The sequence below is a fragment of the Oryx dammah genome, unplaced genomic scaffold, assembly GCF_014754425.2.
Source record: "Oryx dammah isolate SB20612 unplaced genomic scaffold, SCBI_Odam_1.1 HiC_scaffold_11, whole genome shotgun sequence".
NCBI classification, from domain to species: domain Eukaryota; kingdom Metazoa; phylum Chordata; class Mammalia; order Artiodactyla; family Bovidae; genus Oryx; species Oryx dammah.
Window position 1 is genome coordinate 9,390,261 of NW_024070195.1, and position 71,644 is coordinate 9,461,904.

The following is a 71,644-nucleotide window of genomic DNA, read 5'->3' on the forward strand; positions in this document are numbered from 1 at the left end:
TGCCTGGAGAATCCCATGGACAGAGGAGCCTGGCAGGCTACAGTCCACAGGGTCGCAGAGTCGAACACGACTAAGCGACTCAGCACAGCACAGCACAGGTGTTAATGACAGTTCTCACTCATCAACCAAACAGCACCCTGGTCTGCAGGGATGCAGAAACCTGCCCGGCTGCTGCCTGCGCCCTCCCCCAGGCCACAGGGCAGAAGTTTCCCCACCAGCCACACGAGGGGGTTTCTGAGGTACTCTCTGTTCTTTGACATTTTAAAACCAGGAAGGCCCTATTTAAGCTCCTGGGAGTGTCTCTCTCAGCATTCTTTTTTTTTTTTTCCTGCAGAGTCTTTTTCTGAAGGAGATCAACCCTGGGATTTCTTTGGAAGGAATGATGCTAAAGCTGAAGCTCCAGTACTTTGGCCACCTCATGGGAAGAGTTGACTCATTGGAAAAGACTCTGATGCTGGGAGGGATTGGGGGCAGGAGGAGAAGGGGACAACCGAGGATGAGATGGCTGGATGGCATCACGGACTCGATGGATGTGAGTCTGAGTGAACTCCGGGAGTTGGTGATGAACAGGAGGCCTGGCGTGCTGCGATTCATGGGGTCACAAAGAATCAGACACGACTGAGCGACTGAACCGAACCGAACCGAACCGAAGAGTCTTTTTTCAAGGACTGAAATCTTCAGACTCCATCAGGTCTGACTTTGCCATGTTGGGACCACCGTCTTAAGGTCCTGACTTTGTGGGGTTACAGCAAAGGAAAGTGTTGCGATTTTTATCATGTCTATCTTTCTCCTGCAGTTTTAAGTAAGATCATTAACTAAAGCAGTTCTTAACTCTGCTTAAACATTTAAATCATCTGGGCGGGGGCCGGAAAAGTGCTGATCCTGGGTACCTCCCCAGGGAGTCTGATTTGATTTTAACTGATCTTTGGGGTACAGCCTGAGGATCAGGTTTTAAACTCCCTCTCGCCTGGGACTCTAACTGAGCAGACCAGTTGGGAACCATTACGCTAAAGGAAGTATTCTGAGGAGACCAGCAGGAAACACGCACGCATGCACACACACACATGCACACACACATATACACACCCACCCAGACAGACAGACAGACATAAACACATACCCATACATAAAGGTACACATACACATACACCCCACAGACACAGACACAGACAGACAGACAGACAGACACACACACACACACAGACACACATACACATACCCACCCAGACAGACACACAGACATGTACACATACACACACATATACATATCCATACATACATACACACAGACACAGACACAGACCCACACAGACATACACACATACATACATGTACACATATCTATACCCATGCTGGATTTAATGTCTTGAAATGTGTCTATTCAAAACTACCACTCTATAATTTCATCTCCCATTTTATCAAAGGTCACAAGGAGAATATTTGCTTCAAAGGAAAATGACTTCTGAATCGTGGGAATGATCAGTTTATGTAAGTGAAGTTTCTAGTTTTCCCCACAGTTCGTCTTCCTTTTTAAAGCACACAGTAGACTGTCACCAGTGGGATCACATCTTCCTCCAGGAAAGCTGTGGTGTGTGGGCTCCGTTGCTCTGAGGCATGTGGGATCTTCCTGGACCAGGAATCAAGCCTGTGTCCCCCGCATTGACTGATGGCTTCGTAACCACTGCACCACCAGGGAAGTACACCACCACGACCTATTTTAATCTACAAAGGGGTTAACAAGGTTCCAAAATTCTTAAATATCTAATACTCAGGTCTTTGGAGCTGATATTAGGAACTGGCTCCAACATGCCACTGTTCCAGTCTCTCTCTTTTTATAAATGAAAACTGTCCATAATTTAAAAAAAAATAGAACACAACCTGGATAACACATTTACTCTTCATTTTATCCTGCAGTGCAGTGTTGGAAAAGAGAACTTGCCTTGGAAATCCCAGCTGAGTCTCAGTTCTACAATTTATTAGCTGTGTGACCTTAGGTAGGTTACTTAATTTTCGTGAGCCTGGTTCCTCAGAGAAAAATACTATCTCGGCCAAGTTTTTGTGAGGATTACTTGAAGTAACATAAATGGCTTTAAAAATGTCAAGTGTTGTTATCGTGGTAATTATCGTTGTTGATTGTCAGACAGAACACTCAAAGGAAGTAAATGAGATTAAGACCTAATAGTAGACAGTGATTAGCATTTTCTAGAATCCTTTGAAAACCATTAAACTGTTACTGAGTCATTAGCAAGAACGTTTTAAGGGGATCTTTTGTGAAATCGCTAATAAAGGCATCAGTAGCACAGCAAGGACATCGAAGGGACCGTGAGGTCTATGACAGTGGGAGCAGGGATACTGTCCACTAGGAAGTCTTGACCAGAGAAGGCAGTGGCGCCCCGCTCCAGCACTCTTGCCTGGAAAATCCCATGGACGGAGGAGCCTGGGGGGCTGCAGTCCATGGGGTCGCTAGGAGTCGGACACGACTGAGCGACTTCACTTTCACGCATGGGAGAAGGAAATGGCAACCCACTCCAGTGTTCTTGCCTGGAGAATCCCAGGGATGGGGGAGCCTGGTGGGCTGCCGTCTCTGGGGTCACACAGAGTCAGACACGACTGAAGCAACTTAGCAGCAGTAGCAGCAGGAAGTCTTGATAAATACAGTGGGAAAGACCAAGAGGTGGGGGCAACCTGAAATGGAGAGTGCCGTCCAGGCCTATGGAGTTGCTGGAGTAGGAGGGGAGGTTAAAGGGCGAATCCCTTACACAGGGTGCCTGGGCCACACAGACATTTCTGTGCACGTGGATCCCGGTGCCCGCGGGCGACGAAGTCCTACAGGAGTTGAGTGGAGGCTGGAGGAAGGAGATGGGGACAGAGCCTCCTGTTTGCTGAGTGCTGGCTGTCTTCTTATATAAGTTCCGTTGTCTGACTTCCCTGGTGGGCCAGGGTTAGGGCTCCGTGCTTCCACTGTAGGGGGTGCAGGTTCAATTGCTGGTTGAGGAACTAAGATCCCACATGCTGTGAAAAGTGAAAGTGAAAGCCAGTCAGTGGCTCAGTCTTGTCTGACTCTTTGGGACCCTATGGAATATAGCTCTCCCGGCTCCTCTGTCCATGGGATTTCCTAAGCAAGAATACTGGAGCACGTTGCCATTTCCTTCTCCAGGGGATCTTCCCGACCCAGGGATCAAACCCAGGTCTCCTGCATTTCAGGCAGATTCTTCACTGTCTGAGCCACCAGGGAAGCTCCTCCACCCCCACATGCTGTAGGAGCAGCCAAAAAAAAAAAAGTCCCGTTCTGTCTTTTATCGACTTGCAAATTCATCTTCTCTGATGAGTGCTCCCACTCCCCTGCTTTCCAGATGACCCTGACTAACCCTCCCTATCAGCAAGGGTCTCCTCAGCTGACAGTGAGGTCAGAAGACCTGGACATTGAGTGACAGCAGTGGAAAAGGTTTGGAAGAGACTCCTCTGATCGAGACCTCTAACCCTAAGAAATGCCATTTTCCTCTGTAAAAGTAGAACCCCCCAGGTCACCAAAGTGGATGCTGGATGGAGGGCTTTCTAGAGGGGAGGAGTAAAAAGACCCCGAGGCCTGACTTCTACATCACATTCTCTACCTCTGCCCAGCATAGTGGGCAGAAAGGGAGAGTGCTCTCAAGATGGCCCTGGCTGCCACCACCACGCTGACCACAGGGGGCGCTGTTTGCCCTCTAACACTGTAGTGCAAGGTGGGGTAGGGTGGGTGGGGGCGAGTAAATCAGCCCTCAGCCTTCCTTGGCACTGCCACTCTCCCCTCTTTTTAATAAGTGGGTCCTCAAAGCCCCCAGGGCAAACACGAACCAAAACAAACTCCCTAGATATAACAGCAGGGAGATAGGAGATGGACGCTGTTGTGTTGGGACCAAGGCCCTGTTGTGTTTGCTGCTCAGTTCAGTTCAGTTCAGTCGCTCAGTTGTGTCTGACTCTTTGCAACCCCTTGAGTCACAGCACGCCAGGCTCCACTGTCCATGGGATTCTCCAGGCAAGAATACTGGAGTGGGTAGCCATTCCCTTCTCCAGGGGATCTTCCTGACCCAGGCATGGAACTCGGGTCTCCTGCACTGCAGGCAGATTCTTTATCATCTGAGCCACCCCACCACTTAAATCACAGTTTTGTGTCAGCCTGGCTAAGGGCTACCGAGGCTGTGTTTATTCAATCTTGCATTCAAATGACAACTCGGTGCACACCTCTGTTTGTGTACTCTTAACACAGATACTGGGGCTGCAGAGATAAAAAGAACACAGGTCCAAGTTCTTTGAGGCAGTGCAGCACAGTGATTAAACGTGTGAGCCCTAGAACCAGGCTGTTGTGAGGCACTGGCCATGTATTGGGGGTGGCCAAAAAAGTTCGCTCGGGTTTTACATTATGATGTTACATAAAACTCGGACAAATCTGTTGACCAACCAATTAACTTGACATTTCTGTGCATCGGTTTTCCTCTTGATGAAATAAGAAATTTAATAGAATCTCTTACCCAGAGATGTCGTGAGGAACAAATGAAGAAATGAAAACACTTAGAACAATATCAGTCACCTAACATGCACTAAGTAAATGCTTCCGCTACGATGGTGATGATGACGCTTCTAGATTTCTGGGTATCAGAGTAAATTCAAACAGGGAAAAACAGCTCCAGCCATGCAGGTAGTCCTTTCAGAAATCCACATACAGGTCTCGGCATATGACCCGATAAGTGACACCAGGAGCTGGAGATAATCTGGTTTTAAGTTGGGCATTTTCTGTTCAAATAGCTCACTTTGCCAGCCAACACTCACCTCTGCCCGCCCCGTTACACTTGCAGACACACAGAGGGGCTGCCGTGAGAAACTGCCGGCCACACCTCTCAATCAATTTCTCTCCAGGCTCAGCCCCTCCAGGGCCCCTGCTTGTCTCTCAGCTCAGCACACACGTGTGTCCCGACTCATCCCGCAACCGTGCCCTCATCCTGCTTTCCTGATGACAAGACAGAGCAACTCAGCCTCTTATCTCCTGTTCATAATACCCACGATTTTCTGCGCATCCTTGTTCCGAAAATCCCTAAAGCTCCTACCCGTGAGGATTTCAGTTGACAGGGGGAGAAATCACACGCTGTAATCATGCCGCAGCCCAAGCTCGGAACCCGAGGTGTGTACCAAGTTTGCACAAAGGAAACCTCACTAATCCCGTTTCCCGACACTTTTATGTATTTATTTAGCCTGTGCTGGGTCTATCCCGTTTCCCCGACACTTTTATGTATTTATTTAGCCTGTGCTGGGTCCTCCTTGCTGTGCAGCCTTTTCCCTAGTTGCGGGGAGCGGGGGCTACTCTCTAGCTGTGGTGCCACGGGCTTCTCACCGTGGAGGCTTCCCTTGCGGAGCACGGGCTCTGGGGTGCTCCGGCTTCAGTAGCTACCACTCGTGGCTCAGTAGTTGCGAATCCCAGGCTTTAGAGCACAGGCTCAATAGTTGTGGGCTTCCCTGGTGGCTCACCTGGTAAGGAATCTGCCTGCAATGCAGGAGACCTGGGTTCGCTCCCTGGGTTGGGAAGATCCCCTGGAGAAGGGAAAGGCTACCCACTCCGGTATTCTGGCCTGGAGAATTCCCTGGACTGTATAGTCAATGGGGTCACAAAGAGTCAGACACGACTGAGCGACTTTCACTCATTCAATAGTTGTGGCACACGGGCTTAGCTGCTCCGTGGCATCTGGGGTCCTCCTGGACCACGGATCGAATCTGTGTCTCCAGCCTTGGCAGATTCTTTACCACTGAGCCACTTGGGAAGTCCCCTTCCCGCCCCCCTCCGTTTCCCATCTCTTGAGAACTTTAGAAGAAGGAAATTTGATGGTATCGCTGCCTATTTGCTTCAGAAAAATCACATCTCATTGCCTCTGGCCTGAGCTTCTTCCTAAGCCAGACCTTCCTCCCTTTCTCTCTCCTCTTTCACATTCTATATGAGTCAACATCATAAACCAGTCCCTAGACATGCACCTCCTCACTTCTTCCACAAGCTTCCTTGGCTGCAGCCAAGCTTGGTTGAGCACCTTCAGCGCACCCTTCAGTTAATCCTGCAGTTGCTCTTCCATGCTTTTAGCATTTGCTTCTCTACCTACCAGCCTGCAAGATCTCCCAGGACTGGGTCTGCACCTTCTCACCACTGTAGTCCCAGCATCAGGCACAGTGCATGGCCCGTGGGCAGCACCCAGTAAATCTCTGCGGGCTGATGAAGGGGCATCACCTTCAGAGGAAGAGTGTTAGCCACAGTCAGCAGTCGAGGGTTTACCATGTGCCAGCTTTTGTGTTTCCTTCAAACCACACTGTGTGGTGAATACTATTATCATCCTTATTTTACAGATGATGGTAAAACGATGGGTCCAAGGTCTCACCAGCAAAAGAGAGCAGAGCCAGACTTTAAATCTGAGGCAGAATTTCCCTGGGATCCAATGGTTAAGAATCCACCTACCAACGCAGGAGGGGTTCGATCGCTGATCCAGGAAGATTCCACATGCCACGGAGCAACTAAGCCCATGCCACAACTACCTAGACTACTCCGTAGAACCCATACTCCACAGCAAGAGAAGCCACCACAATGAGAGGCCCACACCCCACAACTGGAGAGAGTCCCGGCTCACGGCATCTAGAGAAAACCCATGCACAGCAATGAAAACCCAGTGCAGCCAAAATGAAGGAACCAATAAATAAAAATAAATAAATAGATCAGGGCACCCTGACCTCAGACACTTGCTCTGAACCACCACTCCATTTTGGCTCTATGCAAACACGGCTGGATTTTAAAGGATGAGGAAGGAAAAGGGCCAAGCCATTCAGTACCTTTCTTGCTTAGGTAATGTGCAGGAAGGGAGGGGGGCGGACCAGGAAAGGCGGCCTAAAGTGTGATTGGCCAGGTAGAAACAGTGGATGTTAGTGGGGAAGCTAACATGTGCTCACATGTGCGCCTTGGAAAGATGAGCACAGAGAGCGGGTTAGTCCAGGGCTGCCTCTGGCGGGAGGGTGGGATGAAGCTGTTATGGAAAAGGTCCCCCTTGTGGGAGATCTGGTGTCAGAAGGGTGTGGAGCATAGAATCTGGAAGTTTCTAGGGCAGACATTAAGGTTTACACCTTGACTAGCTTTGGGCTGTAACTGTAAGTTTTGAAGCAGAGCCCCAAGAGGGAAGCTGTTCCTTGAAGCCCATGTGTTAAGAAACACAGATGTAAAATTGATGCTCAAAACCACTTAAGGAGTAATTCTCTGCAGGTCTCCCCAGCGATTTGTTGGACAGGTCTGGAGATTTGCAAAATGGATTTCATTCAATTCATATTTTGGTTCTTAATCCCCCCTGCATGCCAAACTCTTCACATTTCAATTTGGTATTTCAGAACCTATTTAAATAAATCATGAGAGCTTAATGGAAAAATCAAAATCAAATTAAATAAATGGGTTAACTGTTCAGCTGCTAGGTTTTACTCCAGCCATTACAGGGTTAGGAAAAAACCACAGAGCAATTTATAACTAACCCGTCTGCTCAGGGAGAGACCTCTATATCAACCATTTCCTCCTGGGCATCCTTAACCCATCTCAAATGACACATGGAGAAAACATCTGTTCTTTGACAAATACCTACATAAGAACAATTCAAATCTTGAACCCAAATCAATAGCAAGCGTACATCCTACTGCATTTTAAATAGATATAAGGGCTCTAGCAGAAGTCACTGCAAGTCATTAAAGTTTATGTACCAAGCTTAATGCTCAGAGGGAGTTAAATTCCTTTAAATGGAGAGAATTAATGGAGGAGAGAATCTGAGGGTGAAGAAATGTGTCTCCTTGAACTCATCCTTCTCTTTGGGGTCTCAAAGGCTCGCAGACATTTTTAGGGCTCTGTTTCTCTCCTCCCCCACCCCCTGCTTTACTGGCTATGCTGCTGTCCCATCTCACATTACCGTCGCTGGACAAAGTTCCTGAAAAGGTAATTTTGCTTCATTTCGAAAGGCTGTTTTCTTGCCCTTGTTTCACCTCCCATCTTTCCTCCCTTTACTTTGAAATGCTGAAGTGTTGTCTCAATTGCTGGTGTATTAGATTTTTCTGCAGTTAACAGCCTCCAATTTTAATGGCTTATGAAAGTAAATACTGATTTCTCCGTCATGGGACTTGAGGTCAGCCGAGGCTCAGCTGTGTCTCGCCTGAACTTGCAGGGCTCCATTGAACTTGGCTAGGCTTGGCTTCAAGCTTCGGGTCAGGTTCAAGGCTGCTCTCTGTGTTTTTTGTTTGGAGACCCAAGCTGGAGGGGCAGTGGCCGCCTGGGGCATCATTTTCTCATGGAGGGAGGCAGGGATGCAAGACAGCAAGGAAAAAGACACAGTGAGTCTCAGAGCCTCTTAGTACTGGCGTGCTGGTTCGCCACATTCCATTGGTCAAAGCACGACACGACACGTGGCCCCGCCCCAAATCAAGGAGATGGGGAGGAATATGCCGTGGGAGGTGTGGGCAAGGAGCGTGAGTGCCGACTGATGAATAATAAAGTCTACTCTAGGTGGGAGGGTGTGGAGTGCAGGGCTCCCTCAACTGTCTTTTTCTAGAGAAAAACAAATAGTTCTCTGACATTTATGCTCTGCCCTTGTTTTCAGCGCTCAAAGTTAGTTGCCTCCGCTTGTCTGGCAGACTGAAATATAACTAGTCAATAGTAATCATGGAAACACTTTAGAATGTATTGTGTAACTACCACGGACACAGTCCCTTTATGTGTAATTCATATATCGAGTCCTCATTTCAGGCTTTGCAAACAAATACAACTTTTCATGACTGTTCACAATTTCTACTTCAGGTTCTGTTTATTGCTCCCGTTCCAAAGAGTTGCAGTGACTTAATCTTTATCACTTTGGGGGGGTGTGGTGGGTTATCACCTTCAGCATGGGATACTCCCATGTGTCCTTATTCACACCTGGCCTCTGGAAAGTGATGTGTATGCTGCTGTCTCCCCCACCTCATTCTGATGAGGCCCCTTGGACCTGGCTCCCTCTCAGCCGCTCTTCTGCCTTTCTCTAGATTGCAGAAAATTTTGTTGCTGTTCAGTCACTACATCATGTCTGACTCTGTGACTCAGTGGACTGCAGCATGCCAGGCTCCTCTGTCCTTCACTATCTCCTGGAATTTGCTGAAATTCATGTCCATTGAGTCAGTGCTGCTATCTAACCATCTCATCCTCTGCTGCCCCCTTCTCCTTTTGCCTTCAATCTTTTCCAGCACTGAGGTCTTTTCCAATGAGTTAGCTCTTCACTTCAGGTGGCCAAAGTATTGGCCATTGGTGCAGAAAATATCAAGGTGTAGTTTCTTCCTTGATTCACCCCCAATTAATTTCTGCTCTATTGTTTCCCATCATGCTGGGCACTGGGGAGTTTGAGGTCTTATGAATGGTGAAGGTTTTACATGTGTTCTGGGGTCTTTCAAGCTCATTGAGTCTCTATCCGTCATCTTTCTTCTCTGGGCTTAGTTCCAGATGGACTGGGGAGGGGCAAGGGTCAGGGCTATTTCTGGAACCACATGGGTCAATGACCAACCCTCTTGACCAACCCTTCACTGATAGGATTTTATCTTGGTTACGCTGGACTAACCTGGCTGCAGAGAATCTTCCCCCAGTTTTTTTTTTTTTTTAGGGCATAATTTTATACTCTGAAAATTTCACCTTCATCACAGACAGGGAAGTTGATGTTGAGGCAAATGAAGCCACTGCCCAAAGTTGACTGAGTTCAGAAGAGAGGAATGGAGGGACTTGAATTTTAAAGCTGGCACCCTCTCCACCAGGCTAATCTGGCTTTATGGACAAAGAAATGTTTTTGAGCAAACAAATGGGACAAAGTGGGGATCTTTGGGCATCTCAACTCTAGTGTAAAGATTGCAATGACTTGTTTGGGAACAAGACAGAGCATTTCTATCTCAGGATATTCTCTTGGGTGGTGGGAGAAAGTCTCAGTTTAGGGGGCAAGATAGAGATGGAACGCTTTCAGATCTTATTTCTAAGACTACAGAACTCAGTCCAGATGGAGAGAGTCTGAGGCAAAGTTTCCTCCTTGCTAGAGCTAGAACCAAGTGCCTAGTGGGTCACCCTGGACTTGGTAATTGGGTTTGAAAACCAGGCTTTGGTTTGTGGGCCAGAAAGCAGGGCATGTGGCATGGTTATGCTTCCTCGTACTTTGGGGGAAGACCTGATAAATGAAGGCTGTTTTTCTATCTTCTCTGATTTCTGCTGCAAGTGGTATTTCTTCCAGTTTAAGAGATTTTACTCCATTGCTGAGCATAGGAAATAAACTTTTGTGATTTAATTAAAGCCATATTCTTGCTCCAGGCCCCTTCTCCCCCAGTGATACTGTCTACACAAATGATGGACTTAGGCAGACATCACATTCTCTTTATTCTTTGTCAAAACCACAACCTTTTCTTCTCTGTCACTCTTAGTTTCTCTCTCACTTGTCATTAGTCATGGTGGCATGCCCAAATATTATCCCTGCAAGATAGCATCACCATGGCACAGGGAATAGGAAATCAGAAAGATGTCTTTTTTGTGTGTGTAATTGTTGACTTTTTTCAACCTCTACACATTTTGAAAGAAGTTGGAACACTCTCTGAAGTATTACTATTTGTCTGTTACTTAGCTTCCCTGCTGCTGCTGCTGCTGCTGCTGCTGCTGCTGCTGCTGCTAAGTCGCTTCAGTCGTGTCCGACTCTGTGTGACCCCATAGATGGCAGCCCACCAGGCTCCCCTGTCCCTGGGATTCTCCAGGCAAGAACACTGGAGTGGGTTGCCATTTCCTTCTCCAAAGCATGAAAGTGAAAATTGAAAGTGAAGTCGCTCAGTCGTGTCCGACCCTCAGCGACCCCATGGACTGCAGCCTTCTAGGCTCCTCCATCCATGGGATTTCCCAGGCAAGAGCGCTGGAGTGGGGTGCCATTGCCTTCTCCGGAGCTTCCCTAAACCTTATGAAATAATGGAATATTGACTGGGGAACAAAAAAGTGGGTGGAGGTCCCAGCTATACGTATGGTACATCCCATTTGTGTGAAAATATGTACATAAAAAACTTGCTGGCAGAAAACGTACCAGTGTGTTGATGATGGTTGTCCCTGGGTTTTAAGATTATGGGGAAATTTGAATTTCTTCTTTATATTACTCAGCTCGACTGCTCTTCTCTTTCACAGAATATGCTTCCAAATGAGTTTTCCTGTTCCCAAAATTATACTCATTCTCAAAGACAGAGATTTGCTGCTTTTTAACAACATTTTTAAAATATACAGCCGGCTTTGAAGGAAATCACACACAAAAAAGATTCTCAGCACAGTTTTAAGCATTGGCAACTCTTGGGATAATTGGATGAGGTGACTGGTTTGAAGGAGCAGCATTCATTTTGTCTTATAATTTCTGGCAGCATTAGATATGATGCTTTGATAGTTATGTCCATAGATGGAAAGAAAAGATAGCTTTTTCTATTGTTCAGTTTTTTTTTTAAACTCCAGATCAATGTACCATGAGAAGGCAGTAATTCAACCAGTCACCTGGAAAATTCCTGTATATGAAAAGTAAATATGTACCTTAAAAAACCCAGTTCATTGAGTTCTTCATTATAAAGCAAGTCTTTCTGCTTATATAAATAAAAAGAGGAACTACCCTGTGTTGAAAACTAAGCTATGAAAAAAATATGATTCTAAAGAACTGTTTCTGCTCTCAAATATAGAATATGAAAATCAAGGATTATTAGCTCTCATACACAAAATATATTTTATTAAGAAAACTGAGACATTTAGAATGATAACATTGGGCATGACTATGAACTTTTCACAGGTTTTACTTTGTAGATTTTAATTAGGTAACTTGTCTGGCTCACTTGTATTTTTGTTAATTTATTTGGGATGGGAAATGAAAAAATTTACTTTCAATATCTTGTGGAACTGATAATTGAAGATTGCCAAAAGAAGACAAAACATATGAAACTGAATGCTAGTAACTCAGAAATATTTACCTGATTGACCAAAACTCAATCACATTTGCCTTTCCTGTGAACATTTCATAAATATTTGAAGGCGTTTTATGGCCGAGGGCTTCCCTGCTGGCTCACACAGTAAAGAATCTGCCTGCATTGCTGGAGACCCAGGTTTGATCCCTGTATGAGGAAGATCCCCTGGAGAAGGGTGTGGCAACCCACTCCAGTATTCTTGCCTGGAGAATTCCATGGAGAGAGGAACCCAATGGGCTGTGGTCCACGGGGGTGCAGAGTTGGACAGGACGGAGCGACTAACACTTTCACTTTTCACTTTCACTCTTATGGCCCTTGTGTGTAAAGCCTTTTGCTGCCCCCCCCCCCCACCGTATGTATGATAACAGTGTGTTTTTAAGTAAATATTGGAAGGCTTATTCTGACAAGCAAGGGCGATAGTGCTACAGAATATATGTAATTAAGAGCTTTATTGCCTATACTTTGTTCACATGGTCTCTGTTCTCAATGACTTCATAGTCTTATTGAGAAGATTTCAAAAGTGCAGTTATTAAATAATGCTTCAGACTGAGTTCTAGAACATGTTATACTGAATATAAACCAGGTGCCAAAATACAGGCCACAGAAAAGAAGGGTTTTGTGGTCAAGTTGCGGAGGGTCTGAAATAGCCAGGGAAGTTTTAATGAAACAGGTGGTCTTTTTCTTTTCATTTCTCTAGGATTCTGCCTTCTGGTGACTAGTTTTTTATTTTTTAATACATTTATTTTTAATTGAAGGGTAATTTCTTTACAAAGTTATGCCAGTTTCTGCCACACGTCAACAGGAGTCAGCCATTGGTATACACGTGTCCCCTCCCTCTTGCCCTTCCCTCCCCCCTCCCACTGCATCCCACCCTTCTAGGATGTCACAGGGCATCAGACTGGGCTCCCTGCACTTATAGCAATTTCCCATTAGCTATCCACTTTACACATGGTAATGTATATATTTCAGCTCTACTCTCTCAATTTGTCCCACCCTCTCCTTCTCCCGGTGTGTCCATAAATCTTTTCTCTGTGACTATTTGCCCTGCAAATAGGTTCATCAGGACCGTTATTCTAGATTCCATATGTATGCGTTAATACACGATATTTGTTTTTCTCTTTCTGACTTACTTCACTCTGTATAACAGGCTCTAGGTTCATCCAGAATGAGGTGGTCTTAAAGGTTATACCATGCAACGATCAGGTTGTAATCTGGCTATAGTGTGGATTAGACCTTACTGCTTAGATACTGTTGTATAAAGAATAAGCCCCCAAATCTCTGTGACTTGCATCACAGACAATTATTTTTCTTGCTCACAGGTCTGCAGGGTGGCGGAGGCTCAGCTGATCTTGGACTCGGTTGGGTCATATCTCCACTTTGGGCCTCCTTTCTCTGTCTCTTTCTGGGACTGGCACTGCCTGGGGCATGGTCTTCTTGTGGTTATGGCAGAAACACAAGAGGCCAACTCAAGTCAGGCAAACACATCTGAAACTTCTGCTCATTATTTCCCCTAGCATTCTGTCATCCAAAGCAAATCATGCGACCAAGCCAGATATCAGTGGGGTGAGAAGGGCTTCCCTGGTGGCTCAATGGTAAGCCACCTGCCAATAGAGGAGACACAAGTTTAAACCCTGGTCAGGGGAAGACCCCACATGCCTCAGGGCAACTAAGCCCGTACACCGCAACTATTGAGCTTGTGCTCTAGAGTCTGGGAACTGCAACTAGAGAGTAGCCCTGCTCTCCGCAGCTTGAAAACGGCCCTTGCCGCAATGAAGACCCAGCAAAAATAAACAAACTAAAACAGGGTGACTTGTGACATGTGACTGCAAGTCGCATGGCAAAGTCATGGATATATAATTCTATATAACTGGGAAAGAGTAAAGAATGGGAAACCATAATTCAACCTGCCACAGTCACATATTTGAAAAAAAGAAACAAAACAACAAACAGTTGAAAAATTGCAAACAGCACAGATAAGAACCTATAGTGAAGAACACAGGTACAGCTGACTTGAAAAGACTGATAACTACATTATCTTTAAGATTTTGGAGGTTTGTAATAGGACTAATGCTGATAGTTCATCTTCCTGGATTAAAAAAAAAATCACAGTAGACCAAAATTAAGTAAGAACTTGAATTGGATGAAAAATCTTTTCTATTTGGGAGCTACAATGCTGGCAGAAATTACTGGAAGAGGTACAGTATCCATTTCTGACTCTTCCGGGAGAGAGCTGTGTTTCAGATCACAGAGATGCCTGGACACAGTGAGCCCTTCAAGCCTTTTTTGGTTCTATGTTCCTGTGATGTCAGTGTTACTTCCCCTCCCAAAACCCCCAACTGTGGCCGAGTGTCAGAATGCCGCATGACAAGACCCATGACGGTCTTTGCGAGTTCTTCTTTTGGTTCCTCTCTCAGGAAGGGAGGGAGGAGGAATGAAAGATTGGAAGTTCGCTTTGGGGGTCACGGTCCTGGGATGGCTAACTGATGCCAAGATACCACCCCAGGAAGCCTGATTGCCAACCCCTGGCAGCATCCCTGTGCTGGAGAGTGTTGGGGAGGGGGGAACAAGAGATACCTGATTTGTGTGGACAGGGCTTCAGACAAAAAACAGATTCTACTTTCAAAATTTTCGTACAGACCTTAGGACCTTCAGAAATAATCTAGGTGGAACTATGTTATCAAACCTCAGTGCACAGAGGGGGATGGTACCAGTGACCTCCAAGGGCTGCACTACAAATTGAATCAGAAAATGTATGTAGCGTTTCCAGTACCATGTCCAGCACATTGAGGTATTAAGTAATTGGTAGCTCTTTTTTAAAACTTTTTATTTTGTATTGGGTTATAGCCGATTAACAGTGTTATGACAGTTTCAAGTGAACTGTAGCTTTTTTTTTTTTTTTTGATACAACACCAGATACATCCCATTATGGAAACAGATGATTTTTTTTTAATTCTTAAAATTCAATTTGGTGGTATGTAGACACTGCTAACCTCAGGTGGAATTGCCAGTGGCAAGTCTGAGGTGCTGGTAAAAAATTTCTGAGAGGCTCCCAGCAAAGGAATTCTGGTTAAGAAACTCATACAAAGAAATGGTTATTGAAGGGCAGCATTATCTGGCCTTGGGCCCCACTGCAGACACAAAGCAGGTAATTTGCACGGAGAAGGCAATGGCCCCACTCCAGTACTCTTGCCTGGAAAATCCCACGGACGGAGGAGCCTGGTAGGCTGCGGTCCATGGGGTCACTAAGAGTAGGACACGGCTGAGCGACTTCACTTTCCCTTTTCACTTTCATGCACTGGAGAAGGAAATGGCAACCCACTCCAGAATTCTTGCCTGGAGAATCCCAGGGATAGGGGAGCCTGGTGGGCTGCCATCTATGGTGTTGCACAGAGTCAGACATGATTGAAGCAACTTGGCAGCAGCAGCAGCAGCAGCCTTGAACCTTATTGGTTTCCAGCTGCCAGACTAGAACTTGACTGACTGAGTTGCTTATAATTTTTCCCAGGGTTAAGGCAGGGTCTTACCCACTCTTGTGGGCTCCGTCGTGTTAAGCGTAATGGATTCTACACTCTAGGTGCTCGGTTAATGAATGTTTACTGAATGATGGAAGATATCCAGAATCACCCTGTATCCTTAGTACATTTACATCAGCTCAGGGCTACACTGGTCTTCAAATCACGGGGTAAAAATGAACATAAAGTATATGATTATACCTTGGGGTGTAGGAGGCATTCTATCTTCTGAGACCTTCACAGTAGCTGAGTTGGAGAACCAGGACTCTGTTGAATTAGCTCCGTAATGAACCACACTGGCGGCTCCTCTGCTAGGGATTCTGGTTGACATTTAATTAGGCTTTGATAGACCTCTCCCCAAACTCACTGAGAACTTTTACTTTTTGTCCTGTGCCAAAGTATAAAACTAGATTCAAGGGAACTTCCTGAGAAGAGGCTGGCCTCTTGTGGGTTCCACATGAGAACCCGCCAGAACGTCACCAGCCTCTGTAAGGTCCACCTGGTTTCCTGTCTCCCCGCCAGCTGTACCTGTTTACGTCACCAGGAGACCAGGCCTTAACCTGGACTTACCCCAAGGGCGCTAGAGCTCTCCCAGCAGGTGCTCAGAGGCTAGAGTTCTTGCCTCTGAACTTGTTCCCTCTGTCCTCGACCCTGTTTCCACCCTGACAGCCCCAAGGCAACCACGGGTCTACCTGCCAGCCCCCCTATCTGGGACGATATCCTAGACTTTTTATCTCAGCCAACAGAACTTGAGCTTGAGTCCTTATTCCCCTTCCCTGTCTTCAGTCCATGAACCTTATGTAGCCACTTGCATTTATTAGTACACTTGTGCTTGTGAACTCAGACCTGCGAGCACCAAGCAGATGGGGTCAGGAGTGGAGGTGGCAGGATGAGAGTGACATGGGTCTCTTTGCTAATCCTTCCCTTCCCCGCTCCAGGGAGCGCACATTATAGAGCAGCAGTTCTCCGCCTCAGGGACAAAGAGCAGCGTGAGATGCTGAGTGGTCAGCGGAACCCACTGTCAGCTCAGCTGCAGTAGGGGTGTGGTGGGTGATGGGAAACCAGAGAGTGGGTTAGCCTCTCACGACTGGATGAAGGGCAAGCACCTCAGTGTTCTGGCCAGTGTTCCCAAGTCTTGCTCCTTTGTTTTTCAGTTCAGTTCAGTCGCTCAGTCGTGTCCGACTCTTTGCGACCCCATGAATCACAGTACGCCTTTATTTTTAAGAGAAAGCAAAAGCAAAAAAAAACTGGATTTTTTTTTTTTTAATCAGCCAGCACAGGTTTTTTTTTTACAATAAGTGGGCCAGTTTGGAAACTGGGGTATTTTGCATTTAACTGATTTTTTTTAGTTAAATGCAAAATACCCCAGTTTCCAAACTGGCCCACTTATTGTAAAAAAAAAAAAAAACCTGTGCTGGCTGATTAAAACCACCCGGGGCGGGGCTTGAGACCTGTGGGCTGCTGGCAGGTGGTTCCTTGTTTCCTTGGGGCATTGTTCTTACCCTCCCTTCAGATGCGGAGGGCCCCTGGTGAGTGGAAGAGCTGGGATCTGAACCCATTCTCTTCAACTCCAAGTCCGTGGCTCTGGCCACAACAGTCGGCAATTCCCCAGTGACTGAGCGTCCTCCACACACAACCCAACGGGCTGGTGCCCAGGACAAAGAGCCTCCATTAGGCTCCTGTTAACACCGTGTCCACCACACCCAAAGTTCTGTCTGGGCTGGTGCGCTCTGCCATGAAGCTCATCCAGGTCTCTAGGGTCACGAGTCAGACGTGACTAAAGCGGCTTAGCTCACACATGAAGCTCATCCCAGCACAGCGGGAGCCTCGGGGCCTCCCATGATGGCCTCAGAGAGTATCCTGTGTTCCCTGCAGACACAGGGGACACGTGTGCTGGGCCTCCCTTGGCCGCCCAAGGCGGCCGTAGGGGCAGGAAGCCGGGCTCTCCTGCTCCAGCCTTCCCTGACACCTTGGACGTAAGCTTCTCTCCACTTTCTCCCTCCGTGAGCCTGGGGTGAAGGCCACCCACCACCCCAACTAGTCTGAAGTTGGACCCAGATGGTCTGAGTGTTGCCCCCACCTTTGGTCTCATCTCCCAGCGTGATCTCGAACTCTCTTCACCTAGAGTCCACATTAGGCCAAACAAGAGCCTTCAATCAGTGCTCTGTCGAGACTCCGAATGTGCGTGACAGAAAACCCAACTCAAGCCACCCGGGCAAACGCTTGATGGTTGGCGTCATTAAGTAGAAACAGCAGGCGCTTGAACACGATTTCCGCAAATTGGTCTCTTAGGTCTCAGCTCTGCTATCTTCTGTTTTGACTCCCTTTCAAGGTGGTAGCCGGTCACTCCAGGCCTATAGCTTCCTGGACTCAAGTGCGGTGAAAAAGAGGAAGGTGGCTTCTCTCCACACAGCCGCAGCTAAAGGCTTACACTGGGTCACTGGCTCACTCTGTGTTGGACGCCTGACCCTGGACCAGTCCCTATGGCCAGAGAAATGCGATACACAGAATCGGGTTGCATGGGCTGGGCAGGCGGGAAGGAAGGCAGGGTGCGGCCAGAGGGGCAAAGGGGTCCTGGGTATTCAACTTTCTTATTGATTTCATTATATGTTTTGATATGTAGAACACTGAAATGCAACCCAAAGTCAAAACTATAGAGAAAGGAAGGCTTGGAGAAGCATACTTCCATGCTATAGCTCACCGTGCCCAGGCCGCTACCCAGACCTCCCACTGCCCTGGTGCACCTTGGAAACCAACTACATTGCCTTTTGGATTGTTCTTCCTGTGCTTCTTTTTGTAAAGAGAAGCAGATATATTCCAATCTGATTTTTCCCTTATTTCTTACATGGAAGAGAGCAGATGATACATGTTCTTTTGTACTTTGTTTTTTCACTTCGTAACATCTCCTGGAAATCATTCCATCTCTTCTCATAGAGCTCTTCCTCATATTTTGTAATATCTCAGTACCTTGTTGTGTGTGTACCATATTTAACTCAACCAATCTCCTGTGCTTGGGCATTTAGGGAGTTTCCAATATTTTGTGATGATAAATAATGCTGCAATGTATAACCTTGAGTATCTGTAGTTGATTGAAGTATAATTGATTTACAACATTATGTTAGTTTCAGGTGTACAGCAAAGTGATTCATTTATATATATTCATACATATATATATATTCTTTTTAGAATCATTTCCATTATAGGTTATTACATGATATTGAGTATAGTTCCCTGTGCTATACAGTGGGTTCTGAGTATCTATATATTTATACTGCTAGAGGTATCTATTTGGAGTCAATTTCTAGAAGAGGAATTGCTGGGTGGTAGGGTAAATACATGCACATGTTTCTTCAGTTCAGTTCAGTTCAGTCGCTCAGTCGTGTCGGACTCTGTGGAACCCCATGAATCGCAGCACGCCAGGCCTCCCTGTCCATCACCAACTCCCAGAGTTCACTCAGACTCACGTCCATTGTGTTGGCAATGCCATCCAGCCATCTCATCCTCTGTCGTCCCCTTCTCCTCCTGCCCCCAATCCCTCCCAGCATCAAAGTCTTTTCCAATGAGTCAACTCTTCGCATGAGGTGGCCAAAGTATTGGAATTTCAGCTTTAGCATCATTCCTTCCAAAGAAATCCCAGGGCTGATCTCCTTCAGAATGGATTGGTTGGATCTCCTTGCAGTCCAAGGGACTCTCAAGAGTCTTCTCCAACACCACAGTTCAAAAACATCAATTCTTCGGCGCTCAGCTTTCTTCATAAGTTTGTTAGGTCTTGCCAATTTCCGCTCCCTAGAGGTTGTCCCACATCACAAGTCCACCAGCTGTGTTCCTGAGTGCCTGTTTCTTCAGGCTCACCTACAGAGGGTATTGTTAAACTCTTGAATATTTTTTTGTTTGCTAACATGACAGATAAAAATGTTATTCAATGTAGATTTCATAGGCATTTTTATTAAGAGTGAAATTGATTACACTTTCATATATTTGAATGTTGTATTTCATCTAATGGATTGTCTATTCCTATCTTATGCCCACTTTGCTACTGGATTTTTGGCCTTCCTTAATTTAAAAAATATTAGATATTAGTTCCTTATGATCTATGCTTCAAAGACTTTTCTGTCAGTTTTCATTTGTATTTTGATTATGCTAAAGTTTTTTTTTTTTTGTAGTCAAATTTATCAGTTTCTCCTTTGCAGCATGCAGATTTTTAATTATATTAAAAAATATTTTCCTACCCAGCTTATATAAAAGTTAATCCATATTTTCTCCTAATACCTGTGAAATTTTATTTTGTATATAGATCTTTGGTTAACTTCATAACTATAGGGGATCAACTCTGAATATTCATTGGAAGGACTGATGCTGAAGCTGAAGCTCCAATACTTTGGCCACCTGACGTGAAGAGGTGAGTCACTGGAAAAGACCCAGATGCTGAGAAAGATAGAAGGCAGGAGGAGAAGGGGACGACAGAGGATGAGATGGTAGGATGGCATCACTGACTCAACGGGCATGAGTTTGAGCAGGCTCTGGGAGATGGTGAAGGACAGGGAAGCCTGACATGCTATAGTCCATGAGCTTGCAGAGATGGACACGAATGAAAGACTGAACAACAAGTTCTTGTATATAATGCAAGAAATAGATCTAAATTTATTTTTTAAATGACTATCCATTAGCCTAACACCAGTCAGCCCCAGTGATTCTGAGATACCTCCTTTATCATAACCTAGATTTCTTCAAGTATTCGGGCCTATTTCTTGACTTCTCATTTTGTCCCATTGGTGTGCCTTTTTAAGTGTTGCTACCTGTGGTTTTGATGATAGAGGTTTCGTCGTGTGTATATATATCCTGTAGGACCACTCCTCTTTCACAGAAGATTGTTTTTAAAAGACAGGAGTTATTATAGAATATTGGTAGGCAGAGGGAAATGACCAAGTAGAGATATGAGTCGAGAGTAGGGGGAAAATTGTGATGTCCTTGAATAAGCACAAGCAGAGAATTCTGAAAGGAGCCAGAGAATACAGATTCTGAAGTTGGTGGATTTGCTGGGGAGAAGAATTCTCTTCTGACTTTATTCCCTAGTGAAATAGAACCAAAGTCAACAGCTGAGTGCGGGGGAAGCGGGGGAGAAGGCTAATCACTCAGACTATGCTGAAGGCCTGCGGTCGTAAACGGAAAGCAAGACCCACGTGCAGAGTTATGTTTTCCTCTAGCCTCACACGATGGCTTGAGCATGAGGGCTGAGCAGGCACGCTGTTGAGTTTAAACTGAGTTGCGATTTAGCCGAACAAGCATGGCCAGTGGAAAGAGGGATTAAGTAATAAAGGCAGCATGGATGCAAGTAAGCAGAATGATGGACCAGGAATCCAAGTTGGATGAGGAGGGAAATGAAGAGAGTGGGTGGGTGGGGTGGATGTGAAGGCTATCATGATGACGGGTTAATCCTGAAAGCGTTTAAGAGATGCTGGAGTCTTTGAAAGGGGAAGTGATGGTCTTGGGGTGGGTGGATAAGATGGGATAGAAGAAAAGATGTCAACAAAGATGTAAAAAGACTGAGGGGCCAGAATGTGGTCAGATGATTGTCTTTGTGGTTGGGATGGTAGTGAGGAGGAAACAGACAGAACAGGCTCCATCTTGAAAGCAGGACTCCATCTTGGGCTGGACTGTGGACTTTGAGCTATGTGTCCAGTATGTATGGAAACGTACCAACTGGAAAACCAGCTCCCTGGAAGGAAGAGCCCCAGGGCTTGAACCTAGACTCTCCTTAGCCTAAAAGAATACCCTAATTATCTGTGCAACCGAATAGAATCATACATTCTATTATGCTTATTGGGGTATGACCACAGGCCTATTGATAATTGTCCACTGTTAACTACCTAGGCTTAAGGCATATGAATCACAGGTTAACTTTGATTGTATCTTTCTTTTTCTTTGTTCAGACTAGTTTCAGGGAATTTGGGGAGGTGGGTTTGGGCACTTACACTTAGGGTATATAAAGTTTTCACAAAAACTGGTCTGGGTCCTTGGCTAAGAGGAGACTCTGCCTTGGGCCCGCCGGTGTAATAAACTGCACTCCACTATCTGCTTTGTCCTTCTGAGTGAGTTTGTTTCCCGGAACGCATGGCTACAACAGTAGTGCCAGAGAGAACCAGTGAGCCTGATCCTAAAATCTCCAAGAGTGAAGGGCAGTGGCTGGCAGGTCGGAGGTGCGTGCAAATGTGAGGAGTAGGTGGGATCTCAAGGCTCCTCAAAGACCCACAGAATTTCAGCCCTGGAAGTTCAGGTCCCCACCACCCTTAGGAATCTCCTCAAGCTCCGCTTCCATCTGTTCCCTTGGCAGCCTTCCAGGGTTGATTAAGCTGTGAAGTTGGAGACTAAGAAGCTTGGCTAAGAGATTTGAAGTCTGTAGAGCCTGGCATCCCTTAAAACACAAAGACAATTTGAGAGCCTTGAGGGAGATGGTAGAGCTAAAAGGGATGCTGTCTGCAGGGCTGGTGTGAATTCTACCATAGGGAAGATTCTGGAATTCCTTTGCAGTGCTGGCCTGGTGAACAGAGAGGCTATATGCTGTCATGCAGGAACACAATGGGATGAGCTTAAACTCTCAAAGGGTCAAGTACCCTGGACAGCCCTCCCTGGCTGCAGAATCAAAGCCATAGCTATTTCTAAAGGAGTTCCTAAGTGTTGAAAAGCCATCCTCCTACTTTAAGTATCCTGTTGCATCCAGACTTTCTGAGACTCCCCAACATCTGAAGTTTGATCGTGGAAGATGGTGTGTCCCAGCCAGGTGAGCTGGATCTGGGCCGCCTTCATAAGACCGACGCTCTCATGAGCCCTGGCTCCCATGGGTGACCTGAGTGTGGCTTAGGCCATGCATTTGAGGCTGACTGTGCCTGAGACCTGTCAACAGGAAAGGGCCCAGGTCTTCATGACGGAGAAACGGGTAAGGTGAGATGGTTAACCTTTGGGGGAGCAGGAATATTCAATGGATTTAGGATGGGGTCCATTTGTGAGGTGACAGGACATGTGGAATGTGATATGTGAGTGTTGAGAATAAAAGTTTATGGTCTGGGGCCAGTTAAGATGTTAGAAATACGATTCAAGGTTATTTTCAGTCAACTATAGTAATTTGGGCTTCCCTGGTGGCTCAGACGGTAATGAGTCCACTTGCAATGCAGGAGACCTGGTTTGATTCCTGGGTTGGGAAGATCCCCTGGAGGAGGTCATGGCAACCCACTCCAGTATTCTTACCTGGAGAATTCCATGGACAGAGGAGCCTGGTGGGCTACAGTTGATAAGGTCACAAAGAGTCAAATAGGACTCAGCCACCAAGCACAAACACATAGTAATTTGGAAGCTGGCATAGAGGTAGAAGAAAAGTACATACTGGACTCAGAGCCCACTGACTTGTGCTCACTCAGACTGGACAGAACGGGTGAGAAAACCCCATCTCTCTTTTCCAGCTGGGTCTCAGGAGGTCCTGTGTGGAGGATGGCCAGCTCCTGTCGGCGTTTACTCTTAGGCTGTGATCTGCCAGTGGGACTGGGTTCTGAGATTGACAGATGGGGCTGGCACTGGGGTAGGAGAGGGAGCAGAGGTGGGGCAGGTAGGTTCCAGACATCTCCACCCACCCTCACCCATTCCTGCGGCTCCCTTTGTTCAGAAAGAAGTGGTGATTGGGGGTTCCCAACCTTGAGCCCCCATCCAAGAGACACCTCAGATCTTCTAGAAACACATGCACACACACAGCCACTCCCACTTAAGCATATCATGACTTCCCTGGTAGTTCAGTGGGTAAAGAATCTGCCTGCAGTGCAGGAAACCCGAGTTCAACCCCTGGGTCCAAAAGATCTCCTGGAGAAGGAAATGGCAACCCACTCCAGTATTCTTGCCTGGAAAATCCCATGGATGGAGGAGCATGGTGGGGTCCAGTCCATGGGGTCGCAAAGAGTCAGGCATGACTGAATGACTAACACACAAATCTACAAACCCAAAGTTGCAATTTTTCTCCCTCAGCTGCACACAGTGGCTGTGGACCCTCTACTCGCTTGGTCGCTCGGTGACCTGGGGTGAGAGAGCAGCGCCTCATCACACAGAGAACATCAACCCCAAACTCCAGAGTCTGGTAAGATGCCCAGGTCTGTGGAGATGCTCTTAGGCAAACAAACTCCACGTCTCCCCAGTGCTTAGAGTTATGTTTCTGTCTAAAGCACCTGTCTCCAGGCTCAGCACTCAGGAAGCTCAGGAAACAAGTCTGAGGACCTCGGATGGGAATCCTTGCTGAGCTTGGGGGTCCTGGTCCTGCTTGACTCCCGCCTTGCTGCCCAGAGTCCTCAGGCCAAGAGTCTGACCTTGTTTCCCAGCCCAATTTTCTTGTCCAAAACCTGGGAAACACTGTCACATCCCGTGATGCTGATCATCTAACTTCCTGGCTCCCTGACCCCAAACAAACACACTCACACCCATACCCACACACTGTCTGTCTCCTCCAGCTTGGACCAACTTACCATAATTCAGACTGAGTTTGATATAATTGAGATGTCAGCTTCTGCTCCCCAAACACTCACCTCTTTTCTTCCTGGTTGGCAGACCCCCTTTTACAGGTTTATGTTTTGAACTCACGTCCCCACACAAGCCTGCCTTTGGAATAGCTGTACCATCTTTTGGGGGGCTGTGATGAGTCTCCATCGCACTCCCATTGCACGGGCTTTTCTCTAATTGCTGCAAGTGGAGGCTACTCTCCAGTTACGTACGGTGCGCAGGCTTCTCATTGCAGTTGCTTCTTTGTTGCAGAGCACAGGCCCTAGGGTACGAGGGCTTCAGAGGGCTTCAGTAGTCGTGGCGCATGGGCTTAGGTTCTCCGAGGTATGTGGGGTCTTCCCAGACCCCTTCCAGGGCCCAAGAGTAGGCGTTTGTCTAACACTTGGAAATGAGTTGTCCGAGGAGACCCACATGCTGACAAAGGAAAAGATTTTATTTGGAAAAAGGCACGCAGGAGGAGAGCAGGAGGGTAAGGGAACCCAGGGGAACTGCTCTGCCACGTGGCTTGAGTCTCGGGTTTTATGGTCATGGGATTAGTTTCCAGGTGGTCTTTGGCCAATCGTTCTGACTTACGGTCCTTCCTGGTGGCACACATGTTGCTCAACCAAGATGGATGCCTGCGAGAAGGATTCTGGGAGGTGGTAGGACACGTGGGGTCTCCTTTTGACCTTCCCCAGACTCTTCCCATTGGTGGTGGCTTATTAGTTCCGTGTTCCTTGCTAGGACCTCCTGTCATAAAATAACTCATGCTAATGGTTGCTATGGTGCCTGGCCAGGGTGGGCCATTTCAGCTAGTGTGCTTCTTCTAACAAGACTAAGGATCACACCAGTGTTTGATCCTTAACCACGGGACCCCCAGGGAAGCCCTGTGCCATCATGTTTAAACGTTTGTGTGTTTGCTAAGTTGCTTCTGTCGTGTCTCTTTGGAACCCTATGGACTGCAGCCTGCCAGGCTCCTCTGTCCATGGGATTCTCCAGGCAAGAATACTGGAGAGGATTGCCATGCCCTCCTCCAGGGCATCTTCCCGACCCAGGGATGGAACCCACATCTCTTACGATTGGCAGGCGGGTTCTTTACCACCAGCGCCACTATAAGTTCTATTCTGTTAGCCAGGACACATAAAAAGTGAGCTTTAACTCAGTGATGTAACAGCATTTTACTCCCATGTAAGCTACTGCGTATGTGTTTTTAAGGAACTTTGGCTTGCTTGCCTATTACATAGGTGATCACAAGCAAATGTGAATTCTCTCTTCCCTTTTGGTTTGAGCTCACTTGCGTGACCTCAAGGACATTGATATGATCAGTTTTGTAAGGCACTAAAGGGTGGGGCCTGGGCTCCTCCTGGGATCACAGCAGAGTGGGCACAGATTCCGAAGCCCAGGCCAGGGACTGTGGAGCAGAGTATTCAAAATGTGGAGAGCCCAAGACACACAACTAATTAACACTGGATTCCTGGGTCAGGCCCCTCTGGGCCTCAGTTCCCTTAAGTGGAGACATAGACTATTGCCCATCAGAATTACCTTAAGAACTAAGCAGCGTGATGTGTGGTGTGTGTGGTAACCGCTCAGTAGATGTTACTTTCTTTTCCCTTTCTCATCCTTAGTGGAATGTGCTTTCTGTGACACTGTCGGTATCTGTTCCAGCTGATGAAACCCTTTAAAGAAGCTCAGATGCTTTTGTGCACGAAGCATCTCTGACAATTAGAGACGCACGCTCTGCCATCTTGGCTCTTCCTCCAGCAGCTGTGCCCCGATCTGTTCAGGTTGGGGAGACCTTTCCTGGCCTTCCTCAAAACCATCATTTGTGCAGCGTCCCCGGGGCTACGAACAGCAAGGAAATGAAGGAAAGCAAGCAACATCTGGTGTTAAACAAATACCATCATCTTACAAATGTCTCGTCTCTGGGATAATGATTCTTGCGTATGCAGAGCAAAGAGGGATGTCAACAGCAGGACCCAATACTAGAGAAGAAACAGCTGAAAGGCAGTCATAGCTCTTCCCTACTGTGTCTCCAGCAAAATTCCATTTTGGAAAACAAGAAAAGGTGCTGACATTCATAGCCTTTTCTCACACCAGACTGAAAACCCACCTCCTGCTCTCTGTTCTGATGAGCTGAATCCTGCAAACATACGTCGAGACAGTGGGTCAGTGTCTGGGGTGGTATCCAGCAAAGGGTGAGCTAGTGTGGACTCCATGAGCATCTTCTGTCTGGCTCCCTTGCCCGACAGCTGAGACCATTCCTGTTGTGCTGCTGCAGGTGCATTTGGGAGTTCCGGAGACATTCTCAAGCATCATCCAGAGAATTCTGCCTGTAAATGGCTAAGAGAGATGTTTTATGTCTTGCTTCATTATTATGGGTGTTATACCCCAAAGAAGAAAAACGTTAATGAATCATTTTGTAACACTTAAAAGACTCCTGTTGAGCTGTGATGAGAATGGCCTGGAGCCAAATGGCGATGGAGACCTTTGTCCTTGGCATCCACTCACTCAGTCTTCTCTCCTCTTAGCATGATTTTTTCTCTCTCAACTGAAATCCATCACCTAGTTTCACGTGAGGCAACCAGTCACCTTGCGCTGACCCAGGCCATCAAGGATCCTCTTTGTCAGATCCCAGACAAGGCTGCTACCACCAGATGTATCCTGTGACATAAATGGCAGCCATGGATGTGTTTGCTTTGCCTTGCCTAGTGTTTTGAACAAAAATCAATGATCAATGGTTTATTTACAACAGGGGTCCCCACCCTCCAGGATCTAATGCCTGATGATCTGAGGTGGAACTGATGTAATAATAATAGGAACGAAGTGCACAATAAATGTTATGTGCTTGAGTCATCCTGAAAGCGTCTCCCCCACCCTGAGGTCTGTGGAAAAGTGATCTTCCACGAAACTGGTCCCTGGTGCCAAAAAGATTAAGGACAGCTGGTTTACAACATTTAAGAGATTTCATATAAATATCTAAATTCTCAGTTTCTCTGGAAAATAAAAACCCCAGAAAGCCTGGGTTAACATTTTCAAATTAGCAACACTTGGTTGGAGATGAGACACAGCTGCTCCTTACTGATGTGCGGTTGCTGTTCAGTTTGCCATGGACCCCACTGCTCCCTATTGCCTCCCTTCTCACTTAGGTCAAAGTTAGTGCCAGGCAACTGGCTCTTTTTATTCCCTCATGTTACCTTCCTGGCCCTACAGGTACCTGTTTGCAGTCTCTGCTTTAGATCTTCCAAGCTTCCAGTGATGCCAACCGTGTGATCAGAAGGTTAGAACGTTCAGTCCCACCTACTCCTCCATTCCCCTAATCTCTAGGTAGGGGAGAGGGGCTGGAAATCATGTTCAATCACCAATGGCCAATGATTTCATTGAGCATGCCTAGGTAACAAAGCCTCCATAAAAAACTAAAAGGAGCCCTGCAGAGCCAAAGCTCTCCTGAGAATGCAGAACAAAGCCAGAGGCATGACCCTCCATGGTTTCATCCTCCATATTAAAACCAATGGTAAGGGCTTTCTTCATTATCCAGTGGTTGAGAATCTGCCCCTATCTTATACCATACACAAAAATCAATTCAAAACAGATTAAAGACTTGAATGTAAGAAGTTAGACCATAAAAATCCTAGAAGAAAGCATCCATGCTAGGCTCTGGGAATCAGTATTTCTGATTTTTTTTTTTTTTTTTTGATTTTGACACCAGAAGCAGAGAGAACAAAAGCAAAAATAAACAAGCGGGACTAAAAGTATCTGCACAGTGAAGAAAACTGTCAACAAAATGAAAATCTATGAATGGGAGAAAATATTTGCCAATCAGACATCTGATAAAGGGTAAATCCTACAAATATATAAAGAGCTCATACAACTTAACAGCTAAAAAAAAAATTCAATTCAAAAATTGGCAGAGGATCTGAATAAATATTTTTCCAAAGAAGACATACAGATGAAGGAGAAGGCTTTCCTCTAAAGCGCCTCAAATCAAGTCTGAGGCCAATTTCTCCGTGCATCGTTTCTGTGTACTTTGCTCCTGTTGTGAGCAGCGTCTCTAAGTGCTTCTAGTTTCTCAGAGGAGAAAAGCAAACCAGCCAGAAAAGTACAGAAAAAAGGAGGGCTTTCTGTTTATTTTCTTCATTAAGTGAACACACGAGCACATCCTGGAAAGTACAGGGTGACTAAGAAGTAGCCCAAAGGGAAAAACCTAATGGGGGAATTTTGTTAAAAGACAGAATTTACATATCCACACTTTGGGTTTCCCTCTCAGCCTCTCTTCGGTTCTCAAAGCCCCAGGGAGAAGCCAGAGGGATGGAGGCTATATTCGAAGGTCCCATCGGCTTGAGGGCAAGGCTGCCGGACTGGGGCCCCAAGACCCTGTGGGCAGCTCATAAGAGCCCTCCACACAGGGCTGCCTGTGGACCGGAAGGTGCCTGACCACAAGCCTTGACTCTCGACAGGGTTCAACCATGGTAGATTCGTTGGCAGGGTTAGTTCAAGTGCATTCTGTTCATTCAAAAACACTTCTCTGGAAAGGAGTTTCAGAAGACACCCTTGTGGCAAAGGGGAAGCCCACCGTTTCTTTTTATAGGATTTCCTCATCTGTCAGGTCAGTCAACCCAAGAGGTGAGAGTCTGGGTAGAGAGGAGGGTACCCAGGGTAGCCACCGTAGACTGTGCCCCTGTCAGCCAGCGGCGGTCACCGCATGACCTGTTCCTACCTAGTCAGTCACAAACATCTTTTGCACGTTTGTAATGTGCTCAGCATTTGATAGGCTTGATGACTGCAAATACTCAAAGTGTGTTTCCTGGCCCCTCCTGCAGGATTTTCCCTCAAAGCGCACGCTTTACTCTCATTTCCCTTTTCTCCTGATCCAATCTCTGTCCCCGACCCCGCCCCCCCAACAAATCCCGTCCTCACTGTCCCTTCCCTTTATGTAGAACCGCCCTCCAGCTCTTCACCCCACACCCCTCACCCCCAGCCTCAGACCTTCAGAGAAAAATCGTGGAGAATCCAGAGACAAAGCAAGTTCCACTTGAAGAGTGTCTGCCCACATAAACTTCATGAGAACAATCTTTGCACGACTTAACGTGCTGCTTAGTAAATGTTGAATGGCAAACCCAAACTTCCTCCTCTCCAGGCCCATCCCCCAGAGCCCCTGCTCTGGGAGGGGGAGGGGAGGAGAACTAAGATAACCTTCTTGCTTTCTCCATCCCCAGCTTTCCTATGTCCAAATTCCAAATGTGATGACATGCTCTACTGGCAGGACCTTTGAGAGTAAACAGAACAACAGCCACAGTCCTGGTGAAGTAGTCAGGAGAAGGGAGGGTCTGAGGGTCCGCAGAAGTGGCGAGGGCCCTGGCTATCTCTGTGCTTTGCCAAAGGTGAATGCATGCTGCTACTGGCAGTGAGAATGGGTGAAGAGTGAGAAAGTGTTAGTGGCTCAGTCGTGTCCGACTCTTTGTGACCCCAGGGACTGTAGCCCACCAGGCTCCTCTGTCCATGGGATTCTCCAGGCAAGAACACTGGAGTGGGCTGGCATTCCCTTCCGATGGTTTAGGGTTCTCTTCTTAAAGTAATGGGGCAGACACACGTGAAGGTGACCGCTAGTGGTTTCAGAACGACCGTACGCATGTCTTCATGTACATTTTTCTTTGCCCTCTCCAGTGGAGGTGAAGACCAAGCCAACTGTAAACTCTGTTCTCTTGTTCAAGGAAGACCCCCACAGTAGGGCTTGGATATATGTTCCTGCCTATAATTATTTCCATGTCTGGTACACTCTGAGATCCTCTAATTTTTTATTGCAATGTGGCCTGTATAACCCAAGGATTCTTCACAAGGAGCCGCCTTCTCAGAAATATGTTCATACCTCAGTATGAAGGACTATTTAGAAGATGAGGAAGAATACCATATGGATGAAAATGACCATGAGTAATTCAGTGGGTTTGGTGGGAGCTGCTGTGAAGCCACATTTTAGACTATTAAATAACAGATTGTTCTATTTTTAAGAACATGGTTTTTTGTGTAATGCAAAATAAACGCCACCTTTTGCAAATGTATAGAACTAATGACTAAACACTAACCAATATCTAGCTGCACCTGCAGGAGAGTAAGGGCATTCTGGAGGGTGAAAAATGAAGAAAGAGCTGTGAAGCTGCCGGAACTGACCCTGGGGCTTCTCGGTGGGGGCAGGGATAGGGTAAGAGAGCAGAGGAGGTACGGGGTGGGGTGGGGAAGGCAGTTGTTTGGGCTTCAGAACTGGCTGAGGAATTAAGGGACTTAGGGCTTAATAACAGCAGGTGGAGGAGACGAAACCTGGACCCCAAGAGAGTAGAAGGTTGGAACCGAGTCCCCTCTGCCACCCGCAGCAACAATGTAGGGGTGAACTAAAAACAACTGCCTACTCACCCGGTGAGATGACAAAGAAGCTTTTTTTTTTTAAAAAAAAAAAGCCTCTCCCTTAATTTATTAATTTATAATCATAGAGGTGCCGGTTACAAAGATACGGTATTTAAATTTAAATTACTGGCACGATCCAGGACACATTCTACTAAAAGAACCTAGCATCAAGTTATATGAAGCAACAAATTGATAAAACTTCAGAGATAAATGGGCAATTTCATAGTCACAGGGGGATTTTGGGGACACATCTCTTTCAGCCACTGATAGCTTAAGATGACAAAAAGTAGGGCTATAGACTTGAGTAACTCAGCGAGCAAGGTTGATCAGACACCGATGTGGCAAACGCACATTCTTTTCGAGAGCACATGACGCGTACATTGAAAAACCACACATTAGGTTCAGAGCACTTCCTGACAAGCAGCAAAGAATCACGCAGACTACACTCTTGAACATACTCAACTGTTAGACTCCAGTAGTAATGATTCAATCAAACCTCATCTTTGGAATTTTTTGGGGGAAAAAACCCTTTAAGTAATTCATGACTATAAGTGTCTTATTGGAGAGTCTAAGAACAAATTCTTTTTTAAAAAGATTTTTTATATGGACCATTTTTAGAGTCTTTATTGAATTTGTTACAACATGGCTTCTGCTTTGGTTTTTTGACCGCACATGGGATCTTAGCTTCCCTGGACTGTGTGCTAAGTTGCTTCAGTCATGTCCAGCTCTGTGGCTGTATGGACCATAGCCTTCCAGGCTACTCTGTCCATGGGATTCTCCAGGCAAGAGTACTGGAGAGGGTTGCCAGGCCCTCCTCCAGGGGATCTTCCCATCCCAGGGATGGAATCTGCATTTCTTATATCTCCTGCATTAGCAGGAGGGTTCTTTACCACTAGCACCATCTAGGAAGCCCCTTAGCTCCCCTAGTAGGGATCAAACTCACACCTTCTGTGTTGGAAGGCAAAGTCTTAACCATTGGACTGCCAGGAAAGTCCCCAATTATCAATATTATAAGAAAGTTTGGCAAGATCACTGGCTACACAAAAGTAAATTTTTATTCACTGGCAACAAGCAACTAGAAAACTTAGTTTAGAAAATATCCATGTGTAAATAGCACCCTCAAATATAAAGGTACCTCAGAATGCAGCGACCAAAAGACAGAAAATTTTTATGTATGAAATTTTAAAAATTCCTGAAGACCTAAATAAATGAAAAGATACTTAATACTGATGGATTTGTAGCATTGAGGTCTAAAGATGTTAATTTTCTGCAATTTATGAATTGAAATGTAATCCTCTTAAAATTCAAACTAGATTTTTTGAGGTTCACAAGTTGATTCTAATGTGTGTAAAGTAGAGCAAAGAACCAAGAATTGCCAGGACAATCAACATCTGAGGGCTCACTCACTCCATCATCATAGGAACACTTAAGAAAGAAGTGTTAGTTGCTCAGTCGTGTCCGAGTCTTTGCGACCCCATGGATTGTAGCCTGCCAGGCTCCTCTGTCCATGGGGTTTTCCATCAAGAACACTAACTTTAGTGTAATTAAGCAATAAAGAAAGTGATATTAGCACAGGGAGCCTCCCAGGTGGTGATAGTGGTAAAGAAACCACCGGCCCATGCAGGAGACATAAGAGATGCAGTTTCCATCCCTGGATCGGGAAGATCCCCTGGAGTAGGAAGCGGCAACCCACTCCAGTATTCTTACCTGGAAAATCCCATGGACAGAGGAGCCCAGTGTGCTACAATCCATAGTGTTGCAGAGTTAGACATGACCGAAGCGACTTTGCACGCATGCAGGCATGCATTAGCATAGCGAGAGACAGAATAGAGTCAGGCCCACAAACATATGGAAATTTGTATATAACAGAGATGCTATTTCAACTTCAGTGGGGAAATAAGGACTTTAAGCAAGCAGCATTGGAACAATTGGTTATCCATATGGAAAAAATAATTTAGATCCCTACATCAAACCATAGTTAAATGGATTAAAGACCTACATATGAGAAAGCATGACTTTAAAAAGTTTTGGAAGAAAAGAAAAGAGAATGTTCTTATGATCCCAGGGTAGGAAAAGATTTCTTAACCATAACACCAGAAGCATAAACCATGAATGAATAAAACCAATAAATTTGACTACATTAAAATATTTTTTAAAGTCCTTTTGTACATTAAAGGCATCATAAAGTGAGAAATACAAAACTTAGACTTGGAGAAGCTCTTTGGCACACACTGTACCAAGAAAGGATTTTGCCCCCAATTTATAAACAACTCCAGTGGAAAAGGCCAAATGATATGACACCAATGGCTTTGAAAGATAAGAAATAATTTTCCTTTGTCCTAGTAATCAATGGCATGTAAGTTAAACAAAGGGGAACTAATATTTCATATTCAATAGACTAGCAAAAATGAAAAACAATCTGATGATGCCAAGGGAGAGTATAAATGGGCACATACATTTTGGAGAACAAAATGTCAGTATCTAATAAAGTGGTGGAATTGTTGGACCAGATTAAAGCATCTCCATCCAGCTCCATGCAACACTGTAAGAATGGAAAGACAGCTTAGATGCAGGTATGGGATCTACCAAGGGACAGATGTTTAATTAAGAATCTATTAGAGCTTCCCAGGTGGTCCAGTGGTTAAGAATCCACTTTGCAGTGCAGAGGACACCAGTTCCATCCCTGGTCAGGGAAGACCCCACATGCTGAGAAGCAACTAAGCCCTTGCATCATAACTCTTGAGCCTGTTCTCTGGAGCCTGTGAGCCGCAACTACAGAGTCCACATGCTGCAGCTGCTTAAGCCAGTGCACCTAAGCCTGCCCTCCCCAACTAGAGAAAGCCTGCTCACAGCAACAAAAACATAGCTCAGCCAAAAGTAAATAAATATTAAAAATTAGTGTGTCACTAAATAAAAATACAATTAAAAAAGAGTCTATTGCATACAGATATGTTTGACTATTTTCTTTTCTGTACCTAGTTTTATATCTTTAAAAATGTCTTAATTGAAACAGTAATTTTAGTGGGGGTTAAGGGGGAAAGGCCCTTACACAGAGCTTGTGTGACTGTCAGTTGATAGAGCCACATTCAGGGCAAATGAAAACGTCGTGTTCTGCCATTCTTTTTAACCTCTTGAGTGGACAAAGGCGGAAGAGTTAGCTAGCAGTTTGCATCGGCAAGAGTGTTGGGAGAGATGTATGTTCATGCACCACAGATGGGAATGAAGTGTGAGGACACCTCTGTGGAGCTAATTTCAGCAATATTTAATAAAGCTGTGAATTCCCTTTGACCTAGTACATTGTCCTCTAGGTATTTATTCTAAGAAAATATATCATATTATATATATGTTATGAAGCAAAGTTTTATCTACACAGAAGTTCATCATAATAATCACAGTGTTGTTTTAATAATAGTGAAAGAAATAACTAATACTAACACTATCTAAACTAGTAACCCTAGACTAAGCATGTCTAACACTAGTAGGTTCTAATTTATCATACAACTGTCAGATGGACTATTACGCAGTGGTAACAATGATGCTGTTGAATCCTTTTAATGATGTGGAAGCTCTTGCAAATATGAAGTTAATATGAATTAGGTTACAAAACAGCATGTGGAGTATCTATGCACTGAAGCAAAGACTCCAAAATGTAACCAGAGGTTATTTCTGGTTGGTCAGAGGCAATCTCTATTTTATTCTGGATTTTAAAGAAATCTTTCTTATATATTTTCTTCCTCTCTCTGTGTGTATGTGTGCATAACCTTTGTTTTAAATTATTTGCTGAAATAATTTAAACAGGCTTGATGCTATGGATAACAAGGCCAGCAGGCCGGGGCGGGGGGTAGCGGGGGGGTGGGGGGCGAAGTATGATGGATTTGCCAGGTTCCTGGGGAAACCGAGTCTCATGATCATGGAACCAGGACAAGTGCGAAGACCTGGGTTCACCGTGATGTCACCACCGGCAGCTGGGCGATCAGGGGAGTCGCTCATCCACTCAGAACCTGGTTTCGCTTCCGCGCAAAGGACCTAACAGCCCCGGCTTGTCTGGCTCCCGCCTCTGTTTGCAGGGTGTCCGGCGTGTGCGCGCGCGGCTGCCAAGCCCCGGGAGCGGCGCGTTTCACCGGGACTGCGATCGCCGCGGTAGGGTAGAGGCCAGAGCAGCATCAGCATCAGCGACGCGGGCTGGAGGCTCGGGGGAGGGGCCGGGCCAAAGGGGGCGGGCCGGGCCCGGGCCCGGGGGCGGGGCCGAGCTCGGGGGCGGGGCCGGGGCTGTTCGGGTGGCCAACGCGGGGGCGGGGGAGGCGCAGCGCCGCTTCCGCCGCCCGCGGGGATCCCCCCGGGACCGGCGCCCGGGGAAGTCCCGGGTGAGCGCGGGTACAAAAGCCAGCGCCAGGGCCCCAGGCCGGCAGTCCTCAGCGATGTCACGCGGGCTCCAGCTCCTGCTCCTGAGCTGCGGTAGGGCCTGCGGACGCCCGGCGCCCCCCGCCCGCCTCCCCGCAACACCCTCTTTTCTCGCTTGCTCACGCAGCTCTCTCTCCCTCTTGCAGCCTGCAGCCTGGCGCCCGCGGCGCGGGAGGTGAAGGTGGCCTGTTCAGAGGATGTGGACTTGCCCTGCACTGCCCCCTGGGACCCTCAGGTCACCTACACGGTCTCCTGGGCCAAGGTAAGTGCGGCCAGGCTGGCGGGTTAGGGTTTGGTGGTTTAATTGCAGGAGGGGGAACCACCTCGCTCGGGCCGGTGACCTTCTGTGGCTGGGGGTTAGGGATATCTTCGATAACTGCACTCGGTACTGGGTCTTCGCACACGCCTCTCGCATCGCGACTCTAAGCCCATTCGCATCCAGGTACAGGCTGACATAGATGTCGTTCCCCCGGGGACCTCAAATCTTCTTGCCTCTAAAGGTGGCCTGAGATGGAGAGCAGAAAACCTCTTATTTGGATTAATTCTAGAAGCCACCTGTGGTTGTGGTCAGCAGGCCAGGGAGAAGGCAGCTGGTGAAGATTTGACATTGGCCAGAGGCATGTCTCTGGATTTATTATTTCTGCTGTTTTGTGACTGCGGTGCTCATACATTTGGGGAGAGGGGAGGGGGCTATTTGAGGGGAAGGATGACCAGATAGAAACTGATGTAGGCTTTTTCTTGGGTGGTAGCTGTCTGCCAGTAGGGAAACCCTTGGCCTCCTCCCATCCCTTTCTCCTCCTCCCTCTGAGCATTCTGAAAGTTCCAGCAAGGAGGGCTTCTGTGTGATGGTGCATTGGAGAGTCCTCGTGTGTAAGAGCAGTGTCACCTACCCTACCACAAGAGGATTGAGTCAGACTGACGCTTTTTTAAGGTTTCCTCTCAACTCTAACCTTTTCAGCTTATAAGATTGTGGTTGTGGTGGCCTTGCAAACCCAAGCAACCCAACTGTTTGCTGTCACTGGTTTATTTATTTATTTTTGCACATCACCTTTAATGAGGTTACTGCCACAATGGCACCTCGGGTTGAAGCCCAGTGACTATGCTATCCCAGCCTTGCTTTGGTTAGCTCACTGATTGGTCATCTTACCTTGCTGGAAATCTCTGTGCCTTTGTAGTTTTCCACAAAGTGCGGGGTTTTCTTCTGCCCACCATAAAAGATGCTGTAAGGACCTGCACAAGTATCTAGCCATTTAACAAGGCAGCCTAGGACCATTATCTTTGTGTGTGTGTGTGTGTGTGTGTGTGCGCACGTGTGTCTTCTCTCCTAACCAGATTGTCAGTTCCCTAGGGACAGCGCCACAGCTTTTGTGTCTCCTGCACGGCACCCAGTGTTTGCCCTGTTCATTTCAAAGGTCCTCAGTGAATTCAGGCCAACCTTTTGTGATTATGCATGGTGGAAGTGGTGCTGAGGCTTGGGGGCCCTGTGTTGTGTATGCAAATAGGTTCGTTATTATTCCTGCATCATGTCCACCTTAGTCACTGTGGAATCAGAGAAGACAGCAATTCCAAAATTGTTCCCTTGTAAAAACAATAGTATTTAAACAGAAATATTGGAAAACCAGTGTTATTTGGATAGTCACCATCTGGCAAGCTCTGAGGTAAATGTCTTCATGCATCAGCAGTTCCACTGGACTTAAGAGATAAATCCTATCACTGATGAGGAAACTGAGCCTCAGGGCTGAAGTAACCTACTCACTATTACACAGCTGGCTAAACGCTAGAGTTGGGATTTGAATCCAGCAGTCTGGTTCCACAGCCTAAGTTCTTAGAGGTCTGTCTTGTTATTTCTGTTTTCTATCTTAATTCCTTAAAGAAAATGAAAGTGTCTTTGGGCTAGCCAGGCAGGGACTTGGTTATCTAAAAAGAGGAGAAAACATGAAACCATGATCCTTTCCAGACTGATTAAAAAGGGAAAACAATATTAATATCCCCAGGGGAGTAATTGCAAAGTACTCATGAAACAAGTAGATGAAATTTCAGACTGTAAAGTTCAAACAGTTGTCAAGTTAAATCTTCTTGCACGAGGTCATTTGGAGTGATGTAGTAAACCAGAGCGATTAACCTCTGACTTTTCCTGGGATGTCAGCTGGTGATGTAACCCTATAATGTATGTGCTTATTTGTTGAACACAGTTCTTACAAACTTTACCCTGAAGGGCTCTCAAACCTCTGCTAAGAAAAAAGACAACAGTCTCTTGGCATTGTCTTTTTTCTGTTGGTCCATGGAATAGGGTCACTGAAAAATCATGCCCAATTTATTTGTTTAAGAGAGAAACTGTGATGGAGTCGTGGTGGATAGGAGAGCTGTGCTATTTCAGTAAACTAATCAGATACCTTGAAAGTGATACGCTTTGTTTTTCAAGCTCTTTTTAACAGATCTCAGCATATTCTGTAGATATTTGTTATTTTCCAGCCCAGTAATTATACTTTTTGCATCAATTGTGCTTGTACAACAAAAACGGATAGAGTGTTCTGGAAATAAAGCCAGCGGTGAAATACTGAAATTCTTCATTTTACAGATTATCTTGTCATTTTCACCCACAGCTTTCTTGTAAAATGTCTCTGTGAAGCTTTAGAGGTAGCTATAAAGTGGGGAATTTAAGCCTGGTGACCACAGCCAACCTCAGTGCATCATCAGTAGGGTAACTGGTAAAGCCACTTTGCACAGTTGTGGGCTGTGTGCTGGACAAGTAAGCAGAGAGTCCTTTGCAGTGTGGGTTTTCTCCGTCTGCCAGATTGAATCACATTCTTGCAGGATTTCTGCATACCACAATTACGGTTATAATGACTCACGATTAAAAAATCCATTTCCCATTCAGTTCCCTGGCACCCTGGAGCATTTTGCCACTGTCCAGTTGGCGCTGATTACTTGCAGTGAACAAAAGAGCCCATGTAAACCATGTGCTTCTTATCATATGCCTTTTACCGAAAGACTCAAAGCAGACGGTGTCTAGTTAGTGTTTGCAACATGAGGGTGAGTTGGGAAGGAACAATGTCCATCTTATTCTCTGTGTTTCCAAGATGCAAAGACAGGGGATTGGGGTTGAGGAATGTAATCTAGACTTGCACGGGGCGTGGGCTCAAAGGTGGAGCCAAGAGTGGGCACTGGTAGCCCCATTCCAGTTAGCACAACTCTTCTTTCTCTTCCCAACTGGGATCCAAGAATGGGACCTCCTCTCATCCCTTCCTGTATTGTACCCTTTAAAGCAGAGTGAATGACTGAGAAGAAATAGAAAATGCAGTCTATGCATCCAGTGTTGCTGTTAAGATCGTGAATAGATTGTGGTTGTTGGAGGAGACGTTTTGAGATATTATAAGGCACATAGGCCTTGGTCCAGCCCTCTTCTACCAATGGCTGTGGCGTCTGATTAGATTTCTAGCATAAGAAGATCATAGCACAATTCCGTGTCTGCCAGGAGGAAGACCATCCGTTCGGGGGCCAGTCTGTGCTTTTCATGGGGCGGCCTGGTCCATGCTCTCTTTCATGAGGCTGCAGTAGGTCCGGAGGGGCAGGATGGCACTGGGTGCACGGAGCGTCTGGGCATGGGTGAGGTTGGCCACTGCTAATGATGAGTGGTTGCTCACGAGGGAAACATAGCTCTATCTTGTATTGTTCTGGGAGCCCCCACAGCCTGTGTGGATGCATATCGAAAGAGGATCTCTGAGATGAAACTCAGGTTTCCTCTCTGAGTGACACTGCGGAGGAGAGGACAGACCTGCGTCACAAGACAAGTGCCCTTTTTAGATGATTTCCAAAGGAAGGGATAAAGGGGAAGTGAGACCATGATTTCAGAGGCTAGAGCAGACTTGAACTTTATCATATTTAGAAGAGCTGCAGCTGTGGCAAGTCAGGGGCTCTCCTGGGGACTAAGGGAGAGCAGGTTGATGGCTTGTGTGTGGCCACTTGGAAAGTTCCAGGATAGTCGCTCCACGGCTCTTGCTCATCCTTGATGTGTTTAAGAGAGCCGTCCGCCGTGGGCATGGCCAGTCTCCTATTTTCTGTCTCTATAGCATCTTGTGTGATAATGAACCACAAAGCAAGGAGGCACTAAGGAGGAGCCCGCAGGGGGTCTAGGCTTGATGAATGGCCCGGGCAGATGGCAGCAGTACAGCTACCAACTCTGATGGCCCCACAGGGAGACAAGGCATGCCGCTCACCACACTTACCTGATTCTAGAATGCCATCTGCTTTAAGATAAGATTTGAGATGTCTTAGGAGAAGAAGGAAACATTTCTATATTAAATATAGAAGCACTGAAGCACTGCAATGTAAAAAACAAGGCCTGTGTGAGCGTCAAAGAAAAGTTGTATCATCCCCATGGGACCGGTATTACTTGACCTGATTGAATAACCTTTAGGTCAGACTATGAAAGGCATAAAATTAGTTTTCAGATGTCTGTCAGATTTACATTTTCATCATTTAGTTAATATTTCTATGTCCCAAATGTGTGCCACGTCCTGGGCCTGGCAGTGACTGTCCTAAGACCAATCCAGAACATTGGCCAGAGGACAGAGGCCTGGACACAAGAATGCACAGGCGTTGTTTGGGGAGCTGATGGGTAACTGCTAATCTGGAAGGGAGGATTATACCGCAGAGAACCAACAGGTAGTACCAGCAAGCAGGCTGGGAATGGAGGGTGAAGACCCCTGAATGCTGAATCATAGGGTCTAGAATTTGGTCCATTCGGCATCAAGGAGCCTTTGACAGTTTTTAAGCAAAAAGGACAACATAATGGAAAATACGTCAGAAGAAAATCGTATTTCTTATGGTGAGAGGCAGAATATAATTCATCCTAGCAAATGAGTGTCAGAGGCGGGCTTCAGCCTTGTGCTCTAGTGAAGCTGCCGGTGGGTTAACTGTGAGCCTGCAATGCGGGCCTGGGGTTTGCCTCCCCTTTCTCTCTTGGGTACCAGTCCTGTCGTCCATGTGGGTCTAGGGACCAGTGAGCCAGGCTTTGGAAGAAATCCCAGCCAGATGAAAACGATGGAGCACTGAGATTTTTGGACCATGATGAGAAACGTTGCTAAAAATCTTTCAGCTTGGAAGAGGGGTGGGAGGGAAAAGGCAGCTGAGAGTGAAATACTAAAAACTGCAAACACTTGTTTTCCATAAATAAAAGGGGGAACCCGAATCACATGACGACTGATTATCTTAGTTCTGTATATGGTTATGTCACTTCACAAAGAAGAGGAAGTTAGGAGAAGGTCTCAGTGACATAAGGGAAGGTTTTATGTAGGGCAGGACTAAAAAGAGATTCATTACCTTAAAGGGAGGCTTCCTCCTTCTATTAATACAACTGTTCTCCATAAGCCCTTTCTGGAAACTCTTGGGATAACCCCAAAATTTCTACCAACAATGCTTAGCTCAAACCAGAGCTGAACTAAAGTACTTCCCTAAGACTCTTTCCACCCTGAAGCACATTTTTGACTTTGTTTTTGCACTGAGGTATACCTGGGTAAAATTTCTCTGTGTACCTGGGTAAAATTTCTCTGTGTGTCGTGTATTTCTAGTACAGATGTAAGAGCCCAAGGCTTGTGAATGTCACTTGATATTTTTGTGGAGCACCAGTTAATCTACCGCATGTTCTTGTCTCAGTTGCCCAAGAGAAGACAGATCCCAGAATGGGTAGTTGTCCAGGATTATTGGTCCAGATGGGGAAAACCAAAGGGAAAAAAGACAGATGCTCGTTGCTGTGGATAGTTCATATTCACTTACGACCAGACTCACTGGGTCAGTTCTAGAGAACAGAGGTTCTGAGTCCAGTCAGACCCGGGTGTCTCTTTCCCTGAGAAGTGGGAGGCACCTGAGCCCAAGTGGCAAAACAGGACTGGCCTTGAGGTTGGAGCCCTTATATGCCACGTGTATTTTTGGAGAGGGCAAGGTGCACGTATCAATTGGCAATCTTTCTGTTGTGAAGGCTTGTAATCCAGTCAAAACTGGCTTCAAGAAAAGGGAATATATGAGCTTCTATAGTTCAAACAATTTTTTGAAATGAAAATATAGTTCATACTTCAGTTATGGTTGATGCTGTAGGTTAGTGTCCCACAAAATGACATGTGTCAGCCCTAATCCCTGGTGTTTATGAATGGAACCTTATGTGGAAATAAGGTCTTTGCAGATGTAACCAAGTTAAAATGAGGTCATGCTTGATCAGGATGGGCCCTGAATCCAATGGCTGGTGTCATCAAAAGAAAAGAGAGACAGAGACAGACCCACAAGGAAAACCCCACGGGCAGATGGAGACAGAGATTGGAGTGTTGTGTCTACAGATCAAAGAACGCCAGTTTCCAGCAACACCAGAAGCTGAGAGTGAGACCTGAAACAGATTCTCCCCTTCAGAGAGAGCGTGGCCCCGCCAGCACCTTGACAGTGCACTTAACGGCCTCCAGAACCATGAGAGAATACTTTTCTGCTGTTTTAAGCCACCCAGTTTGGAGTAAGGCTAGAGGTGGAGGTTCGTGGCTGTCCACAGGCTTGGTGACTTTCTGTCTCTCAACTTGCCGTTCCTTTGTGTTGGTTTTATTGACAGCCTCCACGAGGCAGTGAGATAGTAGCCGATAACTGCAGACCTGTCTGTCCTCCCAAGGTCAAGTGCCAAGGGAAAGATGACGCCTCTTCCATCTCAACAAATGTCTCATTATGCTCAAGTGGCTTTGGTTGGGTCATGGACTCATCAGAACCAGTCTCTCTGGTCACAGAGGCCAGGCTTGCGTCAAGTATGCCTTTTCTAGAAGGAGAGGTAGTACCCTTGAAGAACATGAATTCAGAGGATTCAGGAATTCAGGAATGCCCTCCAGGGTCCAGCAGGATCCCTAAGAAGCTCTTGGGAGAAGGATGATTGGCATGAACTGTGAGTAGCCTAACCTTCTCGTCAAATCCCAGTTCCAGAGGGGCTTTGCCAATTACAATGATGCCGTAGAAAATTCAGAATATTCTGGCTGTTTTGGAGACCTTGTGGATAGAAAAATAACTTCTTTCTAGAGCAGAGATTGAGACTTCTAGAACAGCTTTGCCAGAGAGGAGACAGGAAGGATCAGCAGGAAGAAATGACTGAATAGGTGGGTGGAGATAGAAAGCTATCAGATACAACACCAATTCCTATGTCCTACATTACCACTTATAAAGCACTATTATATGTTTTCTCATTTGGTCCTTAAAATAACCAAGAGGGAAGTAGGTAGTTACAGGTGAGGAAATCGGAATCAGAGGTGAAGGGATTTCCCAGCAATGACCAGGTTATTTGATGAAGCAGCCAGGGCTTGACCTCAGGCCCTCTGATTCTGGATCGACTTACTCATTGTTTTTAAAATTTACTCATTCATTCAGTAAATAATGTTTTTTTGAATATTTCCTACGTGCAGGGAAGTATTTAGAATGCCGAAGGAAACCTTAGCTGTGAAAAAAAGAAAGAGAGTGATAACATTTTTAGGTGTGATTGACATTATGCTCCATGATCCACTTACGTCATCATAGGTATCTTCACACCAACTTTCGGTTCAGTTCAGTTCAGCCGCTCAGTCGTGTCCGACTCTTTGCGACCCCGTGAATCGCAGCACGGCAGGCCTCCCTGTCCATCACCATCTCCCGGAGTTCACTGAGTCACACCAACTTTGCGAGATGTTAATTACCCTTCCCCCACCTCAGGGGAGCAAGCGCAGCCTGAGAACTCTTCAGGCCCTTTGGCTAAGCGCAGAGCTGGCCGTGGGGTTTGTTTCCACATCTGCCCAAGTCCAAGGCTCTTCATTACGTTGGCTCTGCCATACTCGCGGCTCTGTTAACAGCCATAAATCCAATCTGTCTGTTAGACCCAGTAAATTTCAAAGTGGAAAATCATTTTTCCAATAAAACTACACTTAGAAAAAAACGATGTTAATGCTCATACATTCTACCCTCATTATGACATCAACCTCTGAGCCAAACTATTTTGCACGTTATAAAGAGCTGTTTTTATGATGAATGGGGATTATATTGGCACTTTAATTGAGTTAGAAACCAAGGTACATGAATGTTAGTGCATGGGAAATGCAATAAAAAAAAAGCTGTTCAATGTGATTGGAATATATCAGATTAATTTAATACCACCTTTAAGTACTTAATGTCCATTCCTTTAAATATGTTTAATTAAATTGTTGGATTAAATATTTATATGCATATATGTGTGCACACATTTTTCCCCTCAAAAATCTCTTCCTTTTCTTTTACTTTCCTGTCACATTCCAAACACATCACATATGTGATAAATTCAGATTTCAAGGTTGTCAAATCAAAATTCTTTGCTGTAGGAATGGAACAAATATGGTATATGGTATCTAGGTAATCTATGGCAATCTATGAAGTTAGTATATATTTGGGTAAAAGTATGTAAACATCTAAAAAACTTCTCACAGTAAGGATTTTGACTGAAATATTGGTTCTATTTCAGCCATATTTAGATATTTACTTGATTTGTTTCTCTCTAGTTCAAATTTATGCACCAGTTAAAAAAAAAAACTTAATTCACATGCCTTTAAAATTAGTACTTGTTGTATTTGCTTGACTTCAGTTCAGTTCAGTTCAGTCCCTCAGTCATATCCTACTCTTTGTGACCCCATGAATCGCAGCACACCAGGCCTCCCTGTCCATCACCAACTCCTGGAGTCTACTCAAACTCATGTCCATTGAGTCGGTGATGCCATCCAGCCATCTCATCTTCTGTCTTCCCCTTCTCCTCCTGCCCCCAATCCCTCCCAGCATCAGAGTCTTTTCCAATGAGTCAACTCTTTGCATGAGGTGGACAAAGTATTGGAGTTTCAGCTTTAGCATCAGTCCTTCCAATGAACACCCAGGATGTTTAGGATGGATTGGTTGGATCTCCTTGCAGTCCAAGGGACTCTCAAGAGTCTTCTCCAACACCACAGTTCAAAAGCATCAGTTCTTCGGCGCTCAGCTTTCTTCACAGTCCAACTCTCACATCCATACATGACCACTGGAAAAACCATAGCCTTGACTAGACGGACCTTTGTTGGCAAAGTATTCAGCAAATTAAAGAGAGTTTATTTTAATTTAAGGCTTAGGTCTCCTTCTTAGAGAATGAATATGGTATTTAAATTATTTAGTCAAATTGGAGGCCTTGAGACAAGTCAAAGGTCTATAGGCCTTCTGAAAATGAGATGTCTTATATTTCACCCTTTTCTGTTTCAGTTGGAAAGAATTTGTCAGCCTAAGAGTTAATGCACAGAATGTGGATTTTAAAAACATAATTGGGGTGAATGTTTTGAGGAATTAATTTGCCCACTTCGTGCTGTGGTCCAGCCCTCTACAATATTAGCTTCACAGACTGTGCACTAAATAGTACCCATCAATTACGCCTGGCTGTGAATGAATCCGAGGGTTCCTTTTGTTATAAATTATTATTTCCTAAAATGCTTCTGCAGAGAGGCAATGAAACACTTTGGGATTTGGAATGCTGGGAGTTGTTCTTGCCAGTGGTTGGTTTTGAGCCAGCTCAAGTGTTTATAAGAACTCATAAAACCAGGCGAAGTTGAGGATGGCCCATTTGCTGTAATTCCACGTTCCTCCCCCTGAAATTCCTCTGATTCTTGCACGGTGCTGCTCCAGCCACGGCTAACTCACCCTATACTGCAGCGTGATGGCTGCTTGGCCACTGTGCTGAAGACGAGGATTTGATCTTTTGCGTGAAGTCTCTTTTGCATGTAGTCTCTTGGTATTGCTAGCACCTCACTTCCATCATAAGCATGTGACATTAATGTGAAAACTACAACTAAATTTTTGCAGCAGTATGCAAAAGGCAGGGCAAGTAGGACAGGCAATGTACATACCTACAGCTTGAAGCTAAGGGAGGGCTCTGAACAATTTCCAGGTGCACTGCGTGAATTTACAGAAGCGTCCTTTTGTTACAGTGAGTTATCAGGCGCAGAGAACTGTTCATTACTTTGGCAAGAGGACTCAGGTTATCAGCCAGTACTTCTCTCAGTTCTCTGGGTCTTTCAAGAAGACCCAGAAAGGGGTCATTGAAAGATGACCCTGTGAAAGTTAAGATATTTTTGCCTGATCTCACTGAGGCCTGCTGAGGTTCAGTAAATCAGAATTCTGAAGGCCACTTTGGGATTCTTTGACTTTCCTCTCCTTACTTTCATTCATGATCTCACCCTGCCTTTGCTTTGCCATTTGAAAATAACCTCTCTGGAGGATTTGCCAGACACCTGTGGAAATCTGACCATCACTTAAACTACTGTTTTGTTGTTACTGCTGATTTTTTAAAAATGAATTTTCTTTTGCAAGTAGACAGCAAGCCACTGCCAGTCAGTTCTGATCCCCACAGCACACTCGATTCAGCAGTTTGCAGCAGCCATCGTGATGAGGGGCCCATCTTTATGTAAATAAAGCACAATAGTTTGTATTTCTACCAACTTTCAGAGGGGCTCTCAGTTTTGATCTTGACTTTCAGACAGGCCTTTCTGAGTTGAGGGAGGGGTCACTGGATAGGAGAGGAAATCCCCTGATGGAGAAAACCAGAGGTAGATAATCTTAAAATGACTGTTGCAGCCAAGCTCACATCTTTTCGAATGCAGGGATTTCTAGCAAAACTGAGTTCCAGTGATATTGGTTAGAAAGAGGGGCTTCCCTGGTGGCTCAGATTATAAAGACTCCACCGGCAATGCAGGAGACCGGGGTTTGATCCCTGGGTTGGGAAGGTCCCCTGGAGAAGAGAATGGCAACCTGCTCCAACATTCTTGCCTGGAGAATCCCACGGACAGAGGAGCCTGGCGGGCTACAGTTCATGGGGTCGCAAAGAGTCAGACATGATTGAGCGACTAACACGTTCACTTTTCATGCTGTTAGAAAGAAATCTGAGTTGAACCCATTTGGAGGTTAATTCAGAAAAGCAAAGCAGGATGAGACAGCATCACGGGGACGGCAGAGATTAAGCTCAGTGAGTTAATTAGTTCAAACTGGCCTTTGAGCCGGGGCTGGCAGGCCAGGTGGGGCGGTGGGGGGGGGTGTGTCTTGGAAGCAGTTGACCCTGGATGGTCCTGGGTAGCTGACCCACCAAAAGCTGTGGTCCAGGGGAGCCCTTCGTCAAGCAGTGGGTGAGGGGAAAGGTGCAGGTACGTGATAAGGCTGCACTTACTGGTTTCATCATACCTGTAAAGAGGAGAACTGGGCTAACTTAGACGTGTTCTAGAATCAGTCGGATACCTACAGTTCCTTGACCACAACTCCTTTTGTTTTCTTGCTTTCTCTTTGAACACCTAAATGCCCCAGTCTGTAGATCCTTGATTGTTTAGGAAGGAACTTTTCAACACAAGCAGAGCTTTCAATAATTGGGATTGACGTTCAGAGACTCGGCCTGAGAGAAGCTGTTAGTCTCAGCCCGGTGCTGGGAGTGAATGAAGCGGGGATTCTTGTAGGAGCGATAAATCTACCACCAGATGTCTCTGCAGGCCACTCCACAGGCGTGCTCACTGGAGCTGGGGCCGCGGAGGCGGGAACCCGAGCTTCCCATGGACCTCACGGTGCATCCCCCGACCTAATACCTGAAGCAGAAACCAAGGAGGGGGTGTGCATGTGCGCACGTGTGTATGTCTCCTGTCTTGAGCTGCCTCTGCCTCTGTTCCCCGCATTCCTTGGTTATTTATTTCCCTGTGCTGATTGCCTATTGAAACTAGGAGAGGAGTTGTACGGTGCTTCCTACAGGAGATGCTCCCTATAGGAGATGAAACAGTGGCAGATACAGCCAGAGAGAGCAGTGGTGTCTTTTCCTAAGGGGCCCTCTGGTGTGGGCACCACTCCAGGGACCAGGAAGGAATGCCACCGGACCCCAGGCTCCCTGCTGGTCCCCAGCCACTCAGCAAAGGCTCAGGGCTGCCCTAGAGCCCTGAAAACAGTGATTGGCTTTCCTGTTTATGTAAATCAGGTTTAGAAGCTTTAAAACATTTCAGTGGAAGACCAAGGAGCAAGTTAACTAGGCCAGTTAAAAATATACCTGGGGAGAGAGAGAATTGATGGTGAACATGGTGTGTACTTAATCGTGGGACTAGGAGATGATGGAAAGACTCCACCAGTTTAATAACAAAGATTGTTCGGGGAAAGAAAACCAGGCAGGTTAGTGTGGGTAAACTTGGCATCTACTCCTGTCAGACTGATCCATCCTGACTTCAGTGATTTAAGTCATAACTGCCGTTCCGTGGGGACTTCCCTGCAGTAGAGAATCCTCATGCAGTGCAGGAACCAAGGAGACACTGGTTCGATCACTGGGTTGGGAAGATCCCCTGGAGGAGGGCATGGCAACCCACTCCAGTATTCTTGCCTGGAGAATCCCATGGACAGAGGAGCCTGGTGGGCTACAGTCCATAGGGTCGCAAAGAGTCAGACATGACTGAAGCAACTTAGCACGCACACACGCCCTTCCACGTGTGTCTTGGTACGGCTGCCAAGTGGCCTGACGTATAAAGTCTCCACGCGGCGCTGTTGTCGGCTGTCTTCCTGCCATAGCAGAGGGCTGAGTATGGTACATCCTGCAGGGTCATGGATGAGCCCACATGTGCATAACCTCTGAAGAACACGATGACTTCATGGGAGGCTTTGCTCATCTGACTCTCTGTGTTTTTTTGGTCAAGTTGTCCAGCAATGACCTTAACAGATTTAGGAACGTTTTCTAAATAAAACCCTGAGCTACAAAAATAAGAGTCAGTCACTGGATGAGTTGGAATCTGAAGAAAAGAAGAGAACATTGCATAGACAACAATCAGCAAGAGAATGTGATTCAGCATGATTCATGCACTTCATCACATAATCATTAATGATGCAAGGTTATTGTCAACAGGAACACTGTCTGCTTCATGTAGAGTGGAAGCTGGGATACAGAGAATCATAAAATGCAGTTCTGATCTCATTCCAAAAAGAGATGGAACCTTAAAGAATCCTCTTAGTTCTCTCCTCCCCCCTGCAAACATCACACGTACTCACAGTATCTTCTTTTAAAACAGCCAGCTGAGGATAGATTTTATGAAAGCAAGAGGTAGAATCTTGACATCTCAGAGACCCAAGGGCTTGTGGGTTCTGACAGTAGAGCATGACGCAAATCTGATTCTTGCTTTTTAAATTTATTTTATTGAAGTGTAGTTGATTTGCAGTGTTGTGTTCATTTCTGCTGTGGAACAAAGTGAGTCAGTTATACATGTATACATTCTTTTCCAAGATGGTTTGTCACAGGATATTGAATATAATTCCCTGTGCTATACAGTAGGACCTTGTTGTTTATTCATTCCCTGGGTAAAGTTTGCATCTGCTAATCCCAAGTGCCCAGTCCACCTCCCTACCCCATCCCCCTTGGCAACCACAGGTTTATATACTCTTGGTCCCTGAGTCTGTGTGTGATTCTTTCTTAACAGCTCACAGACGGAGGTGCAGAAAGGGTGGAGGTGACCCAGGAAGACCTGCAACCCCCTCAGCAGAGGAACTCTTCAGAGGCCTCCAGGGAAAGGCTGTACTCCCTGAGGATCCGAAACACTACGAGCTGCAACTCGGGGACCTACAGGTGCACTCTGATAGGTCCGGAAGGGCAGAGAAACCTGAGTGACACCGTGATCCTCAAAGTGACAGGTGAGGTGGTCTGTAACACTTGTTTTCTTCCTACAGTGCACAGGGCACTTTCTCTAAGTCCTGACTTTGATCCGCGCAATCTGAGTTTAATTCAGAAGCTGTGGCTCACATCTGTGGCTGAAAGCTAAATTCTGCTGCAAGGATAGCATAACTTTCTCTGCTGCCTTTTTGCTTTTTGCTTTTTTTTTTTTTTAAAGGGATCTACCCCAATTTGATTGGGGTAGATGCCAAATGGAGTCAAGCAACTAAATCTGACTGTTGTTTATTCATATAAGAGTCCTTTGGAGCCAATAGGAAGTTTCCACGTCTAGTTTTTGGAAGACAGAGAAACTGGGTAGTCTTGAATTTATCAGATAGCTGTGCAATATTCTGCTCCCTGGGGGCTCTCTAATGTGGCCTAAGAGAGCTGCTACATGTTTCTGCCTTTTTCAACGTGAGAACAGCATTTCTTTCCCACTTTACAGTGATTGGATGTCCTAATCCCTCCAGTCAGGCCAAAGAAAAAGCGTCCAGCAAAAAAGAGGCTTCCCAAGTAGAAGGCACATTTTTGCTCTGTGCAGTAAGACCAGGACTTGAGTGTCAAGACAAGGATTATCTCCTTGGACTTTTTTCCATAACTTTTCTTGATGTAGCTTAAAATATGCTTTGCATCTGACTTTGGCCCAACTCTTATTAGTGGCTGAGGCTTGAAATGACAAACATGTTGTTACAGAGACCCTGACTTTGTGTAGCAGCTATTGTCTCCTTCCATGGAAAAGCTTGAAGGAATCTGACTCAAGATCATATTCCCACACTCGTGAGAAGGCAAGCATGGGTTAGGGCCCAGTGTTTGGATTTTTTTTTAAAGTTTTCTTTTCTTGGCGTGGTCCATTTTCAAAGTCTTTGTTGAATGTGCCACAGTATTGTTTCTGTTTTATGTTTTGGTTTTTGGCCACAAGGCATGTGGGATCTCAGCTCTCCAATCAGGGTTGGAACCATCACCCCCTGCATTGGAGGGCAAAGTCTTAAACATTGGACCACCCAGGAAGTTCCTCAGTATTTGGACTTGGTTCACTATCTCGCACAAACACACACACCCTATATGCTTCTCAGTCTCCAGCCCTATGCTGCGTTTGAGTTCATGGCACTTACCACGCCTGCCCTGATACAGTCTCTGCTTTGTTCCCTCTTGCCTCCTGGTGCAGTCAGCCCGGAGTATCATTCACATGAATGAGAAATGGAGCGATCAGGCAGGAAGAGCAGAGAGGGTGGGTACATGCCCCTGGGAGCGGGGAGCAAAGGAGCAGAGAACAGCTGACTTGCTTTCCTGTCCTCTGCAAAGGCGGTGCAGTCGCCAAATTAAGTGGTCAGGCTAGAGCCACTTGGATCTGGTTCCAAGATGAGCTCAGCTGCTCATTAACATGTGACCTTGGGCAAACCTCTGATTGAGTCTAAGCCTTGCTTTTCTCATCTTCAAAATGGGGATAATATCATCTATGACACAGGCTTGTGGTGACGATTGAATGAGGTATTGCACCGAAATGTTCAGTCCGTTGCCTGGGGGTGACCAAGTGCTCAATAAATGTTAGAACTGTCGGGACAGTGGCTCGCGGGTCTTCTCTTCTGGGGTCACAGACCTCTGAACATCCGTCCCCACTGCACAGACCACTGCACAGTGTTTGAGTCCAGTTTCAGGGGTCACAGTTCTCTGGAGGGCGCCCTATGACCCAGGGGGTGGAACCCTCCAGTCACCTGGAGTCCGCCTGCTCCTGCCCCAGCGCTCAAGCTGACTCCAGGAGCAAACCTCGCTGCCCGAAACAGCACGCTGGATGCTGTGCCAGAATCGGGAGAGCCTGTCCCGCCCAGTCTCCTCCTGGGCTGAAGGTGTCCCTCCTCCTGCACTTGCCCCACCCCCGCCCCACCGCTGTCGGCTTTGGTGGAGCGGCTTTGTTTAAAATTCAAAAAACAAATTTTTTAGGGGGATATCGTTGATTTACAATGTTGTGTTAGTTTCAGCTGTACAGCAGAGTGAATCATTATACACACACACATATGCACTCTGTTTTCAGATTTTTTTCCCATATAGGCCCTTATAGGGTATTGAGTCGAGTTGCCCGTGCTGTCAATCAGGTCCTTGTTAGTGACCTGTTTTCTATACAATAGCGTATATTGTTGATTGTTGTGCTCAGTTGCCTTGGACTCTTGGTGACCATATGGACTGTGGCCCTCTAAGCTCCTCCATCCATGGGATTTTCCCAGCAGGGATACTGGAGTGGGTTGCCATTTCGTCCTCCAGCCACTCCTCCCAACCTCGGGATAGAGCCCGAGTCTTCCATGTCTCCTGCATTGGCAGGCGGGTTCTTACCACTCGCACCCTAGCCAGTGTGTATAGTCAGTCCCAGGCTTTCAGGGTGGAGGGGCTTTAACCATCCTACAGAGACAGACCAGCACCAACCTGTTCCATAATAGCAGGGCAGCTCTGCCACCTGCCTTAGAACCTCAGCCTGTCGGAGCCCTGGTTCCTTCTTCTGCAGACAGGGACACTCAGCCTTGCCCCTGAAGGTTCAGTGAGATGCTGGCTGTCGACTCCTTTGCACGCAGCCGGGCACAGAGTAAGCACAAGTGCCGGCGTCCCTGCCAGTATAACCTGTGTCCTTCCCCGCGGGACAGACTTGAGGGTAGGAAGCGGGGACAAGGAGGACTTCAAAAAGCCAGAACAAAGCACGCTTGGTTTTTCACCTTGGTAGAAGAGTCCATTCAGTGGCTTCATATATTACTTGTTTCTTTTTGCAGGATGCTCTAAGGAACGCAGAGGAGAGACTTTTAAGAACTACAGAGCTGAGATCGTCCTGCTGTTGGCTCTGGTCATTTTCTATGTAACACTCATCATTTTCACTTGCGTAAGTGTCTTTTGCAAACATCTCTCATTTTTTAAAATATCACCTGGGGCACCAATCTGAATGTGTTTCGTAGACGGTGTGAATCATTTAATAATAGCAAGGGACCTGTTCTCAGAACCCTGGCCTTACTGAGGTCCCCAGACTGTGAGACTCTCTACGGGAGGCTCCCAGCTTATTCTCCATCTGGTGGTTCTGCATAGAGCTGTGTGAGGAGAAAGTGAATCAGGAGGTGAAGAAAGTTTGTGAAAGGTGAAAGGATCCTCTTAGGGCACCAGCAGGCTGGGACATCCCTGGTGGTCCAGTGGTCAAGACTTTACCTTCTAGTGCTCGGGGTGCAGGTTTGATCTCTAGTCGGGGAATTGAGATTCCATGTGCCTTAGGGCCAAACAAACAAAAAATAAACAGCAGAAGTATTATAGCAAATTCAATAAAACCTTAAAAAAAATGGTCCACATCAAGAAAAAAGTCTTTAAAAAAGCACCAACAGGGCTTGTAGATATGCTGGAAGAAAGTGGGACCTGGCCCGTCCAATACCGGGAGAGGTGCTCTTCTTCCCACAGATGGATGAGCAAGCCTGTCCACTCCAGTGGTGGATTTGTCTCCTTCATCTGCCCTTGAACTCTGTTCTCTTAGAGCAGGGGTCCCCAGGCCCCAGATCGGTAGCTCTTGTTCAATCAGGGGTGGCAGCAGATTAAAGTCCACAATAAATGTAATGCACTTGAATCATCCCCAAACCATGCCCCTGCCCCCACCACCTCTGGTCCATGGTCCCTGGTGCCAAAAAGGTTGGGGACCACTGTCTTAGAGATTCCCTCTAATAATTTTGGTACTTCCTCTCCGTTTTAAGCATTAACCTTGAGAAGTCAGAGATACACAGGGCGTGGCCTGGGTGGAGGATGGCTGGCCTGTAATGTGGGTGTCCTTGAAATGCCCTTGAGCTGTTGGATGCAGACTGCAGCCGAGACTCCTCCGTGCCCCCCACGCCTCCTCGTGCATGGCTGCTCACCTGGAGTGACAGTGGTCGTTGGCGAGCAGGACCAGCTCCAGTCCTGACCCCCCAGGAGGTGACCAGTCTCGTGTGCCTTAGCAGGAATAGGAAGTACTGGCCATTTGGGGACCAGGACATGGGTCACCCTGGAGCTATTCCAGGGCTGGTTCTTGTTGCTCACTGGGCCCTTCTGTTTACTTAGTGAACTCTCTGGCCCAACACTTATCTCTCTGGTTGCTATTTTAGATGTGGATCCAGCATGAGTGAGCATGTGCCGTGTACAGGGCTTTATGTAAGCACTGAGGGGATGTAAAAAGGCTAAGACCTATGTCCTTCCTTCAAGAAACTTAGAGCTTGGTCTTTAGAATTATTTGCATGTGAGAAGATAACTGTTGTTTAGTTGCTCAGTCGTGTCCAACTCTTTTGCAACCCCGTGGACTGTAACCCACCAGGCTCCTCTAGCCATGGGATTTCCCAGGCTAGAATACTGGAGTGGGTTGCCATTTTCCTTCTCCAGGGGATCTCCCCGACACAGGGATCGAACTTGAGTCTCCTGCGTTGGCAAGCAGATTCTTTACCATGGAGCCACCAGGAAAGCCCATAATTAGAATGACCTGGTGGTAAATTTTAAAAACGAGTGACTTTAGTGTTTTGTTGGCAAATGTCCAGTTGTAGGCACTGACTTTCCATGCAGGAAATCCTAATGGTAGGGTCTGGAAATGGTCCCAGACCGTGACTCCTTGTTGAGGTTCGGAGATACCGGTGAAATAGTGCAAACCCACTGCAGAGTGAGTGCGGTAGCCTGCCTCAGGAGGGCTCCCAGATGAGCTGTCCAGCCAGCTCCTAGTGAATGAAGTTTAAATCAAGGTGATGCATTTTTTCAATTATTCACTTCTCAACATATCTCTTTTATTTGACTTTATTTTTCAGAAGTTTGCACGACAGCAGAGTATATTTCCAGACTTTTCTAAACCTGCTCTGGAACATGCTTTCCTCCCAGTCACCTCTTCAAATAAGCATCTGGAACCAGTGACTCTTCACAAGACAGAACTGGTGTGAGCTGGGTTTCTGCACCTTTTTTCTGAGGTCGAAGGCTCTGGGGTGTGCGTCCATGTCAGGAGAAGCATGAGCCCCACGTGAAGACAACATCCTCCCTGTGAGGCCCTTCTCTTGACCGAAGCATCCCAAAGTGGATCCCACCCCACTGTCCATGAGCAGGGCTTTGAGAATTCTGATGTGACCACCACACATGGAGCTGCCTGCAAGGTGCTTTCCAGTGTTGCTGCTTCATGACCTTCTTAGCGTTTTATTCAGCTATCTGGTCAACCTCTTGGATGGGTTTTTTTTTTTTTCCCCCAGTCCTAGAAAAGCTATGGTGAGATGCAGTTGGAAAAGGACCTTGGGAAATACAAGTGCCCGGAGCTGGTCCTGTGGAGACTCTTGAGGACAGCTGTCCTCTTCCACATCTGGAGCATATCTCCGAATGTGCTGTGTTTTCTTGTCTGAGCCCAGATGTTTTATGTCTGGGAGAAATCGACAGGCCAAGCTGTGAAACAGGGGGAAATATTTAGCAACGAATTTCCCGCCGTGAAGGCCCTTCTATTACCAAGGGGTAGGATGTGTACATAGAAATAGCAGGTCGGTGAACTGCCCCCAACTGGGCCTTTTTAATCTGGGAAAGACATCCATAAAGAGGCAAGAGCAAAGAGTGCCGCATTTATTTTTATTAATTCATCTGTGTATTCTTGTCAAAAAAGGATTTGTGGTTTTTCTCCTTTGGAAATCCGTATCTTCAGTTCAATGTCGTTGTAACTGACAAGCAACGTGCTTATGGAGGGTGAGAAGTCAGAGACTGTGTCAGTAGGAGAGAGACATGCAAGGACGTGACAGAAAATGCCGGAGCAATCGTGCAGCCTGGGTGCTGGCGCCTGCTGTCCCCCTCCCTCGCTGTCTGATCTTGGACAAGATCCCCGTGGTTTCTGCTTTCTCTCTTGTAAACCAAAAGGTTGTCATATGCGTTGACTGAAAAAAAAGATGTATGTGGAAATGCTTTGAAAGAGTATAAAGCACTGTCCAGATTCCAGGCTTCTTTTGGTCATTTTCCTTATTACTCCAGTGGTGTTCTGGGCATGAGAAAATACTTTTCATTTTTCATGTTTTCCATCGTCCCAAACAAAGAAGGCAACAAGGGACACTTTCCCATCGTCTTATGTATGAATTCCTTTGGGGAAGTGAGGCCAGTTGAGTGGTCTGTTCTTGAAGCAGCAGCCAAAAGTTAACTCCAAGATACGGACACTCAGGAGTCACCCAGCCATGGGGAGAAGAGCGTTCTCAAATGTTCCATTGATGGTCTGGTAGTTGTTGGGTTTCTCTTATCAAACTTGGCCCTCTCCCCACTTACTTTCCAAAGAGAATATTGCCCACGCTATTATTAGAGAGTTAAAAGAATGCCGAGTTTACTGTTTCTGCCTCCGTCGTAGTTCTCATGTGATTAAATGTGTGCATGTGAAGAGGGAGTGCTTTTCTCTTTTATATTTGAAACTACTTATAAGATTTTGGGATGAGTGCTGGGAGGCCTGGAAACTAGTTTGAGACCCAGAACCCAAGGTGAAATTCTAGAGATGAAAGCTTGGCTGAGAACGTCCTCTAATTGGGGTTGGGGTGGGATTTTGGCAGGTAGACCTCTCTGAAGCAGCAGCCTCTTCTTCCCAGAGATGCTCCTGAATCCATCCCTGAGTGGCCTTGCCATCAGGCAGTACACGATCAGCTGGACCATGTGGGAAGGATGGGAAGGAGGGTTTCTGCTTCAGAGGATGTGTAAAGTCAGGGCTCAGTACCTGGGACTCGTGGAGTTTGACTCAAAATTCTCAAATCGCTCCATTACCCCCCAGATGGCAAGAACAAGCTAGTGCAAGTGGTGGTGAAAGTTACAGAAGCGTCGTAGGTGAATCCACTTTGGAAAATGGCTCTTTGTGAAATGAATACCCATAAAATGCTTGTTAAAGCTATAGATTCCCTTCCAGTGGAATCAATTCCATCCTCAAATGCTTGACCAGAAATGCTAGGGAGACCACTGGTGTGATGAAGAGCTCAGCGTTTCTAGCTGGTTTGACGTCCAGCTTTACCACTTTGAGGTTTGACCACTTGGGCAGGGGAGTCACCTCTCTAAGCCACAGCTGGCAGTTCTTTAGAATGTGAATTAAAAAGAGAATCTGCATATTATGTATTGTGGGTTAAATGAGATAACATATCTAAGATGTCTAGCCTGGAAAGTGAAGTCGCTCAGTCGTGTCCAACTCTTTGTGACTCCGTGGGCTGTAGCCCACCAGGCTCCTCCGTCCATGGGATTCTCCAGGCAAGAGTACTGGAGTGGGTTGCCATTTCCTTCTCCAGGGGATCTTCCCAACCCAGGGATTGAACCCAGGTCTCTTACATTGCAGGCAGATGCTTTAACGTCTGAGCCACCAGAGAAGCCTAGCCTAGTATTTGGCAAATAGTACCATGAGAACAAGATTAACGTTAGAACAAGTCAGGAGAAAAAAGCTGCAAAGAAAATGATGAGGACAGTGAATATTTGACAAAGTACTTTTGTTAAAAAGAACAGAATTGGGGCTTCCCTGGTGGCTCAGAGGTAAAGAATATACCTGCCAATGTGGGAGACACAGGTTCGATCCCTGATCCTGGAAGATCCCACGTGCCGTGGAGCAACTAAGCCTGTGCGCCACAGCTCTGGAGCCTCTGCTCTGAAGCCCAGAAGCCCAACTACTGAGCCCACAGGCAGCAGCTGCTGACACAAGCATGCTCTCGAGCCTCTGCTCCACAACAAGAGAAGCTGCTGCAAAGACAAGGCACTGCAGCTAGAGAGGAGCTCCCCTGCAACTCGAGAGAAGCCCAAGCAGCAAGGAAGACCCAGCAGAGCCGAAAATAGATAAAATCTTAAAACAAGAACAGAATTGACTTGGTGGGAGAGTCATGACGCTTTCAAAGAATTAATACAAGGTGAGATTAGATGCCTAGTGATCATTAGATGTGTGTAGGAGAGAGAGAGAGGATCAAGGTGGGTAGGGTGGAATTTATCAAAGAGAGTGAGCTGGTTTTCCACTGCTGTGGTTGGAGCCTCTCAAGGTATTTCGGAGGAGGTAGATGATCCGGGACCATATTTATTCTTTGTCTCTACTGCCAGGGAGAGCTTTGTTTTCAGAGCCCTGCTTGCCTATGGAATTCGATCTATGGGTATAATCATTTCACCTCGGGATGTCCCAAGACACAAACACAGACATGAATATTAGCTCCACATTCTCCCAAAAGAAGGCCTGTGGGTTTTGCTTTCATAATAATTCTTAGCAGATTTCATCGCAGAAAATACTGTGCCGCCCTCACAGAGCCTGACAGAGCCTGAGAAATTGCTAGGGTTGCCATGGAGGAGATCAGATGGCAGCCCGTGGACACAGAGTCCCGAGGCTCATGTGTTCGGCCCCCACAATACAGTTAAGAGTGGGGGTCTCAGAATAATTCAGTCTGGTTCCCAGACTCTCCTCACTGGCAACTTTATTTGACTACATGACTTGGATAATTGTTTAACACTCTGTCTTCCCTATGTAAAATAGTCGAAGGCCTGAAAATCTTAGGGTAGGTGCTGTTTGGGCTTCCCAGATGGCTCAGCAGTAGAGAATTTGCCTGCAGTGCAGGAGACTCAGGAGACATGGGTTTGGAAGATCCATTCCCATTGCCTGGATTGGGAAGATCCCCTGGAGGAGGGAATGGCAACCCATTTCAGTATTCTTGCCTGGAAAATCCCATGGACAGAGGCAACTGGTGAGCTACAGTCCACGGGGTGGCAAAGAGTCAGACACGACTGAGCATGCATGCATGCACGCACGGGCGCTGTTTGCTTAATTCAACAGCAGTTGTCTTTCATAGTTTTTCGACTGACGGTTTGCGAATCAGATTTGTCCTAACTGGTTCCTAAGATATAATCAATCAGTTCTTTGGTCAGATACTGTATTAATTCTATTTATTATCTTTCCAAGGCCTGATGTGTTTTTTTTAATTTTCACCTTTAAATTGCATAAGAAATTAAAATTTTACCCTGTGCCTTTTTGTTGTGTCTCTCTGTGTGTGCTGAATGGGTGAAATTAAGCCAAAGCATCTTTGTTGAGCATGTACTCTGGCAATCTATGTAATACTCAGAAAAAGCAAGGTAGAGGCCTTTCTTTCAAGAATTTTATAATCTAGTAGAAGGAGAAATGAACTCAGAGCCATATGCAGAGCTACTTGTTTTGCTTAGCATTAAAGAATTATACAAAGAATAGTGGGGATGCAGAAAAGGACTGAGAGTGTTCAATTCCTTCTAGGGGCACCTTAAAAAGATTTATAGAACTAATTGTGTTTGCTCTTGGGCTTGAAAGAGAAGCAGGATTTTAAGTGGTAGTAAGTATCAGGGATTGTGGAAATGGCAAGGGCACAATCACTAAGGTAAAAAGGTAGAGAACATACTTGAACAGAGGGTCGTATGAGGGTTTTTGTAGGCACAGGTCATCCACAGTCTAGGATAAGTAGGAAGAAGGTGATCATGAAACATGGGCAAGTTGTCATAGAGGATTTTCACAGTGGGGCAGGATGGAATGATTCTGAGTTGGGGAGCCCTAGATTCATTTCTAGGACAGTAGCCAGGAAAACAAAGTGAAGGATGAAATGAAAGAGCCGGGGGAAAGGGGAAGAGGAAGACCAGCCAGGAGGTCGATGGAAGTCCAAAGAAGCAGAGCATCAGTGGAAGAGAAAAGAGGAGGATGGAAACAAGCTGTTTCCTACACATTATAATCTCAATTTTCAGTCTTCTTTTTTTTAATGATCCTAGCCAATATCTCTCTCTAACCCATCTGTATATCTATCTGATATTTTTTTTGCTTAGTTCTCCTTTCCTCTTTTTATATTTTTAGCTAATTTTTGTTGAAGTGTAGATGCTTTACAATGTTGCATTAGTTTCCATCGCACAGCAAAGTGAATCCGATATACATATACACACATCCCCTCTTTTTTGGATTTCCTTCCCATTTAGGTCAGCACAGAACATCAGGTAGAGTCCCTTGTGCCCTACTTTAGTTTCTCATTAGTTATCTATTTCATGCACAGTATCAATAGTATGTGTATGTCAATCCCTCCTTAATGGAATGGAAAGAAAGAAACAACCCCTTCCATCTTGTCCTCTACATAACCTGCAGAACTCTATCACCTTAGACCACACGTAAGGCTTCTGTGTGTCCCAGCCACCTCAATAGCCAACAGGGCTCTGGTGCTCCTGCAATCGTAGACGTTAGGATTAACCAGCTGCTGGTTTTAGCCATCCTTATTCCCAGTCCCACCTCAAATTCCTTGTCCCAGCAGAATAATCCTGCTTTCCCCCTTCTATAATTTGACATCACATTTAATCACTGATTGGCTGACTTAGAAAACAAAGAATATCATGTGTGTTCTTTTTTTTTTTTTTTTTTCTGTGATATGGCAAATGCTTGCTTCTTTCATTGGTCCCATGGCTTTATACTTTTGTCCTACTGATTATGTGTTACATACATGATGGTCCCTTAGCAATTTTTAAAAATAAAATCTTCCAGCAGTTGATTAATCGACCCTGCTAACCAAGCATTAAGATAAACCAAAAGATACCTTGAAGGGATCCTAGTGGATTGTGCGTGGATATTGAGGGATGAGTGTGAATACATTTTAGAGAAAAGGAAAACGGTGCCTTAAGACATTGTTCATTGCCCCAGAGCTTGATGAATGACACATGAGCCCCATTCTGTCTTTCAGAGACAAGGCATTTCACTTGCAGACATATCTTTTCTTGTTACCACTTCTTCATTTCATTCTCCCCACAGGATCCCAGGCAAGTGCACAGTTAGGCAACAAAGAAAAGAAGGAAAACAGCCTCTAGGCGGGGTATGTTTGTTTCCATGGTTCCTGAGAAGTTCGGGGGAAGGAAGGAAGCGAAACTTGGGCACTGAAAGCAAATCTACTATTCTTTTCTGCTTTCGGTGTATAAACATGCACAGAATCCCTCTGGGCAAGGGAGACAGACTTCCCTGAGTGATTCATTCAGATTCTGCATGAGAAGGAGATATCGCTTGATTCTTCTTTATAGGAGGGGCCATTTCTTCAAAATGACCATTTTTTCCCTCCCTCCTTTCCAGTGGAGCCTGTTTACAATCTACTCTTGGAGATCTCAGTACTCAGCAGAGATAAGTAGGGAGACATTCAGATGCTGAAAACCTGCAAGACATCCCACCGAGTTGGAATGCTTTTCTCAAAGGAAAAAAAAGTCTACAAATGCCTATGTACTGGCCTATGCACCCGAAGAGCCAGCTGAACAGCCCATAAACAGCTCCCATTCAGGAACAACAAAAGCCCATGCCAGAGGTCAAGGGACAGGGGGGCTGAGAACTAATAATAATTTTGCACTTACACAGCAGTTTCCATCTGAAGACCTCAGAGTGCTTTATAAACATTAATTAAATGGTCTGACAGCCCTGTGAGGTGGCTGTGTATCACTATTTCCAATTTGCAGGGAGTGGAGGGAGGAGAGATGTGTGCATGGAGTGACGTTGGAACCAGGCCACGCTACGGTGCACTTGGATTGTGGACTCAGAAAAAAGCAGCGGGACTTTTTCCTCTGTGAATCTAAGGCTGCGGTCATGTGTCACAGTACCTGCTGAGCCAAGAAGGAGATGGCTCGGCGACAGGGCTGTCCGGGGCGACCTCTCAGCGGGGCTCACCTCGTGAATAAGAAAGCCACCGGCATGGGCTTGAGGGTGCCAGGGCGCTCTCACCCACAAACTCACAGTCATTATCACAGATGCATCCCTTCGGTGGGACCCAGGAGGCCAAGTCGCCTTCACCCAAGGTGCAGACTCTGATTGCTTGGAGATGTAGTCATGACAGCCGCTTGGAGAAGGGTTGTGATGGGTACGCAGCAGAAAATCTCATGATCAATTACTACTGGCCTTGCATTTGGAAAGGTAGCTGTGTATCGAATTGCATCCCCTGAAAAAATACGGTGTTTTTAAAAAATTATTTTATTGAAGTGCAGTTGATTGACAGTGCTGTGTCAATTTCTACATACAGAAAAGTGAGTCAGTTATATGTCCAGATATACATATACATTATTTTTCATATTCTTTTCATGGTTTATCACAGGATATTGAATATAGTTCCCTGTGCTATACAGCAGGAACTTGTTGTTTATCCATTCTATATATAACAGTTTGCATCTGCTAATCCCAAACCCCCAAGCCGTCCCTTCTCTACCCCTACTTCCCCCTTGGCAACCACGTCTGTTCTCTATGTCTGTGAGTCTGTTTCTGTTTTGTAATAAGTTCATTTGTCTCATATTTTAGATTCTACATATAAGTGATATCGTATGGTGTTTGTCTTTCTCTGTTTGACTTACTTCACTTAGGATGACATCCATGTTGCTGCAAATGGCATGATTTTATTCTCTCTGGAAAGATCTCTTTTCCATTCTTCCTGGAAAGTCCTAACCCCGGTACCCATGCCTGTGACCTTATTTGGAATCAGGGTCTTTGTAGATGTAACAAGTGAAGATGAGGTCATGCTGGATTAGAATGGCTCTAACTCCGAATACTGTGTCCCTGAGACAAGGGCAACCTGGATGCAAATATAGAGAGAGTGCCCTGTGAAGATGGAGGCAGTAACTGGGTGATGTATCTACAAGCCAAGGAATGACTGGGACCACCAAAGCTAGAAGAGGCCAGGACACAGTTCTTCACAGAGCCTTGGCAAGGGAGCACAGCCCCTGCTGACACTTTGCTTTTGAACTTTCGGCCTCAAGAATTGTGAAAGAATAAATTTCTGTTCCTTTAAGACATTCGGTTTGTGGTACTTCGTTACAACAGCCTTAGGAAATGAATACGATAGTCTACATTTTGGAAGTTTCCAAATGCAGGATAATTAAAATGGTTGTTTATTTAAAAACATATCCCACCATTGTAATAAATGAAGGAAGGTTTTCTGGAGAGATTAGGCCGTGACAATGGAGATGAGGGCAGGATGAGAACATCCTCCTGATGGTGACAGTGACATTATTGTGGTCCCCTGACATAGTACACGCTGACGGTTCTCAGCCACTTAGATGTTTGGTATGTCAGTCCTGTTGGAACATGTTGAATTAGAATTGTGGAAATTCACATAATGCATCCCATGTTTTCATCCCTACAATGGTATAGCAAAAAAATCCAGGAAGGCATCCAGAAGCCAGATCAAGTGCAGCTAAAGACAAAAACAATCTACAACAAACAAATAAAAGGAAAAAAAAAAAGATACAAATACTGGGAAAATTAATCTGACATGGGTGAGGTTGCAGATATTTGGGGCAAGAGATTGCTGTATTTATCTTTAGACTTGCCCTTTGCTGCTGCTGCTACGTGGCTAAGTCATGTTCAACTGTTTTTGATCTCATGTAGCCTGTCAGACTCCTCTGTCAGTGAAATTTTCCAGACAAGAATACTGGAAAGTCGGTTGGCATTTCCTTTTTCAAGGGATCTTCCTGACCCAGGGATCAAACCTGTGTCTCCTGCTTGGCAGGTGGGTTCTTTACCACCGTGCCAACTAGGAAGCTTGCTCTTTGCCAGCTCCCTTTTAAAACAGTGCAAATAGTCCTGGGAAGGGCAACACATAAAACAACACAATAATGTCAGGCTACGGAGTCAGACAGATGTGAATCAAAATCCAGGCTCTGTCATTCACAAGCTCTACGGTATTAAGAAAGTCATTTGAACTTGCGGGGCCTGAACTTACTCATCTGCTTAGTGGATGCATGACGTTTTCATAGGTTTGCTGCGAGAATTGAATGAGTTAATAATTGTTTCAAAGCCCACTATATAGTATGTATAGCGTTACCAGTAGCATTTGCTTCTGCTCAATACTCTTCCTTCCCATGGACAGTGGATAAGGCAGAAAAGGCAAGATGGAGAGGCAGCAGAAGAAGAGGTTGCAGGAGGGGGCCTAGCTGAAAGATCCTGCACAACGGAGCCTGCCACTGGACTGTGGTTTGAGGAGAAGCTACCTCCTTTTCCACATGGCCTCGGGGTAGCCCAGCTCCAAGTATTCTCCTTTCCTCCTTGTCCAGGGTCCCCCAGAGCCAGGGCGGTGACACACTGCCCACATTGGGCTGCTGTGGGCAAGGGAGCTGCTTCTTCATCTGCCTTTGCTCTCTGAGCAGAGCTGTATCAGGGAACTGGAGACAGGGAGCGCCCTGGAGGCAGCCCCAGCTCTCAGCAGAGTCCTTTTTCACAGGCTGGGAGCCAAGCAGAGCACAGACAGGAAGACAGAGGTGTTCCTATCAGACTGGCGGAGAAGTCAGCAACCTCACTTTCTTTGACAGTGATCTTTGAGCCCCAGTTAAATGGGTCAGCTCCTATTTACTATTTACTCAAGCAGACACAATCTTTCCAAAATGATTGTCATCTTTTTTTTTTTTTTGCTAACGTGAGCAAGTATTGAGTATAACTTATTTCCTCAGGTTCCACATAATCGAAGGCATGAGTGACAGCCTTGATACCAATCTAAATATCCCACCTTGAGTTCCCCCACCAAATATGGCCGGGAACAAACACAGACCCACCCCCTGCGTGTCCCGAGCGGCCCTCCACCGCCCTTGGCCACCATCATGGTTTCCTCTTGGGGCGGCCACGCCGCTCTCACTCTGCCACCTGGTGGACTGGCTCTGCAACTTCATCTCCTGTACCCCTGGTTTTCATCACAGGAGACTGTTGCTTTGTTGCCATTCCTGCTGCTACTGGGCTCTTGAACATGGGAAAAACCGCTCTTGCCAATGAAAGCTCCCCAAATAAGAAGCTAGCTACTTGAAATTTCTTTCAGTTCCTAGAATTGGGGCACTTTCTATCCCTATCCCCAGTGCTGCATTCAGAACCATCTTGCACCCCACCATTAGCCAAACTCCCCAGCAGAGCCCTTGTTCAGTCGCTGAGTCATGTCTGCCTCTCTGCGACCCCATGGACTGCAGCACACCAGGCTTCCCTGTCCTTCACTATCTCCCAGAATTGGCTCAAATTAATGTCCATTGATTCGGTGATGCCATCTGACCATCTCATCCTCTGTCGCCCCCTTCTCCTCCTGGCTTCAGTCTTTCCCATCATCAGGGTCTTTTCCCAACAAGCCAGCTCTTCAAATCAGGTGGACAAAGTATTGAAGCTGCAGCATCAGTCCTTCCAAAGAATATTCAGCATTGTTGACAAAGACCCTCTCCTTTGACCAAACTCTAATCAGCCTCCTCAGAGCCCCTGACTGGACTAAGGATGACCTTGGACTTCCTTCTCCATCCTTGCAGAATCCAGTTTGAGCAAGAATCGTATGAAGTCAGTTGAGTGAAAACTCCCCAAAAGTGTCTGGCTACCCTCGATATCATGCTGATATCAGGCTGGCCTGCCTTAAGCAAGGGTTCTGTTGAGTCAGTCTTGTAAGAAGTCCCCTACCCATGAATACTCTCCTTAGTCATTTTCCATCCACTGATCTACATCCTCCCACTTCACTACGGATCCCCAATGTCCTTGTTAGAGTCAGAGTTTAGCCTGGTCTCTCTCCCCTACCACAAACCCCATCTGAGCAGCCTTACTGTCTCTGTGTACATCATACGTGCTAAGTCACTTCAGTCGTGTCTGACTCTGTGCGACCCTATAGACTGCAGTCCACCAGGCTCCTCTGTCCATGGGATTCTTCCAACAAGAATACTGGAGTGGGTTGCCAGGCTCTCCTCCAGGGGATCTTCCTGACCCAGGGATCAAACCTGGATCTCTTGTGTCTCCTGCTTTGGCAGGAGGGTTCTTTACCACTAGCCCCACCTGGGAAGCTCCTTACCATCTCTAAGTGTCAGAAATAGTCTTTTCTTTGACACACTTGAGCTGTCCCTGCAGAAGTCATGCCCTGCCCACCCGGGCAACCCAGGTTGGGACAGACATCCTTTCTCATCTTTGAGATGCTTAATCTAAGAAAGGGCCTGACCCATCAGATTTAAAGTCTCCCAATAATCTCTCCTGGGAGGCTCATTGAAGTTGGCAGTCGTCTGGCTTAGATCTGGGAGCACACTCGTCATTTCAAATCATCTTTCTCACTGCCAGCTGACGAGTCCTGAAGCTTTGGCTTTGATAAAGAAGTCTCTATATTTTCTGCTCTGGCTCTTGGTCTCTCTCCTGATCACCCCAGCTAAGGGCAATGTTACATTCTTTGAGTTTGCGTGGTCTGTTTCAAATGTCCAGACGTTTCCTTCAGCCTCAGAGCCTGCATCTCCTTCCTGACCTCACAGGAGGGTTAGCTCAGGATTGCAGCTGACTGGCTGTGGCCGGCTAGGCTTGCTTTCTTGGCTCTGTGGGACTAGATGGGAGCCCAGCAAAAGAAGGAGAAGGCGAGATGTTCCTTCGCTCTCTCTCCCCTCCCTGCCTCCCTGCCTAGCATCTTGCTGCTGGGCAGGTGATGTGCTGAACTGACTACGTTTTCCTCCTGAAAGTCCAACCCCATTGTTCCCAAGGCCAAATGCTCAGTAAAGAAAGGGCCAGGCTAAGCCTCCAACACGATGACAGGAAGCGAAGGTAGCCCTGAGATTCTGGGCATAAAAAAAGGACCAATTAAGAGATGAGAAGAGAAGAGATGGTATGTGGCGAGTCTCTGCTGGGAACAGACACAGGAGGAAGATGGATGGGATCTGTGCCAGGCACTCTCCACCATTAGCTCCTCCCGTGTTATAGATTAGGTAACTGAACCTCAGAGAGATTAAATAATGTCCCCAGGTCCCGGAGCTCACGAGTGGAGCCAAGATTTGGACTTGGGTCTGCAGATCTGTTTGACTTCTATGCTCCAGCTCTTTCCAGGAAACCCTATTCTTCCCAGGGGAGGGGGTGTCTGGGCTCCTGGGGACAGGGGCTCAGTCCTTACTTGTCTTCTACTGGAGAGGCCTGGCAGCCATCGGTCAGCCCCCACTGCTCTTCCGATCTCGTTACCATTCCTGCACTTTCCAATAACATATTTGTAATCACCTCCGAGGTGACAGAAATGGCTCCAGCCCACTGCCATCTGGGAGGGCTCAGGGCTGCCATGACACTTGGCACAGCCTCAGGGCTCAGCCGGCACTTGCTGTGAACCCTGGCTGCCTGGAATCAGATCCGCAGGCCTGACAGGGCACGAGCAAAGTGGCACCCCAGGGAGGGTTCCCTGAGCTGGAGCCACACAGCCATGAGCTACGGCCGATCTATGCATAGCCCATCTGGGGAGTGGATAACCCAGCCTGACAAGCGACCTTGACAGAATTACAGCAGTAATATTTTCAGCTGGTTGAGCTAGTCTTGGCCAATTTCTCTAGAGCATTAGGTGCAAACATAAGTCCGCGGTTCCACATCGCTCACGCTGGCGCCGGCTGCCTCCCCTTCGCTGTTTCTAGTATTTATCCTGTGGCTTGTACAAGCCTCGTCTTTCTCTTCCCCGGTGAGAGCGAGAGTCTCCAGGCCACCTTTGCCTCTGCTGGATGTGCAGTGAAGCAGTGCGGACAAGAATCCTGCCCCCAGCCCGTCGAGCCAGGCTGGCACGGAATGACCTCCTGCACCAGCCAGCCTGTCCTCTGAGGACTGAAATTGATTTTCCTTCGTTCTGTGTGTGAGCACAGCCCGAGGTACAGCTCTGTTACCACACCAGTCCCAGGTGTGCGTTTAAAGGTGAACAGTGACATTCTTGAAAAGATAAATGGGAAAAGTTCTTTAAGAATGCCCTCTGTCACCTCTGCTAGTGAACGGAATGCCTGCTTACATTTCCAAACAGTAGCTTTTAATTTCTCCATGCCACTATGCATGTGTGTGTGTGTGTGTGTGTGTGTGTGTGTGTGTGAGTGCATAGGGATGGGGGTGAGAGGTTTCTGAAGGTGTGAGAGAAAATGTTCAAAACTCCAAACTCCTGTCCAGTGGCCAAGTTGAGGTCTGATGTATGATTTAAGGAGGTGACCAAAAAATCAGTACTCAAAACGTTTTATTGTCATACATTAAAAAAAATCAAAATTAATGCAAAAAATCCACTGTGAGCAACATATCAAACTTTTAAATAAATAAACAGTTGACATTCTTGGTTTTTCCCTTTGTCTCAGAGTCCAAGATGACTCAACAAGACGCTTTATAAACTTCTCATATGATGGTCATCATGGATTTTTACGTTAATTTTAATTTTCAAAATACTGTATGAAGATATTTGTCTTGACGACTGAGTTGTTTCTGGTCCCTTTGAGTTTTGCACACTGGAAGAACTGCCTCTCCCAGGTCTCAGCCCCCTTCAGGCCTGGCCCAAATCAGAGGTAGGGTTGTTTCTGAGACTAGCTGAAGGTCCTAGCTGGTATTTATATTCAGCCTCCAAACTGAGAAAGAGTTGTTAACTCTTCCTCTAGATGGTGACTTTTCGAGCCCAGAATGGCATTTGGATTTTGTCATTGACTTGGTCACAGCTAAAGTCATCCCAAGTGCCGGGCAGGAGTAAAGAATAGGCTTTGATGGAGGTAGGGTCTGTTCTGTATATACCAGGGGTGGTCCTTATACTGGCCAGGCCACAGGAGATTACAAGGGGACTCTTGGTAGATATCCAAGTTCAGTTCTGCTTCTCAGTCACCTCACCGATGATGCTTGTAGAGGAACCTCAGTCTCCACTCTCAAGTTGCCAGTTCATTGCTCAGTGGGGCACTCAGGCCCTTCCCCCACCCCCACCCCTCCTCCACCCCTCCCCCACCCCCAAATAAGCATCTCTGGTGTCCCTAGCAGCCACAAGGCTGTGTGGATATCACTTCAGTGACTGCCTTTTAAAGATATGGCCTGTTGCTTCTGGAAAAGCTAGCTATTTCATAATTGTAAAATTGACCTCTATTCCGCAGCTCTACTACACACTGGTGTATTTCCTGGCAAATCCATCTAACCCCAAATTAAATGACATTTCCTGGCGAGAGATGGGCAAGTGGCTGAAAATATCACAGCAGATGCTCCAATCAACTTGTACTATTCCTTTACATTAGATCTCTCAGGGCTTTCCTGGGTCTCTTAACTGGCAAGCTAAGGGAGGACACTGTGGGCTCAGAGTCTGGCCATTTGAAATAAGAAGCCAGCAGGGAGAGGCTTCTTGACTCTGGTTTTTAGTTTTACCTTTTCCAACATCTCTTTCCCATCTTAAACCTGTCCTTCCTCCTCCTGTATGCTTTCTTTCAGAAGTTGACATCATCACCTATACCTAAGCACGAGGTCCCAATTTTACCTCCTTAGCCATCTAGATCCCACTATGCTGCCAGAATGATCCTGCCAGAATGTTGATGTGATCATGTCGTTTTGTTCAGAGCTCTTTGTAACAACTCCTCCTAGTCCCTCCTCCAGGGGATCTTCCCAACCCAGGGATCTAACACAGATCTTCAGGACTGCAGGTGGATTCTTGACCAGCTGAGCTACCAGGGAAGCCCAAGAATGCTGGAGTGGGTAGCCTATCCCTTCTCCAGCAGATCTCCCCAACCCAGAAATTGAATCCATGTCTCCTGCATTGCAGGTGGATTCTTGACCAGCCAAGCTACTAGGGAAGCCCCCCGTAACAACTCCTCTTAGCCTAGAAGGTAATGTTCACCGGGCCTGTTTTGGCTTGGCCCTTTCCACTCAGCTCATGGCTCACTGCTCTTCCCACTTGCAGCCCCGGCTCAACCCCTGGGCCTTTGCACATCCTTCCCTCCTGTCGCACTCTAGTTTCCTGCCTTAGCCTAACTGCACGGCTGCCAGCCTTCTTGGAATGAGCCAGGGGGCAGTGGCGTTTTAGAGTTCTGCATGTGGACCTTTACTCATCGTCCTGATGTCAGTAGGGTACCGCCCCTTTGTCTTCCCTCATACCTGATGGCTTTGATTCTAGAGCCTATCACGCTAATTTTGTCCCCCACATAAGACCCCTGTACCTCCTAGTGGATGGGGATGGGGACCAATTGCCTGGCTGGATCAACTGATGAAGCAGCCTGGGGGAATCTTGTCTCTTTCATGACTGGAAGCAATCAATTATCTTGTTTTCTTTTTCCTGCCTCCCTCCCATCTTTGATGAAACTCAGAGCTTCAACTTCCCAATTGGATTCCAGAGAACAGATCATTATTTATTATTGATACCCCTTTTTGGAGGCACTTAAGATACAGCTTTCTCAGATTCGCTAACATCATTGTCCTGACTTCATTTTACTTATCTATAAAATGATAAAAATGTTACATCACTTTCAATTCCATCAAAGCTGTAGAATGAGCTAATCTCTCAGGTGACTCCTAAACCAGGACTATCTTACGAGGAGTCAAGGAATTTCGATTTGCAGGCCTGTTGTGTAATTTCTTTCTCTCCTAGTTGACTGTGATCAGACACATCGGCTCCAAGGGAATCTGGCACATTAATGTATACTGTTTTTAGGTTAAAGGAAAGTTTGTTTATACATAACTTTTTATGATTCCCTGTCTTAGTGGACTTCTTGATTAGTTGACTGACAATGATATTGTGGATAGTACGTTGGATAAGAGTTTGGGAAAGAAAAGTTTCATGCTGGAGAGGAGCTGAAGGACCTAGAGAGGCGTGAATGATGTCACCGCTGGCAGAGGGAGTAACCACATTACCTGTGTCCCCTTGTTGACTTGGCAGGTGATGGTGTAAGCTTCAGGGGTAGGTGTTATTGGACCAATTAAATAAAGTCCTTAAAAAAACGCCCAAGTTTTCATGATGCTTTCCAAGAGTGGGCCGTCATTTTTATTTGCGTACACACAAGCACAGGAGTCTGAGATGCATTACGGCTCAATGGATGTGACAGCTGTTGGGTGTATGGGGGATTGCCCTGGACTGCTGCTCTGGGAGTCACGTGTGGTCACCGCTGGCAACAGCCCATCACCCGGGCAGTGCTTTTCTGCCATACGCCGGCCGGAGCTCGGGGCGGCAATGATGCTGGCAGGACACACGAGCGGCTGTGCCCCTCCACTGACGCCCCAGCCTGCCTTGGGGCTCATTTGCACGTTACTTAGGGCCTCGGACACCCTAAGGCGTAGAGTTGCTTTTGGTTATTGTTACGACCGTGTGTGAGAAATGGCCAAGTCGTTTCCTTTGGACCAGAAATGGAAAAATCTTTCAAACAGAGGATGAAGTTTGCTTTGGCATTTTGATAAGTCGTTAGCCTGAAAATGAGCACTTGGCTTTTCTGCTGCTAGGCTGGAGGAAAGGAATGGTAACGCTTCAGGGTCTTTACATTCTGCTGACCGAGACCAGCCTCCTGTCCCCCCAGGCCCGCTAGAGCCCGAGGTCCGGCCCTGTTTCTGACCAAACGCTCCTGGCCCATCTCCTTGCCATGGGGGTGGGGTGGAGGGCTACGGAGGAGGAGGGTGGGGCCACCCCTGAGTCTCCATTCCCTGGCAGGAGCATTTGGCTTTGCTGGACGTTACACGTGGTCTTTTCAGCCTCACTGCTTCCTGTGGCTGCACCGGCCCCATCTTCCCCCCACCCCCCGACTCCCTTGCGTGACTTGGCTTCACTTCTGCCTTCTGGAACCCCCAACCCCCCGACCCCACATGGTTCATACCAGCAAGTTCAGCGTGGACACTGCTGTCATTTCTTACTAATGCCCGAGTCCCTTCTTGACAAGCTGGTGACCCTGAGGGATTTTGTCTGTTTTGTCCTTTTTTTTTTTTTTAAATTACATGACTCCCACATACACAGATGAACCAGCTTCTGACGTGACTAAATTTCTCCCATATGGAAAGAAATGTACCAATCTTTGGACACTCAAAGCTGGGTCTGGAAGAAGCTGATATGGCTCATAATGTGTGGGTTACGCAGATTTATGTGACAAGCTTCTCCGGGCAGCCACCACCGTGGAGACCACAACTCCGTCTTTTCCAAACTGTAACCAAACTTATCTGCATCTCAGAGTGTCATGGACTTGAATGACGGCTGGTGCCAGAATGAGTCATGAGTTGGACCCTGCAGGAGCGGGGAAGAATGGGAGGCAGGAAGGGCAGAGGGGGCGATGCAGAGGCCTGGTGGTGGAGGACTTGGGGGCCAACAGCTTGAGTGATGAGAAGGGAGAGTTGTAAGGAAACAGCAGTGATCTCTGGGACTTGGTGCTGGCAGAGCTCAGAGAGGAGGTGGGGACAGACAGGGACTGGCCCTTGGGTTCTGTGGGGTCCAGGTGCTGAGCGTGCTGGTCACTTACTTTGAGACTAGACTCTGCACCTCCGTTCCTTCTGCTGTTGACACCATGAAGACCAAACGGTCCACCTTCAGGTCCGCCTGTTTCCAAGCATGGAGTAGGGCGGCACTGTGAGATCATGAAGACCTGAGTTGTGTCCAGGGGTCCCTGAGATTCTTGTAGTAACTGGAGGTCGGATGTTAGAACTGGGTCACTACAGAAAGGGGGTTATTTGCCCATGGATCAGCATGAATAGAGCCTGGGTGAGTAATACTCTAGGAAGAAATGCAAATCAAATCCAGGCAGGCCATCCTCAGGGGCAGAGGATATTGTATTGACTGTACCTTTCCAACGGTGGCCTCAGAAACTCATGGAAAGTACTGCTCCAAGTTGTTTAGTTGCTAAGCTGGGTCCAAGGCCTGGACTGTAGCCTGCCAGGCTCCTCTGTCCATGGGATTTCCCAGGCAAGAATACTGGAGTGGGCTGCCATTCCCTTCTCCAGGGGATCTTCCCCACCCAGGGATCGACCCCACGCCTCTTACATTGACAGGCGGGTTCTTTACCGCTGAGCCACCTGGGAAGCCCACACCACCAAGAATGAGCCCTAATTAAACTGCAGACTTTGGGTACTTATGATATGCTGATGGAAGTTCAAGGTTTGAAACAAATGGACCACTCGGGTGGGCGATGTTGGTAGTAAGGTCTGAGCCCATGGGGCGTTTATAGGAGATTTCTGTACCTTCCCTCAATTTTACTGAGAGCCCAAAACTGTTCTAAATAAGTAAAATCTTAATAAAAAAAATTTTTTTTAAATGTGCTTTAGCAAGCAGGCCCTAGAACCCATATGACCAATAAAGAACAGACCTGGGCATTAAACCTTTAATACATAATATTTTTTCTTTCTTTTTTTTTCCCTTTTAAAATATCAGCTTACATGGTGGTTCAAATTGGTTTGAGATTATTTGAAACTGTATGTGAACATGCAGTAGGCCCCTTCTTCCAGATGTTGTAGCTGAAACTTTGATTTTAATAATTTTAAATACAATATTTTATATGCAGTTCT

At 46.4% G+C, this 71,644-nt stretch overlaps 1 protein-coding gene across 2 annotated transcripts; it reads left to right on the forward strand.

The window, feature by feature from the left end:
* Positions 1–34,687: 34,687 nt before the first annotated feature.
* On the forward strand, positions 34,688–54,439 carry CD83 (CD83 molecule). Of its 2 annotated transcripts, none has more exons than XM_040249292.1 (5): positions 34,688–34,877; positions 34,970–35,085; positions 48,278–48,488; positions 51,261–51,367; positions 53,286–54,439. In XM_040249292.1, the coding sequence occupies exons 1-5, from the start codon at positions 34,841–34,843 to the stop codon at positions 53,412–53,414; spliced, it is 600 nt and encodes a 199-aa protein (XP_040105226.1). In that variant the 5' UTR covers positions 34,688–34,840; the 3' UTR covers positions 53,415–54,439. The 2 variants fall into 2 exon arrangements, with proteins under 2 accessions (XP_040105226.1, XP_040105227.1); XM_040249293.1 differs by having other exon boundaries at positions 34,776–34,877; positions 53,289–54,439.
* Positions 54,440–71,644: the final 17,205 nt, after the last annotated feature.

What these genes read in the sequence shown, in the direction of transcription:
- CD83 (XM_040249292.1), top strand. Translation starts at nt 34,841, where the DNA reads ATGTCACGCGGGCTCCAGCTCCTGCTCCTGAGCTGCG. An exon ending in GCTCCTGCTCCTGAGCTGCG is followed by an intron (nt 34,878 to 34,969) that starts GTAGGGCCTGCG and finishes TCCCTCTTGCAG; the next exon opens with CCTGCAGCCTGGCGCCCGCG. An exon ending in CGTGATCCTCAAAGTGACAG is followed by an intron (nt 48,489 to 51,260) that starts GTGAGGTGGTCT and finishes TTCTTTTTGCAG; the next exon opens with GATGCTCTAAGGAACGCAGA.